The following is a 72,089-nucleotide window of genomic DNA, read 5'->3' as shown; positions in this document are numbered from 1 at the left end:
AGTTCAGACTATTCAGATTCGGGTCTGCAAATTGAAAAAAAGTTTTGTTACGCAAAAAATTGTTAGCTTTATAAGTTACGAAGCAAAAAAGGTTTTAACATATTACATAATAATGATGGTGTTAATAACTGTCATACATGCTTCGCCTATTTGGTACTACGCGGAGCGGTCCCAGATGAGAAGTCCCCTTATTAGGCAAGTGGTAGGTAACCAGTCGAGCAATCTCCGAGTGATGAATTTACGCAATGCATTCTACCGGCCCGGCCCCTCCCCCTTCATCCGAGACAGCAGATTTAAAAGTTTTCTCTATAACCACTACTACCACCGAGCGCGTGTGTTCAACACTACCAGTTTTCAGGGAGAAATAGTGGCGGGAACCATGCACGCCACAAGGATTTGACTAACCATAAATAACGCTACTTATGAATACGACTACCGTCTGCGGTTTCCTCAGAATACGGCAGAAGCCAATCCGCCCAGACTTGGCCACATGTGACATCTGGGAAAGTGAAACACTCAGGCTCGCTAAGGACTAGATCCGAGCCAATACAATAAATACTGCCAGCTAAATAAAATATTTGGAAACTGCTCTGCCATAAATATTAATGGGAAGAAAGAAATCTGGAAGACTTTTGCAAAAGCTTTTCTTTAATTCACCCACTGCAAGAGCGGGCGTTAGATCTCTGACTAATAGATTGGTCCTCTTTGGAAATTCAAAAACGAGAGAACAAAACGTGTTTTTTCATATTTGACTTTTGGAAAATCTAAATCCAACCCCTTTTCGCATAATATTTGCACAAATAGATCTTCCGTATATACAACAAATTTTAGCATGCTCTAATTAGTTAAACGTTCAAAAAAAAATTCTTTTACGCTGTCCTCTAATGTATTTCTTAAATCTAAATTTATTAAAAGGAATGTGTTAATTAATTAGTGTATTTATTTAAAAGAAATCTTTGTAAACATATTTACAACTTTGGCACATCACAGTAAATTTATTTTTGGGAGATGTATCAAGATTTCCGGCAAAAAACTAAAATATAAACATATTAACCTTCTGTTTATAACTTTCAGAAGATACTTTACATGCAAATTAATATATGTTCGAAATACAACATTTTAAGGATCAAGTCTTCCGCTTTTGATATATAATATAAATTTAAATACGTACATAATATAAATACGTACATGCTTAATGTAAATTATGTATTTATGCATAATACATAATATAGATTTTTTACTTTTTAACATAATCAGACTTTCTTCCAGGAATCAAAAAACTGGTTTCAAATATCAAAGCAAATTTTTGTCACATCTTTAAAAATAATTTTTAAATGAGTATTGTTATCTATCAAAACATGAAGCAAATTTTTTTGCACAGTTATTAGCTGTGTGACATGTGTCACTATCAGTATCTAATAAGTGGGGTGCTTTGTTTGATCGTATTGTGGTTTCAACACCCTTTTTTTCCACGCATGGTGTTACATGAGTCCATTAATACACTAATTAAGTTTTCCCATGGAATATTATTATCTTCAATAGTATTAACAACTGCTTTAAAAATAGCTTCTGAATTGCAAGATTCCATCTTTAGAGATGCAAAATGATGAACTACAACATCATTTTGATTGTTGTCATAAAACTGTACCAATATTGCCAGTATACTTTCTTGAGCATTGCTAGTACTTTAATCCAAATTTAGAGAAAATGGAGTCTCCTTTAAAGTTTTAATGATATTTTCCTTAATAGTTTTTGCGAGCCCATATTTCATCTTATAACATGCAGTAGTCCTGGACATTTCCAACGAGTTTAGTGCCGTCTGATCGCGGCTCAACTGTTTGCAGAGTTCAATTAAATTGAGAGCTACATTGAAAGAAAGAAAATTCTCGGCGATAAATGAAGTTATTAATACCTCTTGGAGTGCTTTTCTTGTCACTATATCCAATGGCCGAGCATCAGTCTTCAGTAAGTCATCAGTATTTTTTGAATTAGCATTATTACTTAAAGTTGTTGAATGTCTAATGCACTTTGAATATTTTATGTGCGTCACAGTTTTAGAATGATTTGTGAAAGCCTTGAATCCTTCCCCACCATACTTCAGCAGTGAGTTACAAAAAACACAATATGCTTGTCCAGCAACATTTATTTTCTTGCACCATGTGCCGATGGTATCCCCATTACCATCTCTCCGTTCAATCCAATTCCTCCTAAATGCATTCCGGACACCTTCTTCTAATTATATAATATCACTATTTATATCGAGAAATTTCATAGTGAAATTATCTTGCGTACATAAATAAAAAAATATTTCAATAAACGAAACGAAAAATTTACACGTGCATCAATAAATGAAACGAAAATTTTACACAGCGGAGAAAAAATGTTGAGAAGCGATCAATGACAAATAGCTAATACGGCGAAAAATCCCCCTTCTCTACTTATTGCCTTATCCACGCCAGGAGAGATAAGACCTTTGAACCCAGAGTCACGTGATCGCCCATCTGGTCGAACGAAGTCTCTCCCTTTTTTTTCTGCCGCGCCTAATTGCCGAAAAGAATCCAGAAGAGAATGTCCGAGAACCAGGGGAATGAGTCATAACTTGCAATAAGGAAAGAACAAAAAAGAAGTTTTTTCACCCTTTTCACGCATTATCAATGCCTTTGGAGAAAGAAAGGAAAAGTTTTCACCACACACACTGACCTTGCGTTTTCTGCTTTCAAAGCAAACAAAATTACCCAGATCAAAATAAATAATTCATTATTATTCCTACTTCCTTTTGAACGACGATCCCCGAAATTTCCGGGTATCGAAGTTCAAAATCCCCGGAATTCCGGGGTTTCCCCGGAGCAGAAACACCCCTGCGCACGTGTAAAATTTTCTTCAAGCCTCTAGCTAGAATTCTTGCTCCTGCGAAAACGATAATTTTCCAGAGCACCCAATAAGATTTGGGACTCTTTGTCGGGAAGAGGTTAATTGAAGAATTCCTTTTAACTTGCATTAAACGTGTGGAAAATGAAACTGCGTTTTTCTGCAGACACATTTTGGGGCGAACGGCAAACTGAAAAACACAGCTATGATTCTAAAAGTTACATATAATACTCTCAATAACCACCGCTTTATCTAAAATTGGTAAAACAGTTATTAAAAAATATTTCTACAACATGCGCTACCTTTACGTTTTGTGCAGGAAAAATTAAATTTTTTATAAGACATTTGCTTAAGAAGAAACTGGTAGATAAAATTTCGATAGTATTTTTTTCTAAAATAAATATATTTGATCACTTTATTTTAAGACGCATTTTTCTTCGAATCAATGCCTGCTACCAAAAATACGGCGAACAAATAGAAAACCCAAACGAAAGGGCAAAACGTGATCTAAAACTGAAATTATAAATGTCTCAGTTTCTACTGTGTGCGACACCTGTAAGCTATCTTCTCATTTATTACACTTTTTTTCAAGGTTATCAGACATATATTTTGGAGCTACCAACTATCAATGATTATTTTATGAATGGTAATCATCGGAATATTACATATTTCTTTAGATAGAAAAGCAAAGTATTTGTAAGATTCTCTATTGTGCAGGCGAATAAGTTCTTTAATATTTTGATATTTATCTAATAACTTGGACTCAATTTATCTGTCATCATATGGTACGGATAAATGGTTGTGATGTGATAAATCGCTCTGTACTTTGTTGATTCACATTTAATACTATTATTAAATTTAATTATTACTTAGTTCCCGAACTTTATGCAGTTTTATTTCAGTTCAAATCAGGGCTTCCCCATTCCTGGATTATTCTATCTAGATCTAGTTTAATCAATTGACAAAGAGACGTATACTTTTTTTTTCTACAAAAATATGTCATTTGTGACTTTTCGTCATTTATTAAACAGCGAGCTAAGCTTTAAAGCTAAGCCGTATTTTTGTTTAATGCTAAGCCGTATTTTTGTTTAGAATACATTTCATTAAAGCTAAGTTTCATCACATTTCATTGAGACTATATTTATTTTTTAACTTATACTGTCGGTTCCGTGAAACGACGCCAGGCAAACGAAAATTCCAGTGCCGGTCCCCAGGAACCGACGCCGGCCACACGGAAAGTTCACTGTCGGTCCCCAGAGACCGGCGCCGCGCATTTTCATATTTGCATTTTCATATTGCATATTTCCATTTTCAAATTCTCTACAATTTTAGCTTTCTTAAAACACCATTCTTTAATCTGTATGAAAATTAGAACTGTACAAAATCTAGCTTTGATTTGTCATTGAATGCTTTGATATTTGAGAATTTTTACATAAAAACGAGTTTTTCTCCGAACGTGATTTTTTTATACTCGATGTACCTGTTCTCAAGAACTACTGCTCACAGGTATCTGAAATTTTTATACCTTATTTTCTACGTTTCCAAATATTTGCCGAAATGAGCTTTTTATTATGATCAGTGCAAAATTTTACGATGCGTAACAAAATATTCTGTAAAATACTCTAAAATTTAAAATTATTAAAAAGCTCGTTTCAGGATACTCAGCTAGGTAGTGTGATGTTCCTTCCCTTAGCGAAAGACGTTTCCAGAACATTTTATCCGCGAGGGGCGAAAGACGGTTAAAGGAAGGGACGTAGTTACGCCGGAAAACAGAGTGGAGGCAAGCTGGTGGGAAGAATATGAGACTTGTGATTTTTGCAGTTGGACCGGCAGTCATGCCGTGTGCAAAGAGATAACTTAAGCTAAATGCATAGTAGTGGTATTTGTTTTATTGTGTATTGTGTACTAAATTAGTGGATAAAATTTCAAAGCTGATGGAGATTATTTTCCTATTATGGCGAGTGCATGAGAAATAGACGAACCCGCCTCGGAGTTGAAACGGCGCGAGGTGCAAATCGGCGCAGTCGATAGGATAAGATTGTGAAAAAGGAAATCACTAAATAGTGAAAATAATAAATAAATATGGTCGTAAAAAGTTACTGAAAGTTATAAAATGAAATTCGGTGATAGTTCACAAATGGATCTACGATGTGAGAAGATTTTTTTGACGAAAGAAAATGACGCGTTTAAGGCCATGTGTGCGAATAAATTCATCAGATGCGTGATGTGCTAAAAAGTTAACAGCCAGTGTGTGGTAAAATGTGATCATCAATTTTCATCATCCTAGTGAAATCGTGAAACATTAAATCAGGGGTAACGTGAATTACCGTGTTGTAATCATGTCAAGTTACGTGCCAGTGCAGTGTGCTCATGATTAAAGTTAACAGCGTCAAGTTGTGCTCTTCGTTCGACATTTCCACTATCGGGATCAAAGGTAAGTCCTCCTTAATTTATATATGAACTGAGAAAATTAAATTGTTTTTATGTCTGTTAATAACATGATTAGAATGTCAGGCGTTAAAGCCAGTAGACACTGAGAAAGTATATTTTATATGCAAATGAGAAATTACGGTTCATTTTTTTATCAAGATATAGGAGATATTGCATGTTAAATGAAAGTTAAAATAGTTCGAAAATATGATATCAGAAATGATTCTGAAGCATTTGATTATTTACTCAGGGTGCTAAGCAAGGTCGAACGGACTTGTTTGTTGTCTTGTTTTACCAAAATGTTTTAGTCACTGAAGTTAATAAGTTGATTAAAAATTAATTAGTTTAAACATTTGAAACAATACGTTTAATATGTGTGTCAATACAGAATGCGTAAATGCGTTACGGCGTAATGCCGCAGTATTCAAAACATTTTATTTTCATGATAATTTAAAAGATTAGCATTTTTCTTTTTGTATTTATGTGTTTAACAATGTATGGTTAAATATAAGTTAAAAGTTTAATATGGGAATCTATTATTCATTATTGTGTTCCCTAATGATAGTGTATGCTAATTGAATAATGGTAGTATTCAGTAGTAATGAAATATGTATGTTTGCCTGTAAAATCAAGTGTTATTATTGTATTGCATGTGTAAAGCTATAAAACGGAAATATCGCAGATTAATAAGGGTCTTAGAAGGAGAAATAGGGTGTCAGAAGAATCAGACGAAGTCATAAAAACCATGCAGACTTAAATTAAGTTAAAGGAAATGGGGCTACAGCTAGAAAAGTGTAAGTTGGAGGCAGATGCTGCTAAAAACCGGTTAAAAGAGATGGGATCTAGGGAAACACAATTAGAGAGAGAGCGAGATAAAAATTAAAGAAATAGAGCGTAGGAAAATAGATAAAGAAGGAAGCATATCGGAATCAGAGGATAATGGGGTTTCAGATTCTAAGAGCAAGGGAAATAATTATTGAAACATTAGAAAATAATGAAAGGAGTTATGATTGACCCACCATCGAAAGCTGAGGAATGGCCGTTCTTTTTACTTCATGCTGAAGTGATTCTTAATCTCTATAAAATTTCTGAAGAAGGGAAAATTATTTTGCAGAGTTTAAAAACAAAAGTTAAAAGTCTCATCGCGACTCTCGATGAAATAGATTTAAATAACTATATTATGATTAAAGACACAGTATTAAGAGAATTCCAGATTCCTCGGAAAAACCGATCGAGGCAGGCTGGTGGGGTGAATACGAGACTTGGTACTTTAGCGACTGGACCGGCAGCCATGCCGTGTGGAAAGTGATTACCTGTTTTGCGCGCATTACATTATGTATATAGTTGAATGTATACTATACTAGTGATATGTGTTTTATTGTGCGTTGTGTACCGTTATGTGTAATAAATTAGAGAATAAAATTTCAAAGATAAAGATTATTTTCCTACTATGGCGAGTGCATAGACGAACCTGCCTCGTGGTTGAAAGGGCGCGAGATGATAGATGTACTTTAATTACGTAAAAACCTTCAAGCCTGTAAGAACAGCAGATTTTCAGAAAAGGTAATCCAAAAATAGCCAATTTAACATTGTCGCTATAGGGTTTTCAACACCCCTTAATAAAAAGGAGTAAAATATTTTTAAAAAAGGGCATTTATGGAAATACGAAAAAGAAATATATTTAGCTTATAAGAGTATATAATATTTCTGTAAAATAAATAAAGTGAGCATTTAAAAACAATTTTTTAAAATAAAAAGCCAAAAGGAAATATTTATAGTTTTTAAAATAAGTATTACTTTTGTAAAATGAAAGAAGTTAAAATCTTTTTAAAGTAAAAATAGCGAAAGAAAAATTTTAATTAAAGTTTCACTTTATTAAAGTTAAATACTGAAGAGAAAAACATTTTTGACACTAGAAAGGAAGAATAAAAGAATTTTAAAGTCAAAATTGCATTTACACAAGTTGCAACGTTGATAGAGATTCGCGTCCCTTTAAGCCTCGGGTGTCTCCCTACGACGGTCGGTTACTATTAAGCTTGTTATTGTAAACTGGCTATTCAAATTACAGTCGGTATGCGCAAAGGGGGCCTGAATCTTCATCCTGAAAAATAAACAAAATTATTGTCACATATCACATAAAAATATCAGTTAAATATTATTGATAATTCAATTCTGAGTCACAAGCATGAGAAGATTTGAGAAGGTTATATGGCATACGCAAATAACCAAAATGCAAGGTACTCGAAACGGATGACTGTGCACTGTCTGCAAAGGTTCAGACCGGATCTTGGTCGTTTGTGGTAAGCATTGACTTCCAAGTACAAAAGTGTTTTGAAAAACGTAAATTTTTGCGCTTTGGTATTTTTAAATTTAAAGTAATTTGTTTTGTAAAAATTAAGAAGTCTAGCTCTTCATATGTTTCTCCGACACTCATAATTTTATGAGGAAAAAGTTTGCACTCGTTATGAAATAATTTTGAACATAAGTATCTCCGTCTGATTTCGATGGACATTAGTCAATTGTTTTGTGATTTATTTCTTATAACCAAAACGGAAGTTTCCGAAACAGAAGTCTAGGTATTGGAGGAAAGAAAATTAGTCAGATTTCGTACTTTGTGCAATATTAACCGTTTCATATTTGAAAAGACAAAACTTTGCATCATTTAAAACAGTTTATTAATTGAAGTATATCCACGGTTGCACAAATAAAGTGCGAGTGAATATTTTTTGGACAGAGAGTGTACTATTTGACGAAAAGTGCTCAAAATGGCGTAAATGGATAAAATGGATTTTGTGGGAGTAAAATCTCGTTTCTGGTTAAATTTCAAATTAGTAAATTATTTATTATGATTTAAAATGTAGAAAACTTATACTTTTATTTTCAGCTTTTTTGAAATGAACTCATTTGCAGCGTGTCAAAAAATGAAAATACTTCTCTCAAAATTTAATTTTTAACGTTCTATTTTGGAAATGAAAATACCAATTAACAGTAGACAGAACTCTTCCTTGACTTTGTAAATTGTTCTAGAAATCCTTGACTTCCTTTAGCTGGTAAAAACCTGAAATCTCTTACTAAATTTGGCATGGAATATGCCAGTAAATTTCAAACGTAAAAATGTGCGCCATTTGTTTTTGCATAAAAATTTCTCATATAAATAATTCTTGGATTAGACTTTTTTTTAAAAGTATCTTGACCCAAAACGTTTAAACTGTTTTCTTAAAACATTTGTTTGCTATTGAAAATTTTATAAATATAACTAGGTTGAGTTTTGAATTAATGAAATTACAACGCATAACCACATTTTTGGAACATTTTTTATCCAAAAACGTGATCGCATATAAATCAAGTTATTATATCGCTTAATTACAATGCATCAGGTCTTTAGTAAATAAAGAAAGCAATAAAATACACATGGTGGTTTGGCAATACCAAATATATCATATCCTGCAGCAGCTCTTCTTGATTATTTCATACCTTAGGAAACACGAGCAAATATGTGAATTGTGGAAACATTGCAGGAGAAATGATTATCGGGGAAATTATTTCTGCAAGGTAGGAGGTGATTTGTATTCATTGTGGATGGGGAAGAGAATGTTATTCTAGGGTTTCGAGAAATAAGGAACATAATTTGGATAAGAGTGCACTTTCGACCAAAGTGAATTTGCGGAATTAGGAGTCATGTTTCTTCTTTCTGTAGTCATTTGAAGCCGTGGTTCTGAACATCAAAGACTTAACGATATCACATTTGATTTTAGTGAAGTGTAGTTCATCCAGTGCTTTCTTCAGCAGTAGTTATGGCTTTCGCCGAACGAAACAAACACAATGCAAGTTTCAAATGCCAAGTCATTCATTTTGCGAAAGAAAATGGAAATCATGCAGTTTGGTTTTCGTGAGTGCTTCGTACACGAGTGGAAGAAACCTGGAATTTTATAATGATTGTTGCGCCAAAGAATAAATGTGCATTGCATAAAGAAGTAATGAAATAGCTTACCTTCGGCGAAAGTGTTGGAAAGTTCATTGTAGAAAATCCCCATCATCGCTAGAATGAATTAATAGTAACAAGAAACAGCGTACGTTTCTTTGCCTTCAAAATAGAAAAAATGAGTGCAAATGGAAGTGAAAACTCTAAAGCAAACTGAGTTTGTGTATTCGATTTACTTCACGGAATAATTCAGTTCTCCGAGAAAAAAAGACACAATTTTTTCAAAGGCTTCGGAAATACAGAGATAAAACTTTGATGAGTTTTTAAAAATATGGAAAAATTTAATTACTATCACGTGCTGCAAATATGGATGTCATTCCAGTAGCTTTGATACCGTAGGAGATAAATAAACAATGATATAAAAGAAAAATAACGGTTAACATAGAAACAATAGGCCAACGAGAAATCTCAACTCACCGTACTGATCTAATGCTTAGCCGAACGTACGAAATTAAAAGCCCATCGATATCTTTAAAAGAAAGACTTTGCTGAAGTGCAATTTCCCGAAAGTGTTTTCACCCGTATTCACGAGAAATGATCGGCGGAGAAAAATGTTGTGAAACTGTGGATAAGAAATATTTGGCAAAAGCTTCCTTTTGTCTCAGATAATCAAGAAAGTCCAATACTTTGGGACATGTTCAGCCTCCATCTAACGGATAACACAAATATGTTGTTGAAAGAGTGTTATACAGATATGACAGTTTATCCAGGCGGATTATTGCCATTAGTTCAGATATTAGACATATATGTCAATATATCATCGATAGAATATTTTAAACGTTAGTGGAATACTCGAACAAACGTGAGGGTGAAAAAAACAATTACAAATGGAGACCAAATACGTCATGCCAGTCCATAAATAGCGTGTCAGTAAATAATAAAAGCACGGAGTAAAATTAAACCCATTTAATATATGTGATATATCTGAAGGTCTAGATGAAACGGAAGATGATTATTTATCTGTGGATCAGAGAAAAAGTGACGGCGAAAATGAAACAGAATTCGATGATGTGCTTGAAGGTATAACTTAAGCCGAATATGAGGAACTTGGATCTATGGAAGTATGGATCAGATGTGAAGGTGAAAATGAAACAGAATCCGATAACGAAAATTTTTAAGTACATAAACTGTGTTATTTCTTTTAAAGAAAAAGAATTTTATTACACGCAGAAATCTAATTTTCGTATGCTCACTTTTTCCATATTTCTAAACATAACATTTTTATAGCTGGCGTACAGCGCGTACACATAAATTTCCATCTTGCATTTTCTTTTAAAAGTGGCCTTATACGCCTGAATATACTATAACAAACATAGCTGAAACTTAAGTGATAGAGATATTTACATGCCTGCTGAAGCATTATATTCTGTTTTTTTTCCCTTCTGTTAGTGTATAAATGTTTTCAAAATTTCGATGTTACGTTTTCGATCTTTGTGTTGAGAAAAGAGATAATGAATTCAAATTTTTATCTCGGAAAACAAAATTCCAAATCAGATTTCTAAAGAAGAAGTGAAATTCTCTATAGCTTTACTTTCCGGACTAATTAAAATTAAGAAAAAGAAGAGAGGAAAAAATAACTGATTTGGGTAACCAGAATATTTAGCCATTCAGCATCTATTGATGGGAATGTATATAACTCTAATGAATAGTACAGAAATAAGGTAAAGTTAAGTTTCAGTTTGTAGGCCCTACATTTCAAAATGGTTTTAATACAGCTTAAAGCGCATAGCTAAAGATTATGCTCTCAACCGCTTTTTGAATAATAACGTCAGAGAATAATTCTTACAGTTACAATGTTTTCAAATAATCCATTCCTTCAAAAGTAATCTATTGCACTAAGATAATGTGTTTTCGAGGGCAGAAAATGAAACAGAACGGCGAGATCCATCAAAGTATTATCCTGTAATGCTTTAACAAATCTTTCGCAGTCTTAAGTAATAGAGAAATGTGGTAGAGCTTCATCTTACACTATAGTATTGTAATCATATTATTTATATTATGTGACTATGTGTCTCTATTCCATGTGTGGGAAAAAAAACGTCTCCAACAGGTTTATATATACGATACCATTCAGATAAACGCAAAGAAAACCAACATTTCCATCTAATAATATTTATTTTATTTTAGTTATACCATTTTCTAGTTAGATAACCAATTTGTGAGCAAGAATTTGTATCGTAACAGTGAATCATATTGCTGCCAAATTCCAAATATAAAAAACTAAAGCTCACGAATCACAAACCGAGAATTTCTGTGAGATTTGTGAGGTGCGAAGGAATCTCTATTTTGAAAGAAATCGAAATTGATATAAATTCGCTTTATAACATATTATTCAGTTTATTTCTCTAATTATAATATGATTCTGATTTAATGTATACACACATTTTAAAAGTTATTTTTTCGCTCATTTTAATTTGTAATCTTGAATTTTTACACTAGAAAAATCCTGAGTAGACACGGAAACTGTGGTATGTGAAACTACATTTAAACAAGGTGAAAGCAAATTAAAAGCTAATGTACATACTACAATAGCTTTTAATTTGTTTAGAATTACAATCTTAGTAATGCAACTCAAGCTGATTAACACATAATTAAAAGCGGATAAACATTCCTTTTTGAACGTTTCTTTGAATCTTGATATAAAGTTCTATAAATATCTGCAGTTGGATAAGACAACTCTCAGGGTCAAACAAATTTTAAAAAGAATGATTATTTAGAATATCGCTAGTGGGTGTATGAATGAAATTTGTATAAATTAATTTCATGAGTTCAATTCTGAAATATAAGCCATGCAATATTTATTTGCACAATTTAAAGCCAGTAGCATAACATAAAGTTATTGTTGAAAAATACTGTCATGTGTAAAGCTATGTGTTAAAAAAGTTAATAAACTGTGACTTTCCAGGTAAAACCGGAAGACCTCGCAGCCATGAAAGGCACTGAAAACATAGATCTGAACTACGAAAGAGTGTACTTAGTTGCTGCTAAAATAATGCTGATATCTTAAAGTTAGCATGACTAATTACTACCTAATAATATATCAGTAGTTACACTTACCGAGCAAAATATTATCAAATGCTGTCCATATACTAAGAATACCATAAAGTTCTTCATAATAAAAATGTTATTGATAATAAATTTTGGTAAAATGGAGCAGGTGTATGATTTATTTGTTCTATTTTTCTTTTCCGGGGCTTGCTTCGTTTGGTAATTAAATCAATCGTTCTACAGTTGTTATCGAGTTCTGGCTCTTGTCACAGTTCATCCGGTTTCCTTTTCGGGTTTGACAGTTCTTTTCCAGTTCCAGCTTGTTTTTCAGATGAGGATTCTTTTCCGTTTTTTGCTTTTTTTCCAGGTATTGCGTCTTTTCTGACTCGTCTATATTTTCCAGTTCTGGCATCTTTTCCCGCTCTTGCTTCTTTTCCAGTTTTTGCATTTTTTCCAGTCTCTTATTCTTTTTCAGTTCTTCTTTGTTTTTTAGTTTTTGCATTTTTTCCAGTTTCTTCTGCCTTTTCAGTTCTTCTTTGTTTACTAGTTTTTGTATCTCTTTCAGTTGTTTCTCCATTTTCAGTTCTTCTTTCTTTTCTAGTTTTAGTATCTCTTCCCGTTTTTTCTTCTTTTTCAGTTCTTCTTTCTTTTCTAGTTTTTGAATCCATTCTAGTGTTTGCTTCTCTTTCAGTTCTTGCTTCTTTTCTAGTTTCTGTTGCTTTTCCAGTTTTTGTTTGTTTTTCAGTTCTTCCTTCTTTTCCAGTTTTTGCTTCTTTTTCTGCTCTTGTTTCATTTTCAGTTCTTGCTTCTTTTCCAATTTTTGCTTCTTTTTCAGCTCTTGCTTCTTTTTCAGTTCTTGCTTCTTTTCTAATTCTTGTATCTTTTCCTGCTCTTGCTTCTTTTCTAGTTTTTGTATCTTTTCCAGCTTTTGCTTCTTTTTCAGTTCTTGCTTCTTTTCTAGATTTTGTGTCAATTCCAGTTTTTTCTTGTTTTTCAGTTCTTGCTTCTTTTCCAGTTTCTCCTTCTTTTCCTGTTCTTCCTTTTTATTCAGTTCTTGATTCTTTTCCAGTTTTTGCATCTTTTCGGGTTCTCGCTTCTTTTCCAGTTCTTTCTCGTTTTCCAGTTTTTGCTCCTTTTCATGATCACAAGGAGGGTTTTCCAATCTACAAAATAATCAGTATATCTTTATTTCAGTAGTAAAAAAGTGAAAGTAATGCAACGACTATCACGTTTAACATGTACAACACTTCCATATTTAGATACTACTCGTATATAACACTTTTGGCTCAGTTTCATAGGGAAAAATCTCCCCGTAGATTTATTGCCTGACAGAATGTTTTTCTACAAAAGGCGAATTTGTTGCTTTTGTTGTTCTGACCTAAAGCCAAGCAGAAAAGTTAAAGCATTTGGCGTGATTTGTATGCAATAAGCGACCTCCATGAATCTCACGTAGAGCGTAATAATTTGCAAAGTTTCAGTGTCTTACTTTTCCTTACTTAATTTTTACATAAGTTGTAATAATAATAATAGTAATAATAAACAGGTGGCTTAAAACAGAGGGAAACAATGGCGAAAATTGCAAAACAGGAGGAAAAATGAAACTGAAATGAAAAATGAAACAACTACAAACAAAGGATGGAAAAAGCATTTCAGAAGATATACACGTAACGTTCTTTCTGAATCAGCAAAACCTGCATTTAAACGAGTATACGTTTGAAAGCTTTGCATTCATTTATTTTTTGAATTAATTACTATTTCTTACGCATGCCAGATATTTTAAATTTCTTCAATTTTTGTATAATTTACTTACGTATTTTAACCATTTCTTATTATTATCCAGTAGAGGTAACCTTACACATCATTAAAATATCTCCGAGTTTCCTCATTTAAGTCATCTTTCTCGCAGATCAATCTCTTTGCATCGCTGGCTGCACAAGTTTCAAATTTTCTCTCGTTATTCCGAATTCGGAACATATTGCTGGTCTATTTCGTCGTCCAGCAGAGCAGCACTAGGATTTTTGCCATCATTTGTTTTCAATTGAAAAATTTATTCTCATCTTCAGTTGCATTCTTAAAGTTTTATTATTTATACAGGAATAAAGAAAGAAATCAAACAAAGCAAAACAAATTAGGAAAAGAAATATCTGTTTTCTCCTATATTTATTGTTCCCTGTAATTTCTTTTGCCTGTTCCATTAAATTTATTGAAAGAAAATTTGCTAAGTCTTTCAAAATGTATTTCCTAACTCCTTATGCGAATTAAGCCTTTCTGAGCGTTTCGGCTACACTTTAATGGCTTTTACAATTTAATGTTTGAATATTGACAGCTGCCTATGCTGAAATATTTTCTCCATTGACCATGAAAAAAAAGAATTAAAGTTCCAGGAGATTTTACAATGAAGGACACATATTTCTTATTTGAAGGGCAAGAGGATAAAAAAAGATATTTTCGGATGGGAATATGTAGCATTTTAAACACCGTGTTTGTAAATTTCATCATATAGTAGCAACACTTGAGTCATAAGTAATTATGCACATATATGAGAGAGACGACGATGACGAAAAATGAAATGGCAAAACATGGCCGAAAACAGTTTCCTGGCCGGTACAAACAACACAAAACACAAGAAAGAACGGACACCAGTTATGCTTAGCACAAGAGAAATTAAAAAATGGGAACAAAATTAGACACTTATGGACCTGAAAGAAGGTGTTCGAAATTACGACCTGCACCCTGATGCAGGTATCACATCTCTCGCACATCGAACATAAGATGTTCTGGAAAATACCGTGCATCCCCAGGACTTTCCCAGCAGCTGCCACAATATGTGCCACAAGTTCCTGTGTGACTTCTAACAGGGTTTCGTGCACTAATGTGTTGACGTACCCCGAGAGGAACTGTAATGCAAGTAAGGTCTTTTGATCTTGCTGAACAATGCACTGGACTACCCCTGCCAAACCCATGTTTAGGATACTTTCCGAAGGAACTTTCGAATACTTTCTTTGATGACGATCCCCTGTTTTTGTTCTTATTTCTTAGTTTCCGCTGCGCTAAGAATAATAAACAAATACCTTTACACTGTTCGTACCCTATTTTTCTTGTGTTGTCTCTCGTCACTATGGCGCGAGGAAAGCGTTTCCGATCATGAATTGCAATAAACGATTATATATATCCGATCAATGACAATGATTACATGTTTTTAATTTAATTTTTCCTTTTACAATTGAAATTTTGTTCTTCATGATGATTTAATTCCAGTCCCCGTTAAAACATTGTTAACAATTTACCTTCAAGTTCCTTCAAAACATCTTTCAAAATATAACTTACCAGTACGGATTCACTATTTTAAAATAATTCTACTTTAATTAATCTTAGGAGATAATATAATCAATTAATCAATATTGTTAAGGAAATAAATTATTTATATATATATATATATATATATATGTTTACCGTGAAAGATCTAAATTGGAGAATGTCGACTTTCACCGGAGAATGTCAACATGCACCAAATACGTCGGTGAAAGATGGAATATTGCATTACATTCTTGTACATTCGGACCCTCACCGGTGTATGTCGACAATCACAGATATGCTCTGGTGTAGGTCGAAAGAGAGGAGTATATATACACGCTCTCATTGCAAAAGGAAGTGTTCCACAAATAAATGCTGTTGTAAAAGCAAGGGCCTCTTGTGTAATTGAAAGTGTCATAAGAGTTTAAGTTTTTGCAATAAATAAGATTTGAATCACGTAATTTTGTAAGTTTTAAACTTCTATTATTTTCCTTTCCTCATTTTGAATGTACAGTGTGTTTTAAGTTCTTAATTTAAGTGCGTTTTTTCGTGACCAAATTACGGAGAAAATATAATATTCTTATGTGTTCAACATTCACCATTAGTAGATGGTGAATGTTGACATTTACCGGTGTAAGTCAGAAATAAGAGTATTTGGAAAATATTTCGGACATACAACAAGCGACTATGTGAATGTTGACATTCACCGGTGAAAGTCGACATTCTCCAGATTTCGGTGTTTCACCATAACATATATACGATAAACGTATATATATAGATATATATGTATATGTGTGTGTGTGTGATTTAATGTTAGAATTCTGATCGCACATACTGATCTATAGTACAGAGCAAATTTGGCAGATGAATAAGATAAAATATTCACTTATTTCAATTCACATTTGCGGCCCCAATTCATTTGAAATTCTAAATTTACCTATTTCTAGAATATTTATATTTCTCATATTGTTGGAATAGGAAGAAAGTAGCACGACGCCGTGTCAGCGGTGACAGAGATAGGAAAAAATGTGCATAGTTCTACAATATTGTGGTTTAGTAAGAGAAATATTTGATTCAGGAAATTTTATATTCCCACTTAGCTAAGTCATCATCTTTATGTAAAAGTCATGTGATGGGGATATATATATCTACATAAACATATATTTTAAATAATTAATTTTTATTTTTTAATTTGTTATTAATTCGAAATTATTTAATATTATATATTAAAAAATAATTGCAATGAAAAGTTAGAATCTCGAAATTTTTAATATGTTTGATGAGTACATTCTCAAAACTCGAGCTAAATAATATTATAAATCTCTGTAAATCTAGAAATATATAGTCTAACAGAAACAGGTGAAGAGAACAATTTATATTAGTTTTGTTCCGAATAGAGTATGGGATGGATTTCAATGTTTACTTAATTTGTTTTACATATATATATATATATATATATATATATATATATATATATATATGTATATTATTTATAAACATAAAGTCCTTTTTGTCTCTGTTACTTAATTATAGCAACTATTTGACACTTACTTCTCATTCACAAATTTTGCAAAACTGGTCCTTTAAAGACGTGTATTTTGTACATTAGCTTTATGTTTAGATATTTCATTAGTTAATGCAATAAAATTTCCTCATAATCAAAAGGTATTACAATAAATTTGAATTCTTCACAATGTGATTTTCCAAATTAAACCTTTTTAATCTCTTTTTGTAATGAAGGAATGAAAAAAACATTAAGCATTATAAATCTGAAAACGTATTATTTTCCAGACCAGCGTTTTTGTCAAAAAATTATTAAATGTATAATTAAACTGGACCTGAAACATTATGTTTTGTTTTATTATTTTTTCCGAAATGACTTACGTCTCTGACACGTATTGCAATCTTAAACATTGGGGATCCAATTCTTCGAGTAATTGTTCACTGTAGTTTATTTCTGCTTCTCCTTCTTCTTCTTCAAATATACGCCGATAATTATTTGCGCTGAAATATTTTTATTTTATTAAATATATATGTTCATATGTTTGAATTCATTAATTTAATAAATGATTATTTATACGTTTTGTCAAAAGTAGTAAGTTTGCGAGCATTTTTACACATTGTCAAAGATTTTTAAAGGCGCTTTATTCCACGAAGAAAATATCTTTACTTATTCAAAATCTTCAAAAAACAATAAATATGGAAATGAATATTCGTCTTATTAGCCTAAATTCCATTATGAGGATATACAGGTATAATAGGAAATGAAGCTGCTGGCACCAGCAGCTCAGGATGCCATATTAAAAGGTCTGATTTACTTCTATCATCTCTGATCAAACCTTGCAATCAGAAAAAAAAATTTCTAAACACGTTTTAATAAAATAACAAACAGGATGGGACGAGGCAGATACAAGAAGATTGCTTCACGGTTACTTCCCGCAAGTATCCCTATAAAGAATAATTTTTTTTCCTCCAATTAGATTGGCAACAAATCATGGAAAGTTTCCCTTTTATTTCCAGAGATTCTTAAGAAGGCACGTAAAATGCGAGGGCGAAAAACCTGCAATTCTAGCAAAACCTAAGCTTTATAAATGGCACTCTTCATTACTTTGCATTCTTAGAAAAAATAACCAGGATTTGCATGAAAAATTCCAGAGAAAAGTTTTTCTACAATATGAAGTGTGTGTCTGCCCCTCAACAATTTATGAAATATATTATTAAAAATGAAGGAACTGCGATTATAAGTATCTAATCATATTACAAGAGTGAATAAGCAAGTATTTAAGAACAAGTAAAATTTTTAATCTCTGGCTTCCGTTGACCAGGCTGATCAAATTTCCAGTCGAGCGCAATTAATCAATGTTGGGGCTCTCAACCTGATGGCTGCGTATGCTGAGACGATGACTGATCAATCGTTTGCACATTTTCCGCACAAGATTAAAAATTGCCTTCCCACAGACTTCTTCACTTAACGGGCCATGCGTTCAAATCATAGATTTACACGTTAACTGAAATGTATAAAAAATTAGCGAAAACAAAAGAAATATTAAACGCAAAATATCTCTTCGGATCTTCCTGATTATTACATCTACTGAAAATAATTTAATACGTTTAAATGCAATTATATTTCACTGAAGTAATCTATTGATTGTTTAACACATTTCTGCTGTTGACTTCAATAAATTTATGATGTTTGGTATTTCATTTGTTTCCAGCAACACCTAGTCTCCTTTGCAAAGAAAATTAATATGAACTTTTGTAGTTAAGAAATGATTTAGATGAAAAATTAAATTGGACTGAAGATAATGTCTCGGTTGTTTCCGTTAAAAGAAGTTGGTGCTTTCCTAATTCGAAAGAATATCTCCATATATATACATAACATACATGTAATTAATTTACACACTAAAAAAGGATTCTTCACATGGTATCTTCAAATGGGTAGATACGATAGCTGAAAAACAAGTGTCGGACAAAAGCGGAGCTGCAAAGAGCGATTTGTTGTACTGATCTTTCCGTTTAAGTAATCCTGTTATTCGATGCATGTAGTTTTGTTGAAATTCGTGTTACAAATTGCTTTATTCTCTGACGTAGAAGGAATTACCCAAATTTTATTCAGAAGATTTAAATAACGGTTTCGATCCCAATACGCAGCAGTTACTAGTAAAATATCTTGCTCAGTGGCTTTTTTGACGTCATTTAAAACTTCCCAACCCCAGGAGTATAGCGATATACTACAATAGTGACGTGATCGAAGCGTTTTCGGAAATAATCGTTGTCATCGCATATTCTATTTAAGTAATCATAGTTATCAGCTTTTAATATTCGTTGCAAATAATCATTGCCATCGAATAATCATTTTAAAGAATCATTCTCATCGGATAATCATTGAAAATAATCTTCTTCATTACATAAAGGGGCATAGTAGCTGATGTATAAAGAATTGCACTCAAATTCTAATCAAAAGAATGGAATATGTATTGCAATTTATCATATGATCATTATTTACAGCAATGATTCTTAAATGATTTCGACCTACGGCTCCTAATGACGCCGCGGAAAACTTGCGCAACAGTGACAAAAAAAATATTTAAAAATACAATAAAAGCTTGAAAGCCAGGGAAAATGTCTGAATTTAATTTCCTTTTATTTAAATGAAGCTAAATGTTTTTTAAAGGAAATTGAATATTGTAAACAGAAATCAACAATATAAATATATGCGGTTTTCTGCCTCTTTGTTTTTTTTCTTCGTAACATCATATCCTTCGGAACTGGTGGGGGAATTTGACTTTGGAAGGAGGTACCCTCAAATTTCAAAAATCCATGGTAAAACGTTTCGACTATTGTTATCTTCCTACGACTAACACTCGAGATATTACATAAAATTTCTTAAAACGCTGATTTTTCGCATTCATTTTTCCAAGTGGCCGAAGTCTAGCGGGCTGGAGATCAAAATGCTTTATTTGGAAAAATGCTGGCCCTTCTCACTTTCAAATCGCAGAGTTTGTTTAAGAGAAATTTTTAAGTTAAAAAAAATATGAAATAAATAGTATTGCCAAACATGAAACTTATTGTTATTATTATTTACGGTTATATTCTGAAGTTGAAGAAAGCACGCGATTCCATATAACGTCATTGTATGTCGAAAATCTTTCGTTAATGTCAGTATTTTAAATGGATAGCTGCTTTTGGCAACTTTTATGTTTCACCTTTGGATACGTGACACGATATGCTATCGCTACGTTGAAAAATTTATTTACGAACCGCTGGTTGCTTGGAAAGAATGAATACATTTTTTTCATAATGAAATGTTTCTATGCATTTTATGCTATTCTAATTGTATTTATAAAAATTTCATTTCTTTTATTGTACAGTTCCCTTCTGAGTAGAAGTTTAAACTTCTGTAGGTATTTAACATATTTTAGATGCAATGTTACTTTACTACAGTTACATAATTTTTTTTTCAATTTACTAAAATGTCTGAACGCAAGAAGACAGCACAAATGTTACAGCGAGCTACAGAAAAATGAAGTAAAAAACACTAGGAGACTCAGCAGGCAAGTACAAGAAAACTTGCGTGCTTCAAAAATGAATGAAGATACAACTAGAAACTCAGAAAGCAAGCATAGTGACAATAAAGCTTACGCATTAAAGCAACTGAAGAAGAAACGATTAGAAGTTCTAGCAGACAAACAGCAACTCAAGAAACTTCGCTTTCTCAAACTGTATCAGAAACTAGTAGAAGGCACAAAAGACATTCATAACCAAGAAACACTGCGTGTTCCGGAAAGGGAAGCAGAAGGGAAACGGAGGCAAGTGGAATGTCAACAGACCATGCGCGATGAAGAGAAGAAGTTGCATGTAAACGAAGGATATAAGACTCTCCGCGTCATCGTCAGATTCGACAAGAAATACCAAAACAGCTCAAGAACATGCATAAATAACTCAAGACGCTGGAGATTACGAACAATTTCGGTTCGAAGAGGCAGAGCTTATACGAGAAAACAAGCTTTGCATGAACGCATCACTACATACACGCAGTACTCTTCACAATGCAGGAAGTTTACTTTGAACAACACACTGTATACCTAGAACTCGTAGATATATATAGTAAAGATTTTGCTTTGTCAACAGCCCCCTAGTAAAATGTATGAAGTTTATATTGACATCTCACAATACCTGAACGAAATTTTTCTATTTACTTCTTCATTTAATATTTTCTTAATTATTTTATCAGTAATCCTGTCTATATATTATAGATATCAAAATGAGAAAATTTTAATTAATTATCTTTAAATGTATATAAGTGATGAATACTTCGCCCCTGTTGGTACCGAAACAACACGATGTAATTGTAGATAGCTACAAAGTAAAATGTATTCAGCAGGCTGTACCACAAGCGACATCTATAAATGTTGATAACACAAGAATGTTATATAATGTTATATACTTGCAGAGTTTTAAAATAAGAACATATACATCAGTGTTTTGAAAATACGAATTTTGCATCAAACTGCAAAACAAATATCTTAAAATCTGCCTTTCATGCATAAGAGTTCAGCATTCGGAAAATTGTATTTTCGTAAACGGTTTAGCAAAAATAACAAAAATTATTGCCTTGAGAAATGGATAATCTTGGTATGAATCCGAATTACGCCAAGTCTACCCGTCAATGGTTTTTTTGAACACGCCCTTAATGTATATATATAACCCTTAAAAAACGTAAAGTGAGTGAATCTACTATCAGACTGTGTCTTTATATCTTGAGTATTTAAGAAATAAGAAATGCATTTATCTATCTCGATAAAGCTAACGCTATTGCCCGAATAACAACGTTTATTTAACACTTGATATAACCAACTTCATATACATCTTGAAATAAAACATAAATTTCCTAATCAGATACTACCAATTGCAGAAAAAATACAAAAATAATGGAATTTCTAATAACACTACAGGTAACATACCGAGGAATAAATTGCGCTGCAAAACTGATGCAATCTACAATATGTAAACCAAAAAAGTTATGTACCGCTATAGAAATGCAATAGAATGAGAAATGAAACTATGATGAGATTTATAATGAAAAATTTACCATAAAATATTAATATATGACATTAGTAAATATATACTTTTAATACTATTTATTTAAATATGCTGAAACTTTCATAATATTCATTACTTACAAACGCTTTCTCATCCATCGAAGCATAGCACAAGCCATTCTCAATTCAGTGCTGGTGCACGTCAATAAAATAAGGATAAATCCAAATTTTTACAAAAAATCAATCGCTTTCACTCGTTTCTCAAAAAACGTATATCTACAAATGCAGTATTAATATAACATATCAATATAAATCGGGATCATAAAATCTCCAAACAACGCATTAAACGCAAAAAATCGCATTAAGGCAGAATGAAGAATTTTCACTCTTACAATGACTTTTACAACAATATAAAATATAATCGAATTTTTAAACTAAGTGTTCATTGTTACACCATATTTAATTCTTGGGGAATCTTTCAAGGTTGTTCAGTAATTCTAACTGTTACTGGTTTAAATAGAATTATGATTTCATATATATGCACAGACTTATATATGTATATATTAATACGTATATGTCGTAACATACATCATCTTATTATATGTAGGCGCATAATTCTAAATTAATTATACTAGTCAATTTATATATTGATAGCAGCATACTTTTAAAATTATTTATTACTATCTGCTTGCTAACGATTATATAATTAAGTACAGTGGTACCTCGACATACGATTTTAATTCGTTTCGTAACCTTGCTCGTATGTCAAATTGCTCGTATCTCAAAGCAATTTTCCCCATTGAAATTAATCGAAATGCCATTAATCCGTTCCAGCTTCCAAAACACTACCTCAGTTGTTTTTGTTAAGTGTTTTTGAATAAGAAAAATGTATTTTCTTATTCGAAAACAAGAAGATACCTTTATTTATAAATAACAAATACATAATCTATAAAAACATAATTAAAAGAAAAAGTGAAGTGCCTACGGAAGCGCTTAATTTTTGTCACTGGTCTTCGCTTTTTTCGTCATGCTCTGCTCATTTTCACCCGCAGATCGTTTAAAAAAAACTGTCCAAGGATGTTTGTATCTTCCTCCCTGTCAAGGTATTGCGGAAATTAGTTAGGCTAGTTTCGTTGAACAACTTCGATGCACGACTAGTTGCAACTTTTTCGCGGTGATTTTTATCCACGAACTCTACATTCTCCCACATATCCAAGATCTGTTCTATATCTCTTTTAGGGATAACCTCCTCCATCTCTGGCTCCTCTTCAAAACTAATTTTTCGTTGAACTACCGTATGCTGCTGCAAATGCAGATCGTGTAACTCCTCGGTTGTCAGCTCCTGAGACTGTTCCTCGACGACTTCGTTCACATCTCTCTCATCCACCTCCAGACTCATGGAGTTTCTCAGAGAAACAAGCTTCTCTACGGCTGACACTTTGGGTTCCAATCCTTCGAAGGCCCTTTCAGGTACAGCCTCAGGCCACAGCTTCTTCCATGCAGAGGTTAAGGTCCTCGTTGTAACACCCAGCCAAGCCTGATCAATAATTCTTAGGCATATCACGATGTTAAAGTGGTCTTTCAGAAGAACTCTCGATAGGTAAGGTTTGTGTTCTCCGTCACCTCTAAACAGCGGCGAAAAATGTGCTTGGTGTACAACTTCTTAAAATTAGAAATCACCTGCTGATCCATGGGCTGCAGGATAGGAGTGGTGTTGGGTGGTAGGTAAGGAACTTTTATAAACTTTAACTCTTCGAGTAAATCATCTTCGAGATTTGGTGGGTGAGTAGGGGCATTGTCGAGGAAGAGAAGGGCTTGCATGGGTAGTTGTTTTTCTGTAGATATTTCACGGTAGATTTTCTGTAGATATTTCTGTAGATCAAAGAACTTCTGATAAAAGAACTCATGAAGATGCTTCTAAAGCTAAGAAATTAAAAATACATTCAGAATCTACGCACACGTCAGAAAACTTAGCAAAGAGGCACAAACATGATGAAGGATACTCAAAGTTGCCACATTCAATGAGAGTGCAAGTAGCAGATAAGAACAAAGATTCATCTCGCAAAGGACAAAAACTATCTGACAAGGAAGAATTGACAAAATTAAACGATTCTCAGTTACAAGTTCCAGATGAATTGCTAAGTTCTGGAGTTGAGATGCAAGTCAAGGAGAGTTTTTAAAGAAACTAAACAGACAAGAGCAAGTTGTTGAAGAAGAAAAACTGCCACAAAAGCCTCTGTCACACTCACCTGATTTCAATAAGGAGTTTATTTTGCAAACTGATGTTTCAGACTCTGGTATGGGTGTCATTTTAGCTCAAAAAGATGAACGAGACAATGAACATCCAGTATTATACGTCAGTAAGAAGTTTACAGAAATTGAAAAAAAGTACTCTACCACAGAAAAGATATGCGCCGCCATAATATTTGCTGTAAAGAAACTTCAATCTTATTTAGACGGGCATACTAAATTCCTCATAATGACCGATCATAATAATTTAGTTTGGCTCAAAAATAATGGGAGTCTAAATCCACGACTTATGAGATGGGGCACTGGTACTACAACCCTACAATTACACGATCGTTCATCGAAGTGGTAAAAACCATAATAATGTAGACGCATTAAGTAGTACTCCCTGGCCTGATTAAATAATTTGTTTCTCTATATAGATAAAAAAAATATTTTGTTCCTTCCTCTCTTCTTCAGTGTATGTTATTATGTTATTTCTTGTTTAATTCTCCTTTAAATGCTTGTATTTTATTTCTGTGTTGTGCTGATATTATTGTTTTAAAAACTGTAAACTTTAATTTAATAAAAATATAAATTAAAGTTTATCTGGAGGGGGGAGAGGTTGTAATATCTTGTTATTTAATAAATAAATATAATTATTGTTGAAGTGGCAACGCCATATTTGTATCAAACCGTTACTCAGCAACGAGAGATATTGTTTTAAAAGATTAGTATTCGGAAGAGTTTGCCAGCTAGGAGTAGTATTAAAATTTTGCCACTTAAGAATTGTATAAAATTTTTCTTTCACCGAGAACTAGAAATAAAATTTATGTTCTGCTAAGAAGATTGTCTGTTTTGTAAATTACTGCAAAATACATTACACACTAAATGAGGCAGACTTCTCTGTTATTATACAGCGAAATTATATCTTTCTTTTTATTCAAAGTTATTTCATATTGTTTCGAAATGCCCAGCCGCGGTAAGATAGCTTACCCGCAAGGCGCGTTTAGGGTTGCTAGAAAATGGTAAGAAAAGGCAAGGTTGGCATATTTGGTGGGAAATAGCCCATTGAGCAACAAAAACCGGGGATATGTCATAGACGGATAGAGAACGTTCTAGAAGGAATTCATACCGGTTTCGCCCAGAATGTTCTCGAAGGGAGACCAAAAGCTATGTAAACCCTCTGTAGTTAGTGTTTCGCCGTGAAGTTATCTGCCGTTGTAACCTGAAAGCTGTGTTTCTGATTGTTTCAGCGTGTTCGTAGTGTTTTTTCGACGACTGTAAACCTGGGATTGGAACTGCCCTGTGGAATACTGGCGAGTAAATTGTCTTTTGATTCTTCATCAAATGTTGTCGTCAGTCTCTCCGAATCCAGGAACCCGTACAACGCAACAATATATAGCTGTATCAGTTATCACAAATAGATTATGAACTCAATCAATTTTTTTATATCTAAATTTAGGAAGTAATGAAGAATTCTCTTCTCCGCTGTCAAATGGTCAACAAAAATTTTATGAATAGTTTTAAAAGAGTCTTTTAGAACTGACTCAAACTTTTCCAAATTACCTTTTCGTGCTTCGTTCTTCTATAAAATTATTTTTTGGAATACCACCAGTTTATCTGTTGAGTTAAAATACTTTCTTTCGGTCCCTGCATACATGAATTTATGTTATTAAAAGTAACAAAAATATCAGTAGATAAGTAAGCTAGTTTAGCACACCATATTTTATCTTCCAACAAACGATAAATACCACCATTTTTATCATGTTTAAAAAATATTTCCATCTCGATTCTTAGTTCAAGCACACAAGAGATAAAATTCTTATTTGGACAACAACCTTACTATCGTATGCAGTATCAAGGATTAGTAGTTAGCTTCTATAGCTTGGCATAAATTACTAAATTCCTAATGGTGACAAATGTTTTAAATTCTAAGCGACTTTACTAATGGTTTTAATTTCATATAATTAACCGTTTTAACACATTGTTCCAGCATTATTCTGATTTTCTGATGGTACATATTTTGTAATAAGCGCTTCTTGATGCAAAAAATAATGGGTAGCTGATATATCTGAATTCATTTTTTTTCACAATATGCCGCAAATCCTTTCATATGTTCAGTCATATGTCATAACTGGAGCACCATCTGTGCAAATGCCAATACATAAATTCCAGGAAACTTGAATTTCTTGTAAATACGAGTTAATTACATCAAAACTATAGTTACGAAATGTACAGACGCGGAAAGATGGCTTCCCCGCAAAGCAGTTTTAGGATTGCCATAAAATGGCAAGTGAAGATGGCACATTTGGCAAAAAATCGCCCATTTGGCGACAAAATTGGCGATATACCATGGACGAATGGAGAACCTTCTAAGACGAATTCTTACCGGTTTAGCGCAGAAAGTTCTGGAACACAAGCCGAAAGCTATATAAACCCTGCTGGTCCGCAGTCAGTCAGTGAGTGTGTGTCTCGTCTAGCGAGCTGATAGTCAGTCATTGAACGAGTGTCTCGAAGTCTAGCGCCGAGGTGGTTGTCGAGTGTATCGAGAGTATTTTCAGTGCATCGCGATTTAGTGCATCGTCGAGTTTTGTCTTAGACTGTGCTGAGTCGAGAGCTATACTCTTGTGTATCGTCGAGTGCATCGCGTGAAGAGTCTCGAGAGTACGTGAAGTTCCGAGAACAACCAAGCAGAGTTGGGAGCTGTACTCGAGTGCTCTGCAGTGAAGTTGTCTCCACCGTGATAGCCTGATAACCTGAAGGCTGTGTCGCTGATCGTGTCAGCGTGTTTATAGTAGTTCATCGACGACTGTAAAACGTGTTTTGGAGCTGCCTGACAATACTGGCCATTAAAGTGTGTTTCGATACTACATAAAGTGTCGTCGTTATTCACTCCAAATCCACACGAACCCCGTACTAACGTGAAGGAAGAAAATAAACTGGTGTCAGAAGAAGAAAAACGTAACAATAGGTTTTCCATTTGTGCAATCATAACGCACTAAAAATTGAATAATTATATCATTTTCGTGAACGAATCGAACCAATTTGCAAGAGGTTTTGCAGTATTTTCTTCAATATTCGCGACATTTCTTTAATTCTATGCTAAATTGTGTCATTTGAAAGTGATATTTTAGAAATATCAATATTTGCTGATCCACCAAACATTACTTTTACAATTTTGCGAAAAACTGGTACTATACTGGTACTATATAATTATATATATATATAATATACTGATACTATATAATTATATATATATAATATACTGCTACTATATAATTTTGCGAAAAACTGGTACTATAAAACTTCAGCCAAATTACCAAGTTTTAATTTAACTGCAATTAATTCGGCTGTTTTATAAGAAGCTATCTGAGCATTTTCAGACACACTAAAGTTGTTTTTTCAAAAATTTTACTTGTTTTAATTTTCCAGGTAATGATTTTTTAAAGTAGCTTTTGTTTTTTCATGCAAGCGAACGATGGTTACCCAGAAAGTGACGTTGGAGTTTGTTCGGAACCATAGCATTATTTGATAACTTACAATCACGTACCAGACTCTCGGGAACTAATATATCCTTTTGCGTTCTCGATGGAAATCCAAATTTTAGAAAATCGTCGTTATATTTCCGATGAACAATATATATTTTGCAGGAGGAAACATCTCTACACGTACTGGTCGTCGGCTCATCAGCCTGATCGCTGACATCGCTAAGTTTTCTTCTTTTTAACCATTTATCCATTTCAGAAGTTTCCTTTAAGGTAAACACAATTTTGACAAAAAATTATTAAAAAAAGCTGAATCATGTATTACCTTTCAATAGGTTTTATTTATTTTTTAAAACACAATACTGTATAACAAATATATACATTTATAAATTCAACCACACAAGCAAGCATGTAAATAGTAAACTGAACTCGTATATAGTTTTGTTTGGGTTTAATCCAGAATTGTAGTAAAATAATACAAGCATCATATGTGTATATATATACATATTTATAAAGCATTTCATTAAAAAATTATATTGTAGGGTTTATATTTATTTTAACTAACATTTATTTTAAGTTTAAACTATCTTTCCTGTCAAGGCTTACTTTCCCCTGGATCTGCCAATGCCAGAGTATGTAAATTTTAGTTGAACGCGCAAGGATTCAAATTATCAGCGGAAGTATTCTGAGTTAAATAGAAAGGAAACGAGTTCGAGGTGTGCTGTTCTTACTTCACGAGCGCGGAGGTAGTTAGCCAGAAATCGAAGAACCCCGCGTTTCGGCCTGTGTGCTTGCTTGCCTTAAAGAATTGTTAATCGTTCAACGTGATCTTCAAGTTTGCTGAATTAGCAGCGGTATTATAAAACGCGGTGAGGTTAGTTACTTTTAGAGAGCCTCGTAGTTAGAGCCTTGTTATTAGTTTCTTTTCAGGTTCTTATTTTTATTTTACCGCCGAGTTGGCGTCGTTTGTGAGCGTCAAGAGCATGCACTTGTAATTTATTACGTTGAATAAAAAGGGACTTAAACCCTTAGCAAGACTCTGTCATTTATCCATTTTCAACAGTCACCTCTGGGTTGCATTCAAGTTGGAGGCGCGCAAGTCTACATTGGCGCCCGAGCACTTATCGAACTAAAATGGCCGAAAATCGGATGGAAGCCGCTGGACAACACCAAGAAATGGCAAGCCAATTGGAAGGATTTGGATACCTGGTCCAGACTTTGAGAGCGTCAATCAAGCCAAACGTCAATTTCGACGGAAAAAATTCGGTGGCGATATTTCTAGAAGGCCTAGAAAATCACTTTCAGCTCTACCCTGTGCCTGAAAGACAAAAAGTTGCCATCGCCACATCCGCACTAAAAGGACAGGCCGAGCTATGGTGGAAGAATATAGGCAAATTTTTATTAGGGGAATTTGGAAGCCAGACATATACATTTGAAAATTTCAAAAAATCGTTAGTAAAGGCCTTCCCCATAGTGAAAGATCGAGCAAGGCTGGAAGCCGAACTATACAGTTTCTATCAACGGGATATAGAAGAGTTGATGGACTTTATTCTACGAAAAATTAAGCTGACGGATATGCTGTATGGGAAGAAACCCGATGCGGAGATTATTGAAATAATCTTACCAAGATTGTTACCCGCTGTTCAAGACTACTTCGAAATTAGAAACCCAAGCACATTGCAGGAACTCTTCGAATTGGCGGTGAAGTTTCAAAATCGCAGAATAGCGGAAAAAACTAGAGGGGCAACGTATTCTCAAAGTTCCCGAAGGAAATCTTCAAATGAGGAAACCAGAAATGCAAATCGCTCTTATGGGGGAAAGAGCTATCAAGCTAACTCATCGAACCTCGAAGGTCAAGGCCCAAAAAGGAAATTCGAAAATAAATTCGGAAATTATAGCGACGCAAGGAAAAACATGTCACTGCATCGGGAAATTATCATTAAACATACAGGTAAAAGAGGAAAGCCTCAAAGTAATAATTTTTGTAGTGAAGAATCTGCAAAATCCTCTTATTTTAGGTATGGACTTTTTAAGGGCCGCGAGAGCCAAGCTGAATTTTCAAGACAGTTTCGTGGTGCTGGAGATGGACCAGAGGGTGGTGGAACCAGTGCAGAAACCGCAAGTGGACCTCAGCCATCTGAATGACCATGAAAGTCAAGCCATCCAGCAAGTGGTGAGTAATTTTTCTAACTTGTTTTCAGAAAAGCCGGGTAGTTGTAAAATAGTTACGCATAAGATACAATTAACTGCCGGAAAACCTTGTAGGACTAAACCTTATCGTTACGACAAACAAAAAGACGTAATCATCGAGGAACATATTCAGGAGATGTTAAAGAATAAAATAATAACGCCCATAAATAGTGAGTACGCGAGTCCAGTCGTACTATGTAGGAAAAAGAACGAGTTTCCTCCTTCGGATAAAAGGGCTTGGAGGTTTGCTATCGATTACAGAAAACTAAATAGTATTACTAAATTCCCAGTTTACCCTTGGCCGGTTATAGAGGAAATTATTAGACAGATCAAATCGACAAGATACATGTCTACTTTGGACTTAACGTCTGGCTACTATCAAATAGCTATGAGACCCGAAGACATACATAAAACCGCGTTTATAACAAAATCGGGCACGTATGCATTTTTACGCATGTCCTTTGGGTTGTGTGGTGCCCCATCAACATTCCAGAGAGCTATGGACATTGTTCTAAAGCCTGTCCTAGGAAAATCGACTTGAATTTATCTAGATGATATAATTATAACGAGTAGTACGTTGGAACAACACATTAATGATCTAGAACAAGTTTTTAAAATATTAAAAGAGGCCGGTCTTACAATTAACGCCTCAAAATGCAAGTTCGCAACTAAAGAACTTAAATATCTCGGTTATAAAATTTCGCAAAAGGGTATAGAAACGCAAGATTCAAAAATAAAAGCCATCAAGAATTTCCCACCGCCCAACACCGCCAAGAAACTTTATTCTTTCCTTGGGTTATGTTCTTACTATCGGTCTTTCATAAAAGATTTCGCTAATATTGTTGAACCACTCTTAGTAATCAAAAGAAAGAGAGGTAAATTTACGTGGACAGCGGAAGCAAATACAGCATTTGAAAGATTAAAAGAAGCGCTCATCAATGCCCCTGCTTTAAAATTCCCGGAGGGGGACGAAAACCTGGAAATTGCAGCAGATGCGTCAGACTATGCGGTGGGTGCGGTTCTTATTTAAAACAGCCATCCTCTGGCATTTTTTAGTAAAACGTTGAATCAGACACAAAGGAATTATACAGCTACAGAGAGATAAACATTAGCCGTATTAATGGCTGTACACAAATTTCGAGTTTATTTCGGCAAAGCGCCAGTAACAGTCTTTTCGGATCATGCGTCTGTTGGTAGACTTTACTCGGGGAAAAACCTAACGCCCAGGTTAATAAGATGGGCTTTAAAACTCCAAGAATATAATCTCAGAATAAAATATAAACCGGGTAAGGAAAACAATGTAGCTGACGCACTTTCTCGTATAAAACTGGACGATGAACTTAAATGCGCTGTGTTGACTTCAAAAATTTTAGATTCTAGAGATACGATTATCACTGAACTGAAAGCTGATCCTGAATTTGGAAATATCTATGCATATTTGAAAGACCCCGAAAGCTTTAAGCACACAGATATCGATGCGATAAGAAATAGAGCAGAAAACTATGAAATAATAGATAATTTATTATTTTATACGAAAACAACAAACGAAAATCTCGAGTACAAACCAGTCATCCCAGCCTCGCTTCGATTAAGCATTTTGAAGGAATTACACGACGCGAAAACATCGGGTCATTTAGGGGTCAGAAAGACTTTAAAAAGGGTACGCGAGGCGGTATATTTCCCGCAATTATACAAAATAGTAACTGCGTATGTCAGGTCCTGCGATCAATGTCAGTTAATAAATGATATTAATTACAGCCCGGCCGGATACTTAAATAGCATTCGCGCTGCATTTCCGAATGAAATTTTAGGCATAGATCTTCTTGGTCCCTTCCCCCAGAGCGAGTTAAATAAAAATCGTTTTCTTATAGTAATAGTAGATCATTTTTCAAAATGGACAGAAATTGTTCCACTTAAACGCGCGTCAGCCAAAACAGTCGCAGATGCATTCTTACACAGATACATTTTAAAATACGGTGCACCGATAAAAGTCATTAGCGATAAAGGAAAACAATTCATTAATCAAATATTTGAAAACATATGCAATGGACTTGGCATACGCCATATCAAAATGGTTCCGTATAGACCACAGGCAAACATAGCAGAAAGAGTGAATAAAAACATAGTAAAAATAATTCGCAGTTACGTGAGCACACATCACAAGCGCTGGGATGGCTACATAAATGTGTTAGCTTATGCTTTAAGAACGGCAAACCACGATACTACGGGAAAACCCCAGCAGAATTATTTTTAGGACGAAAGTTAATTACGCCATTAGATAAATTATTCTTTGTGCAACAAAGAGAGCAAGAATTTAAACAGAAAGATGTGCAAACACTTATTGACCAGGCGGTTAAAAGATCGGATACGGCAAGAAATAGGCAAAAGTTATACTATGATAGAAAACGCCGTGAAGCAGATTTTACAGTTGGAGATAAAGTGCTTAAGCGGAAATTTTCTTTATCAAGTGCCCCAGACAATTTTACGGCAAAGCTAGCTCCAAAATTTGAAGGCCCCTATGTAATTCAGGAAATCAAAGGAGTCGTATTATATTTTAAGAACGAGAGAGGGGAGATTCGTAAAGCAAGTCCCGACCAGGTGAAAAAATACTATAATCCAAATGATTTTGAAATCCTTAAAAGTTTCTTGCAGGACTCAAGTCTAAACGAAGTAGAAGGTCCAGAAATAACAACAACTGTTCCACCACCCAAGAAGCAGAGAACTGAAGAGAGCCCTAGCCTTTCTACAACCCGGATGACGGTACCAAAAAGAAAAAATAAAAACTTTCAAACTCCAGCATTTAAGAAAAACAAGAATGCAGATGCACCGCGTAAAGAAACCGTGGTAAAGAGAAAAACACCACCTACAACGTATCGCAGGAGAAATTATACATCAAGGAGAACGCTCCCAGGGCCAGAGAGTCAGGTGCCAGCAAGGCCGCCGTTCCGGAAACTGAAACGGCAACAGGAGGAACAAAAATACCAGGAACAACAGAAGAAATTCAAGAAGGACTCCAGACCGGAGGACGTCAAGACCAGCCGTCCAATGGAAAAACGGAAACGACTACAACCCGACGATTACTCCGCCAAGAGGCCAGCATGCACAGGACGCAAAAGAAAAACTAATGTGGACGACACTCGGAGGTCAGTAAGGAGAAGATTGACGTCCATGAAACCTATAACTTGGGAACAATATTGCCAGAAAAGAATGACGGAGTTTCAATCATCGAAAACTCAAAGATAAGTTAAAATCTTCTATAATTCTTTTTTTCCTTTGTTCCGAAATGTTATGCATAAGTACGAAGTTCTATGTTTTGACGAAAGTCAATATGTCTCGGTTGAGACTTAGTTTTGTTTTACTTTATTTAGCTAAGGCAAAAGTATTATTTTCTTTAAGTATAAGAGCTAAGAACAAGCATTTTCTGTTGGTTGAAAGACTAATTCTGTTATGTTAAAGCCAAAATTTGGCCGAAGATAAAAATAACTTCGTATTCTTGTATTAATAAGAATTTTAGTTTCAGTGGCGCCAGCTTGGCGAAGAATGAGTAAAGTAAAAATTTATTTTCTCTTATTCATTTTATGGTAAATTGGTAAATTTTATGGCAAATTGTAAAAATCATATGTATTAAAATTTTGTAAATGTACGTAAATACTTGAATGTTATGTAAGTAGAATTTAGTCTAGAAGCATAAAATTTTAGATGCTAAAAGTAAAATGCTCAAAAGCAATGAATTCAAAATTTAAGTATTAAACTGTAGATAAAGTCATGCTTTAGAGCGAAAGCCTGCATGTTTAAAGATGAATGAGGGGGAAGTTAGAATGAATGTGTTTTGTAGGGTTCTCCACCTACACTTGAATTTTTAAGAATGTTAAAGTAGCTCATCGAGTTGTAGAATGTCGAGTAAGTGTGTCTATTTGGTCGTTGAATTCTTACAAATCATGGTGGTTAGGGGAAGTGTTGTAAGACTAAAACACGAATATTCCCGTTTGACACCACACATGCTGGAGAGCCAGGGTAAAATTAAATTAATGCTTGAAAAATTGAATGAATGTGAAGTAAGCAATAACTAAGGAAAACGAATCGTTTAAAAACAAAAATTTATTCAGTGTCAAGAAAGTGTAAATTATAATGTATTTAGAAAGACACTGATACTTATTCCCTCCAGATGCTGGAAGGAAAAGAACAAGATTGATTGATGAAGTCCAGGAAAAGTTGCTGTAAGAAGAGAGATTTATAAGTATCAACAGAAATTTAGTATACAAGTTGTTACATAAGATTTTTTTTTTTTTTTGTGTGTGTGAACGAGGCTCTCGAGAGTTAGTTCAGAATTATAGAAACTTACAACAAGTCGTTTGTAGGACCTGCTTCCAAGTTTTCCAAATTCTGGCAGCGGCAAATGTAGGGTTTATATTTATTTTAACTAACATTTATTTTAAGTTTAAACTATCTTTCCTGTCAAGGCTTACTTTCCCCTGGAACTGCCAATGCCAGAGTATGTAAATTTTAGTTGAACGCGCAAGGATTCAAATTATCAGCGGAAGTATTCTGAGTTAAATAGAAAGGAAACGAGTTCGAGGTGTGCTGTTCTTACTTCACGAGCGCGGAGGTAGTTATCCAGAAATTGAAGAACCTCGCATTTCGGTCTGTGTGCTTGCTTTCCTTGAAGAATTGTTAATCGTTCAACGTGATCTTCAAGTTTGCTGAATTAGCAGCGGTATTATAAAACGCGGTGAGGTTAGTTACTTTTAGAGAGCCTCGTAGTTAGAGTCTTGTTATTAGTTTCTTTTCAGGTTCTTATTTTTATTTTACCGCCTAGTTGGCGTAGTTCGTGAGCGTCAAGAGCACGCACTTGTAATTTATTACGTTGAATAAAAAGGGACTTAAACCCTTAGCAAGACTCTGTCATTTATCCAGTTTCAACAGTCACCTCTGGGTTGCGTTCAAGTTGGAGGCGCGCAACGTTACAATATATTTCAACTATATCAGTACAAAGCAATAAGATATATTAATTACATATTAAAGATGAATTATTTACTAACAATCTACCACACACGTTAGACTGCGCATACTAATCGAGTTTACCTGATAGTAAATATACTTATAAAATTATAGGATTTCAAAAATTCAATTTTTTTAAACTGCCTGTTATAATTAGAGATGTATTTTATAAATCTGCATTTATTATATTTTCTTTATTTATTATTCCTCTTTGGTTCCACTTTTTTAAACGGCTATATGGATTATTTAAAACTCTTTTAAAACAAAAACAAAGTGCAGCTAACGAAAATATTGGTACAGTTAGAAATAAAATAACTGCATTACAAATGAGAAGTGTATTATTTAGCGTTACTGCTGCTCTTTACGCACCTTTTTTTCTTTTGTTTTTTGCCTTCGTTACGCAGTTTTGTTTTACACTGACCTTTAAGATGATAATGTTCCATCCTTAAGCATGATTCCATTAGCAATTCATTTTAGACAGAGTCTATTTTAACTGCAACCCAATCTATACGGAGTTCATTGCACTACAAAGAAAAATTTTCTATTGTATAATGTAGGCAAACTGTGCTATAGGGATTATGAATACAATATTAAACTATAGGTATTATAAATATACAATATTAATATTACTCTATAAAATTATTCTATAGGTAAAATGTGATGTGTGACACGGTTTTCGAAAACTTTCGTTCGCGAATTCATTACATTTATTTACTGTTACTTAATTCGAAATATGAGTAGGAAATAAAACCATTCTCGAGGGGTCCGTGACACGTTTAGCCGACAGGTCATTTAGCCGACAAGGAGACTTAGCCGACAGGACATTTAGCCGACGAGGACACTTAGCCGGCAGGACATTTTGACGACACAGAAAGTTAGCCGTCAGGACATTTAGCTACGAGACACTTAACTGTCAAGACATTTAGTCAACAGGACACTAAGCCGACAGTGACGTTTAGCTGACACGTACCCAATAATTATTCAAACTTACTAGGAATTACAAAATTTCTCTCCTAAGTTCAGAAGTTCAATATTTAAGTTATTTTTTCACCTATCAGTAAAATTCCTTTTTCCAATTTAGCATTGTTTGATATGTATCGTGCTGTTTATGTATATTGACCAAATTGGAAAAGCTCTGAAATTTCTTCGAAAGGATGAAAAAGATCTTTTTTAGCTAATTACGGCGGTCACTTAATTGGGATCTTCAAAAATTATCCGTAAAGCTTCTTCATTAAATCAGCTGAGTTTTTTTAAACACTTTCACATCATTAATTATTTTTCTTGTTTACTTAATGATATTAATTTCCCAATCTCGCTCTTCCAAATGCTTTCAAATTTTTAATACCTTTATTTTTGATTATTATTTTACTCAATTGATCGTGTTACATTCTTTCCCTTACAAAATCGTTTCGCTCCTCGCACTAATGAAATTTCCTTTCACTGTCATGAAAAATCTGAATAATGTAATAAAAATTATTGTTATTCTTGAATTATACTTTTTATAGAAACATATGGTCGTGAAGTGTTAGTTTCGAAATATATATTATTTTGTAATTAGAAACAATTAAAAAAAGATAATTTTTACGACAAGCAAAGATAAAAATTATTGACCTCTAAAATGGGCTGTTCATGCCACCATACTTGAGATAAAAATTCTCAAACATTTTATTGACCACGCCTCTCGCTGAAAATACTCACTTAGGTTAAACTGAACACATTTCCTTAAAAACTAAATTCCTCACTCTTCACATATCGAAAATGTTGCTGATATGAAATTCCGGACGTGGGAAAATCTCCGAAGAGTAATCGGAAGAATCTGCAGAAGGAGAAGCACCAAGCATGGCGGAGCTAAACTAGACGTCCTAAAAAATCACCGTAATCTGGTGCTATTTATTCGATGCTAGATTTTACGAGATCAGTCATGTAACTAGATAATATATTATTTACTCTATTTTGAAAGTCGCAATGTGCAATTTTCAATATAATATGTTATATTTTTTCATGTCAAATAAATTTTTATTACTTAGAATAAATATCCGTGATTATCTTTGTCATGAAATTAAACTTTGTCTGAAAACCGATTGTTTATCTTTTTTGTAAAGAAGTTTAAAAAATATCTTTATGCTTTTTTTCACATGACTGAATTTTGCGTTTAATTTAAAATAAATCTTGTATTTTACATGAACTAAACAACTTGCAGTTGACGTATTATGATCAATTATAATTACATATTTACAGCTTTCAAAAGTCTCCTTTTTCAAGCAAGTCGTTTTCCTGCACATTAAAGAGTCAATTATTGCAGTTTATAATGATTTTGCTTCGATGAAATTTGTCAAATTAGGGTATATTACTAATACTTACATTTGTGAATATAACTGGGAGAAATAATAATAACCTAACTTCTGCGATTACGAGATTTTAAACATTAAATTTCGATAAATGCATTGTAGAATTAAATTAACGTGGTTTTTGCTTCGTTCTCACTTGGGTTTTATTACTCAATTCTAAGTTTTTCTTAGAATTCCTACGGGTTTTATAATAAGTTCGCCAGAGCTACGCGGTTAGGATAGGTGAATGCTGGTAATGCGATTCGCATCGAGCAAGCGATACGGCTGCATGGGTGTTTTCGTGACTTTAATCATACATAATATCAATATGAGACACTTTCCTTAAACGTTCTCTTAAATTGCAATAATAGCACAGATATATGTTAATGTGTAAGGATATTTTGTTTTGCACTTTAAAGTGCTTCAAGGAATTATAATGAGTAGCTAAAATTGTTATTACTGAAATTTGTAAAAAGAAGTATTCTTTGATTGGCAACACATAAGCACAGGTGACTAATTTTATTTTCTGAATATTTATATATAGATGTGCATTTAAGAGTATTTATATTGTTAAGTTTAAAACTTTCATTCGCAGTTTTCCAAGATAGACAGCGTTAGGTCTATTTAGAAGTCTCACCGGACATGACTGTTTGCGAGACCACCTCTACAGAATTGGAGGGTTGTATTTCCCAAAATGTATTTTGTGAGACTCTAACTGGCCTATGATTTTTTAACATTTAAATAATTGCATTGCACTTTCTCGGACATTTTATAAAACTAATGGAGAGTCCGTAGCTAATGGCTTAAGCACTAATGTTTGACATTTGTAAAATGAATAAAAAAATTCTTAAATATAATACTTCATTTTTTCATTGAAAATGCCCAAATGTATAGTTTGCGATGCTGTCGACGTTATGCTGCTTGATACTAGAAGATATTACATTTCCATTTGCCCTGCTAAAATGAAAATGGCATATTTTCTCAAAATCATCGGTTGATCTTTAATTTCTTTCATTGCATTTCTGGCGTATTTTACAGTCTATGAAGACACTGTTATGATCTATGATTTATTTAGTAGCCTTCTGTAGGAACTGAAAATTTAATTGCTGATTTTTCTCTTAGATAAGCATCAAGACAATTTAATTATCTCTTCCCAAGGAGGTTTTTCAACATTATCCAGTGGACGATTGTCTATGAGCGCTGATAACTGATAGTTCCACCCTTCTTGAAATTCGGGTAATAGCTTGGTTTCATGGCAGCTTTCACTGGTTTCTTACACCTAACACGAACAGGAAATTTGTCCGTAAAACGTGCTCCACAAAAAGATCCATCTCTTCAGGATTTAGATTTCACCCTCTTGTTCTTTATTTGCACATAATAAAACCTCATTTCTAATATTAGCAGGCTTATATGTCAGAATCCATAAATATACAATTAATATTTTTGACGTTTAATCATGTTTTTACTGGAAATTTTACAAAATTTCTCCATTGTTACTTCCCCTTTCCTCCATCTTTACAAAAGGTCTGCAGTGTTGAGTTAAAATAGAAAAAAAAATGCTTCCAAAAATATAAAATCAAAAACTGCAAAAAAAGTTTTAAATCATAAAACTTTCAAAAAAATCAAAACTTGAAATTTCCTATCCCTAAACTTTCTTCAGCTAATGTAGCACCCTCTAGTGTGCATCATGATAACCAATTATGCAATTTTCCTATTTCTGCTCCTTACTTAGATATTTTTCTAATGGTTTTGAACCATAGGCACTCCGTAACTTATAATCATGGGGCATTGGCATATATTGTTATGTAAATTCTTATGTATTTTATTTTTGTTGTATATAATTATTGCATGTTATTTTACTTGCATAATGTATTCTTAGTTATTATAATATTTTACTGTGTTTAATGAATTTGTATTGAGCTTATTTTAGATTAATGTATAATATTTAATATTGTTAAACTTTACGGCAAAGCTCCTTTTAGTTTGGCAGAATTGTGTTACAGTTAAAAGGGCGCGGGTGTATTTCCGTTTCTCACGATTCGGCTTCCTTGGAGGTTAGAGGTCACTGTCCAGCTGCATTTTCCCCTTTTTTCGCGGGGGTTGAAAACACGTGTTTTTCTCGTTCAGAGGCGAATAGTTCTAAGGGGCAGCGATTTTTTGACAGACTTATAGGTTGGAAACTTTCTTCTTTGCGTGGGAAACGGAAATCGCTTTGTTTAAAGTTTGCTGTTTTCTTACTTCAAGACAGTGGGGGTGGCTGGTAATTGGATACTCGTAAAAGCTAGTTTCGCTTGTTAGTTGGGGGGGGTCTATTTCTTTTCTCACGTTATATGTGCAGATGTTTTTCGGATTTCATTGTCAGATTTTCTGGTGTTTGATTCGTCATGGGTGTGTCATTTTCTCTATTTAGATAACTTAAAATTCCGGGATTGGTAAAATTTAATTTTATGTTTTTTTTTTTTTTTTTTTTTTTTTTTTTTTTTTTTTTTTGAAAGCCTATGAACTCACAGAGGCGGAGAAAGCGAGTTTTCCTGGGCGCTTGCACCAGGCTAGAGATCATTCTGATTGAGATTTCTGAGCGAAAAGGAAAGGAGAAGCAGAAAGTTTTGCGGGGCTCCCCCCTTGCGGGGCGAGCGACTTGTACAAGCGGGCTGCGGTGATGTTCTAGCGGAGTTTGATTTGAGTGAATTTTGAGCAGCCGCGATGTGAAAGGGAAAGAAAGATCGTGGGGCGCTTTGCTTTGCTGCGGGCTTCCTGTGCAAGAGGGACTGGGTACCGTTTTCTTTTCTGCGGGATATTTAAAAGTTTTGTGTGAGATGCAAGGAACATTTTCCTGCGTGATGTATGGAGAACTGTGTGCGAGCTACAAAGAGCTTTTTACTGAGAGCTGCTTGAGATGCATAGAGAAAAATCTACCAAGAAAATTTAGCACAGATTCTCTCTCTTCACCTTAGTCGCCGGTTAATCTCCAAGAGCCTTTTTCCGAAACATTCAGCATAAATGTTGCCTCGACGCTTCGATGATGCACGTGATTGTGCTAAAACTGGTGTATATTCAGCTACCTGTTATTGAATTGAAAAAAGATCCTTCTAAATTGGACTATTGGTTCCCACCTAATGAACAGTAAAGAAAAATGGGCTTGGCTCATTTCCATGTGGATTGGACACTAAGGATCCGGCTAATCAGGAAAAACTGTTTTCCATCTGTGAGTGAAATTTTTTTTAAGTATATATTCTCTCTCTCTTTCTTAGTTTTCCCGAATGCAGAACAGTTAATAGTGATTTATCTACCAGTATATTGTTATTACTTATATAAATTAAATATTACAGTTAAAAAAATTGAGAAGTTATTTATAATTTCAAGTGAATGCCAGTTTTGGGAGGATTAAAATTTGTTTCACCTACTGAATTTTGTGAGCTAGAAAAACGTTACCTTCTAATTAATAAGAACCTGTTATTTGGAGGATTAAATTTCGTTACACCTACTTAGTTTGAAAAAAAAAATAATGGTAACCTTAATTAATGTAAGCTGTAATATGGTGTAGTATTATGTGTTATTTTGACTTCGAAAATATGTGGTAGGATACTGATCAGTTATCCATTATTTAATTATATAAAATAGTATATTTCCTTTTGCATAGGTTACTCACAACGCAAACCTAAAGGTTAAATTGTACTATACCACTATACGATTGATTGATAGATATGATATACGATTGATTGATTTGATTGATTGATAGATTTACTATACGAATAATTATAAGAATGTCGAAATGATATATGAATATTATGAAATAGATATTGAATGTGAATTATTTGATATTTGATTTTTTTTTTTTTTTTTTTTTTTGGTAATTTTATCCGGGACAACCATCAGTTTAAGTTAAAGTTTAAAATAGTTATAAAAACATAGATATTTTCTATATAACAATATTGTTACCATTTATATCCTTTCTGTATACCGCTAGGGTTGTTTTTGAAGAAGCATTGGCTTTGGCGTCTCAAACAGTAGGTCAGCTGTGATTTAAATTACATCATTCTATAAATATTTAATACGGATTTTAAGATAACCCAGCTAAGAAAAAACAAAGCATAGGTAAAACTTTTCTAGTACGACAATAGGTATATTTAACGGTTTCTAAAGAATTCGTGGAAATTTCCTAGAATATCCAGAAAAATACATTTTCCAGAATTTTTCTTCAAGTTTTCAAAAGCGTTTCCTTCACTTTTGAGTAGATCGGATTTCCAAACTTAATTAATCCGCCAACTCTTTTGGATGTTTGAACATAGGATAAACAAAAAGCAACAAACTTTCATATCCGCTCAACAGTTTTTATCTTGAGAAATTCTTTAACCAGGCGTCTATTAGCTGCAATCTTTTAGCTAGTTCAGAATGTCCGAATGATTTGCTGGACAGAACCTTATTCGTTATATAATGCTTTAGCGCCTTGCCAATTGAGGGATTTTTATGATATGAGATATTGCTTCCTAGGTAAGAGGAATTTGTGGCTTTTTTCCTCTGTAATTTATCTCATTTTACTACTTAGGAATTTGACCTTGTTATACGAGGTGTTACTTTTTTCATAAATTTTTAAGTCTTCCAGCTCACATGACGCCATTTAATGAGATCTTTACGAACCCGTAGTACCTTCTGAACTTACGAACACAGAACTTCAGTCAACTTTCGATTAATTGGAGTGCGCCACAACGTATTCCACGTTTACTCAAAATCTCAGTTAATCTTTCTGCAATTAAAACAAACACAGAAAATAGGAATAACCGTTATTATATTTAACAGAAAAATAAATGATATCAATTTAACGACACTTTAAGGCAGTTTAAAAAGGAGAATAATGTCATTTTATTGAGGGTTAAATCAGTATTAAAAAATGAACACTAGGTAAATAACGGGAGTTTACGTTTCGCCTGAAATGAGGAAATTAAATTGTAAATAACTAATACATCATATATTACCACTTTTGGTATCACGCTCTTTTTTGTTTTTCGTTTTTTTTTTTTTTTTTTTCAAACATTTTTGTTTTATTGTGACTATGGTTGATAGAAATGTTTCCTTCGATTCTACTAAACAAGTCCCATGTTTTGTACTTCAGGAACAACCCCGTTTATCAGATGATGATGAAACAAATGCTGGAGATATTCGTGTTTCGGACCTAACTTTCCTCATTTTCGTTTGCAAAATCTTTTATTTATTTGCAGTTATTTTCAAAGGAATTGAGATATCAAAAATGAAAATCCTGTGCAGTTTTCAGAATAAAGAAAATATTCTAAAATAATCAAAGTTCTGTTTACTTTTAAAAAAAAGTATCTCCCGCAAACTTCGTTAACACTCTTATCCAATTAACAATAAAAGCGAAATTTTCATGTACATAATTTCTCAAAATAATGCTACATCGGCAAAGGTCATTCCTGTCTTATTTCCGTATGAATATTTGCAGCCTTTTAACTATTTAAGTTCCTTAATAACAAAATATTAAGATCAGTATATTTATAAATATTTTCTCGAATTATGAAGTTTCAGAACAAAAGACTGATCTCACGACTAGCTAGAAGAAAAAAAAAAAAAAAAAAAAAAACCTGAAGAAAACGTCACTGCATGTCTTCTTTCCATATTGTTTTCCATTTATTTATGGCTGCAATGTAAACCTACTGTTACGAATATTATACATAGATATGTAATTTTAGTGAGATTGTTGTATTTTTTCTGTAACATGAAAATCTAGAGCGCCGATGCAATGCCTGAAAAATAAGAATACAGGGTCAAGTCTATTTAACATTGTGCAAACGACTACTTCGCTAATTTGGCGAGATGTTACCAAACGTGGCGAATATTTGGGGATGTTTTGGTCCCTGTAGCACCATAATAGGTATTGTAACTGGTTAACTGTAATTGGTATCATACCCAACTGTAACCGTAATTGACCCTAATACGGATTTTAGTAATTTCGAGAAGCAGAAAGTACTATAAATATCTCGGCGGTGAGGTGATAACAACTAGGCTTTTCATAAAGCTGAGGATATAGCAAACATCTACGCTAGCGATTACGAAGACCAATTCACGTTAAATCAATACCCAACCCAAATGATGTTAACATCGAAAATCATGTAAAAGATTGCATAGCTACTAATAGTCGCAGCGTAGGAAACCTCATCACCCCCCGACAAGTAAAAGATTGTTTTGATATTTTGAACCCAAAAAAAGCGGCCGGTTATGACGGGATTGGTAACAAAGCCGTCAAGAACTTGAACAGGAAAGGTATAATCCTCATTACAAAAATTTTTAACGCCTGCTTAAAGTTGAACTATTTCCCTCGTATCTGGAAACACGCTACCATTATCGTCATAAGAAAACCAGGAAAAGACGGGCCAACTAAGAGCGGTTATAGACCATTGAGCTTGCTCGCTACTCTTATCTCGCTACTCTACACTTATTTGAACGTATTATTGTAAATCGAGTTAATAACTTCATTGAAAGTCACAACTTGCTAAAGAATTACCAGTTTGGCTTCAGACTAGGTCATTCTACAGTACACCAAATCACAAGAATTACAGAAATTATCGGACAACATCTAAATAAAAAAGAGACTGTTGCTACCCTATTTTTGGACATCGAGAAGGCTTTTGACAAGGTTTGGCATGCTGGTCTCCTTGTCAAAATTATAAATAATCAATTTCCTCCGGACCTTATTACCACAATATTCAGCTACCTAGACAGTAAAACTTTTCAGGTTAAAATTAAAGATACTTTATCCAGCAAAGAAAATTATTCAGGCCGGTCTTCCGCAAGGAAGTTTACTTTCGCCAATATTATTTTGTCTATACATCAACGATATGCCAAATACCCCAGATACTACTTTTGCCTGCTATGCGGAGGACACCGCAATCATGTGCAGCTCTATTATTCCCATCAAAGCAAGAGATAAGACTCAAAAAGCCGTTAATATCCTCAATAAGTGGTTTTACGCTTGGAAGATCAAAACCAATGCAACTAAGTTTCAAGTCATATTTTTTACATACAACCTCAAAGAAGTAAACAACATAACACTAGATGGCGCCACAGTACTCACAGTTAAAAATATTAAATACTTGCGTGTAATTCTTGACGATAAGCTTACATTCAGGACGCATATTATGTATACTCGTGAAAAAGCTCACAAAGCTTTTAAGTCTATTTATGCCTTAATAGGGAGACATTCAAAATTACAACTAAGTACTAAGAGAATTCTATCTTCAAGCAATAAGACCGATTTTATTCTACCCAGCACCAGCATGGGCCGCTACAGTCAGATATTGCAAAGATTGCAAAATAAATTTCTTAGAACTATCACAAACTCACCGTGGTTTGTAAGAAACGCTGCAATACATTGTGGAATGAAAATCAAAACATTATATAGCGAGATCTCAATTGCCTCACATAATTTCTACACCAAATGTGATGATCACGAAAATGAAGCTGTACTTAGCATAGGAGATTATGACTATACAGTCATTCAACGCTGCAAAAGACCAAGAACGATACACCATAACGAATTATGGTAATCGACGTACATAGTGAATTTAATGTTTTTTCTACTTTTCATTGCTTACTTTTATTTATCTTTACTTAATTATTGCAAGTGATATGGACTTTGCGGATGCAGGACTTTGATTTGTATTATTTGTATAACATTTCAACGTTTAGTCAGTGCAACTATGCTCCGCCCACTACTCAACTATTATGCCTCAACTATTATGCCCACGCTATTCTGTTGCTTCAAGGCACGGAGGAAGGAGGACACTCAGCCGTAGTACCTAGGAGGAGAAAGTTATGCTTTCGCCAATATTCGCCAATAAAGTTTTTATGCTACAGATGTGTTAAATTTCTTTTACGATGTGAAAGTTATGCTTCAGATGTTAAATCGCTATTTTGCCCAAGTTATGCCACTGTTACATACTGCCACATTGGATGTCATTCAACACTTCAAGTGTACAGGTTTGTTCCAATATTTGGAATTTTTTTTTTCACTTTTAGGATTCCTTCTAAGGACAGTTATAGATAGGTAAAGACTTCAGGGTCCTGTACCTATTGAATAAGCGAAGACCTAAGACCTAAGACGTCATCGAGATAGAGTTGGTAGAGTTTTTTTTTAATTAAACGCGTCTGCGAAAGCGACCGGCGTTCGTTTCAAAAACGTGCTTGTTTGCTTCTTTACTTTGAAAAAAACGTCCTTGTTTGCTGCTTTACTTTGAAAAAAACGTGCTTGTTTGCTTCTTTACTTTGAAAAATCGAAAACTGGGAAAAAAAAAAAACCCGCTTTCTAAGGCCTTGACTCCTTATTTCTGGTGGTAGTTCGGTCGGAGGTTGGAATCCCGCGAACGGGCTGGCTTCATGGGCGTTTTTGTGGTTTTCCCCATGTGTAACGTGTATACGAGCCAGTTTCCCTTAGAAAGCCCTCCACGAAAGGCATCCCTCCCCTTAGGCAGATAGCCCTAGTGTGCTTTGCCATAATTAAGTACACCACCACACCACCCTTAGAAAGTCTTCCACAACGGCATCCCTCCCCTTAGGCAGATATCCCTAGTGTGCTTTGCCATAATTAAATGCCCCAGCACCTTATCTCTGGTGTTTCTTCTTCTTGCACCTTGTTGGGGGTAGGGTTGCTCTTCCATTCTTAAACTCAATATTTGGAGCAAAAATTTATAAACAAGGTTATCTTAATTCGAAAGCCTAATAAGTCAAATGCTGCAAATATTCACATGGAGATAAGCAGCAAAGATCTTTTCCTGTGTAGTATTCTTAGGCAAACTGTTGTACTCCTATATAAAAATTTTGCTATTTAAAGACATAATTCTCTCAGTTGCTTTATTAGTTTTAATTTAATAACCACATTTTTTGGTTCATTGAAACTATAAAATCGTAATACTGTATCAGCTGAACCGTAAATTATATTTAAACACTGCAATGTAATTACTAAGCACTTCGGAATAGTGGTGTCGCATTTCAACTTTAGTATATTATTAGAGTTATTTCAGAATAAAACTATGCTGCACAGACACAGTGTCTAATGTTCTGCGCCACGCAGGTGTGCCAAGAATACAATAATAAAAGTAGAACAAGGCTGAAACTTGATATAATAATTACGATTTTAAGTTTACTCAGTTTTTTCTGTTTTAATGCAAGAAGGGTACATCGTCAGAAAAATGCAATATCGTAGTGTGCTCTTTCATTCGATTAAATTTGATATTTATTGGAAGAATTATTATGAGAGATATTATATTATACATATTTTACGATAGATATCAGTTTTAACCTATGGATAACTGGCTGAACTTGAGTAACAACAGTAATGATGCAGATGCCAATGCTAGAAATGTTACTGAAGGAGGATTTAGTAATCAGTAAAAGGCATTATGGTGGGTTGTTTGTTGAGTTAGGCTTAACTTTCGCCAGGTGGAAGGGTAATGAACAAAGTCTTTATTTAATTCGTAATAACGTTTGTCTGGTCCTGCATATTCGGAATTTTAATATTAAATTTTAAAATAATCAACATCCATGTGCATGGTAATTGTAATTCCACTCACATTTGTTCTACATTAACGCCTGCATTTCCGTATGTGTATCTGTCTAATTAGTCATATATCTATCTATCTATATATATATATTATATTATTATTAGTAGTAGTAGTGGTAGTATTAATATTATTATATTATTTTTAATATTATTATTTTTATTATTATATTATTGTTATTATCATTATTAAATTTTTATTTTAGTATTTATTTTGGAATTTGTTGGCGCCCAGAAAGTCAAGTGGAACGAAACGCGTGGTCAGAACATATATGTACGAATTTTAATGTTTTAAATTATTACCCCTTGATGAGTCAATTTGAAATAATATAGATAATTATTTGCATTAAAATATAAATAATTATTTCTCATTTTAGTTTAAAATTATACATTGTATAATTATGTATTGTATAATAATGTAATTAAATACATTGGAATATTTATAAAATATTCCAATGTATTCTAACATTGCATTTTACAATTTACTTTGCTCTGAAATTTGATAGTTCTTTATGTTTTATTTTTTAAATCCATTTAAGCATTTTTTTTTTTTTTTTTTTTTTTAGGATACTGCATTCTTTTTTCTTATTTTCTTCTACTTTTAACTTATATATATATATACATAAATTTCAGGATATGGATTTTAGTTACTAATATTTAACGAAACAGAAGCAAGCCTACACGTTTAGTGAATGCAAAACTGGACAGATTTATTCTTTGAGTTTTAAGCTAAGATATGAATTTTCACTTTGGATGTAAATTCTAAAATCGAATTTTTCAACAGAAGCTTTGATTCTCGAGGAAGAAATGGATTTTAAATGTAACATAAGGGAATCTAATAGATAATATAAAGCATTGGCAAATTGCCGACCACCAGTTTTTTCGTCTTCTTTTGCGGTATAAGTATTTAGAAAGAATTTGACAGAACGATTAAATGTTCTTATCCTTGTCATATTTTTTAAATGAAACTGCGTTGCTTCTTATAGGCAAAGCGGTGGTTTTGAAACAAGTTAGAATATTCATGCTCTGTAGATAGGTTTGTTTTAGGACGGTGTTGGCTACTAAATGCGTCCGCGATATTTTTCGGACCTTTGATTTGTAATGTTAGTTAATTTGAAATTGTATTAAAACTCTAAAATCCTAATCTAGATTTTTTTTTTTGCAAAACTTGAATTAAATTGGATACAAAAGTAAGTTATGATTCCTTCAGGAAATTATTTAGAGTTAAATGGAATGAATGATTCATCAAAGCAGTATTAAATACTAGTAGATATTATTATTATTATTCATTTTTCCCAAATGTAAATTCGGATTTCTGATAGAACTTTCTATATTTACTGTGCCGGCAAATTTCGGCATTTTAATTAGGAACTGTTAATTGTTATTGAAAGACTGATTGATAATGCCAAGAATCTTCAGTAAGGTTCAAATTCCGTAGACTATCTTAAAAATAAAGTTAGAAGCAGAAGCAATGCATAAAATATCTCTCAAAATTTACCTCTCAGCATTACTTACAGTATCAAGTATTCCCAAACGACCAATGGACGAAGTGTCGCATATGGTAAATAAAAATAACTTCCCTTACCGAAAACATCTCATTTGATGAAGAAAGACTCAGCTTTATTCTTTATTTTTTTTAAATAAATCAAAATTTTAATAACAAGATTTAAATAATTGTGCTAAAAATGGGGTTGTATAAAAATGAGCTTCAGTTTGCTTTATAGTGAGAAATTAATTTTGCTATTTTAACATTTTTACAAAATGAGCTTAAAATAAGCATAACGGCCTACCAGCGGCCAAGCGGTAAAAGCCACTGAACACTGGTAGTTCGTTCCGGGGTTCGAGTCCCGGCGAACGGACTGGCTGCATGAGCGTTTTCGTGGTTTTAACATGTGTAACGTGGATACGAGCCAGTTTCCCTTAAAAAGACCTCCACGGGGCATCCCCCCCTTTCCGTGTAGTGCCTAAGGGCGAAGCACGTAATAAGTAAAAAAAAAAAAAAAAAAAAGAATAAGCATAACTAAAAAAATACAGAACCAATGGAGCTTCTATATTTTCCAGGTCTCAATATAAAAGAAAAACAAATGTCCGAAGTAACACAAATTTACTACATCTAAGTGCTAATTTTGATCCGTAATGTTATATGAATATGTATATTTGATATAATATAATGTTTGATCTGTAATGTTATATGAATTTCTTCAGGTGTTGGACAGTTAATTGTTTTACCTACTATATATTATGAAGAGCAATACGTTAAAAGTTTCCTTCGAATATTTAAGTAAGCAATTACGAATTAAAATCTGCGCTTAGGACATTATATACGTTTCAGAGGCTCATGATATGGACACTTGCATAACTAAAATAGGTCATTCATTTAGAGCACACAAGCGGGTTCAATATTTGAAATAGAAACTTTAGCTCTTGTTTCCTATAGTGCAGTAATTAGTATTATATGGCGGTGCCAAAAATGTTCTATCTGCTTAACATTATACGATGAAAACTGGTGTTAATTCAGATTGTAGTTCTAGTGATACTGTACGTTAAAGTAATGCACAAAATCAGCACTTCTCCCTTTTTAATGGCAGGCACAAAATATGCACTAATAACTTCTAGTCAAAACGAGATTTGAAGATTGGTGTCCTTTTTTACACTCTGTACACAAATATTGAGTACGTACAGAAGACATTATTCGATGTAACTTTTTCTATAACTGTTTATAATACCTCATATTAACAAAACTTCTGCTACGAAAGTAGCTTGAAGTTTCACAAAAACTAAATTTGCACCCTATTGTATTTGAAAAGAAATTAAGATAGTAAATACTTGCTAAACTTGCCTTTATTTATAAAAACTTGGCAAAGGTTAAAATGGCTAAGGTTCAAAAGGGACGAAGATTGCAACAAATATTTATGCCATATGCAATAGCAATACAAAGTACATATTGTTGTAAATATTGTTGTCCATGACGTCAAAAATTCGAAAAGTGGGGTAGGGTTTGGAAATACGTGTCCCGGGCAGTACAATCCCTGGACAGGAAGCCAAACATACAACTAAAGGCATAAATGCAATAATAAGCATTACATTACAATAACAAAAAAGATGAACAATAAATGCAATCAAATACTAAATACAAATCAAATGCTACCAAATACTAAATACAAATCAAATGCTACCAAATACTAAATACAAGTCAAATCAAATTCACATTTAGAAACAAAAAAGACCATGGTCTTACACTATTTACAATTATTTACATTACATACTATGGCCATAGTAATGAGCTAACCTGTCGTAATGAACGACTTTAGGTTTAGAGTTCGAAGATATACGGATCCGAACCACGACGTCATTCAGTCTCTTCAGTACTGTATATGGACCATTCGAAGGAGACTGTAATTTAGGACTGAGTCCTTTTCGTTGAATCGGGTTCCACAACCACACCTTGTCTTCTTTGTTGGATCTATGTCCAGTAGCTCTCGTGTTGTATCTGGACTTCACTTTCTCCGTCGCCAGGTTGACTCGCTTTATTTTATTGCGGGAAGAAAATTCTTACAAAGTGAAAAAAGCAGTAATACTACTTTCTTCAATTTTCTCTTGTTGTTGTTCGAAATGCTGCAGTTTTGAAACATTATTTTTATTTTTTCTCATTTCAGTTAAAACTATCAGCGAAATTCAGATAATATCAACTGTGATCGTGAATAATGTAAATACGAAATACTGTCTTCACTCTGGATGCAGTGGTGAATAGAGAAAATTTGACAGAAGCAAAGATTTACCAATGAGGCTATTCAGGAAAATTCAGGGTTAATACGCCTGTAAACGAGTGCAACATCAACAAGTTTTGTAATTGTAATTACTTCAATTGTAATTCGACTTTTATAAGTATGGCCGCTTTTCGCAAATTGAAGAACTACGTTACCAAGGAATGTGTTATTTTTGCAGTCCCACTCGTGGTGGTATGCATTAAAGTCTCCATCTAAGACAATATTGTGGTCGGGAAATCTCCTGAAAAATCCCGCTAAATGTTCCCTTGTATCTCTTATTAAATGGTGTATAGGCGGAGATAATTGTTAGTGGTCGTGAGGTGAGTGGTGTCATGGTGATAGTTAAGGTGTAAGGTATTCCCGCCTTCTCAGCGTGTTTTCGTGTTGTAGTGGTCTGCACGCTGGGCGCGTATTCAAGAGGTTCGTGGTTCGATTCCCGACGATAGCTTTGCTAATCTGTCAATCTCATTTTACCTGCTTTAAAAAATTTCAAAAAATACCTAATGTCTCTACAGTGGCACCCGAACTAGGAGGGTGTTGGATGATGATTCTCCTCACCCAGGATTTGGCGATTGGGGTTCCCTGAAAACTGCAATCGCTCTTTAAAACCCTTGGCTTCTCAGTGTTTCACTTCATGGAACACCCAACTTGGATCGCTTCTGAAACCGTTACATTCAACCGCAAATGGATAAAAATGTCTTTATAATATACTTTGAACTTTTCCTTTTAAATAGTTCAAGGAGTCCATATCACAAGGAGATCGAGAATTCTGACCTATGATGTGTTATTAAAATCCACTTATTTTCAAGTAATTTTCTCCATTTTTTTGTGATACAAAAAAAAATTGATTGGAAAAACACTCCGTATAATTTTAATGAGTGTACTTTATTTTATTTGTTCTATATTTTTTTTAAATTTTTCATACAAAAAGCATGCGCAGAATCACTGAATAAAACAGACTATTCCATCAGCGGGAACACTGCGCCTTTAGCGATCTCATGCTATTACGCATCAGAACATCCATTCTTAGGAGAAAACATCTGTTGTGTACGTTTTCTGTTTCCGTTGTTTTGGGGGGATGAATTCAAACAAAGGAATATTGAGGGGTGATGTGTGGTTTGTGCTATGAAAACCCTAATATGGGCATTTTGACATTTTTGTGAGTAGTTTTCAGGCGAGAAATAAGTAGCTCGAATCATCAGGAAACACGTTTTGTTTGAAGTTGGTTTAGGTTTCTATCAGAAAGATGTGACATGCTTTGAAGTTTCACGAAGCTAAGAAATCGAAAAATTTGTAAATATTTTTTTATATAAGATCTGTGTATATACATATATTTATCTCATTTATTCATACATGTTCAACTATTGTGTATATCCAGAAAACCATATACTATACAGCCATAATACAGTGGTTTTTCATTACTATACAAAAGCTTCTACTCATTTTTGTGCTTCACTGCAATGCTCGCTCTGTCGCACTTTTAAGAGCTCTGGCGGCGCAGTGTTCACCTCATGGAACACCCACAAAATTAAAACAATAAATGCAATCTTTGCAAAACTTTATATGTATACTCTTTTAGGCCTAAATAGACTGCATACAAATGTTTTTATGGAAATTCTGACTTTAAAGTATAGTACGTCACAAAAGATTAAAAGGGGAGTATATAAGGTGTTTTTCCCGCCTTCATGGCATACCTTCGTGGTGTGCTGGTCAGCACGCTCAGCGCGTAATTGAGAGGTCCGTGGTTCGATTCTCGGCGAAGGCGTTGCATATTTTTCATCTTGCCTATTTCCAAAATTTAATCTAATGTCTCTTCAGAGACTTAAAAAGTGTGGCAGTGTAGTGTGGTAATGGGTGGAGCGCTTAATTACAAGAATTAGGTACTACGGACATTGGCCGTTAAGGCTTCTATCCAGACTATACAGATAATAACTCTTGATCCTAATACTTGCCACTAGCCTGAGATTGTGTTCCTGCAGGGAGGATTACATCGGGATTGTACTCATTTACAAAAATACGAACTTCATTAATTCTATGGAATAAACAATTTGCGTCCTCTGTCACAATTTTAAGTTCAGAATTCATAATTGGTTTTGATATGACAGCCTGTAGGTTTCTTCGAGTATCTGATACAATACAAACGTTTTACCTAATTCATTTTCGCACTGTTTCAAAGGATGCATTTAACTTTTAAAGATTTAAAGGCAAAATTAATTTTTAAAGGCAAAATTTAGGCCAGACTCTTTTTTAAATTGATTCGTAAAGTTCAACAATTTCAGAAGACCTGAAAGTTCATTTCGGTTTGTGGTATTTGTGATATTAATCTGGTTGTAAACTTGGAAAAGCACAGTAGCAGCTGAAGCTGTAGTATTGGGGACAGTAAAACCACATTTTGGGTAATAGGACTTTCAGCAGTGTCCGGATTAAGAGCCTGAGCATAGCTAATTCCTTATTCTACTGCAGACTTTCTTGGAGTGTTATTAACATGATGTTTTTTCCATGAAGCAAATTTCGACATCCTCTATCCGAGGCTACATGGGGGCAAAATTATTTTCTTAGGCGTCTCAGACGCCTCTGATGGTCACAATTGCCAGTTCTGGGACCTAGATGTGTCACCTGCACATTTGACACATCTAGGTGCCATGTGGCAATTCTCGGATGCGTTGTGGAAATTCTGACAAATGTGACAATGGGGCACTTGATTTTTCGATAAATACATTTCAGCTTTAATATGGGAAGTAATATTTTATATACTATGAAAACTCTCGTCAGGAATATGTCTGCGCCTGAAATACTAGCACATCGGAGCCCTGGTCTTATATTTGGTGAACTGTACTTTTTTACGCACATCATATCATGTAGAGATTCCCGTATTATATGAAAATCCGAGTTTGAGAGGAGAGAATTAAAAGAATTTTTTCAGCCTTTTTATGCCTTGGTTTGAAAACACAATTTTCAGTATTTTTATACAAGAAAAAAAAAATTAAGTGTACGATGATCATCCGACGAGACCGATCGAACTGTAAGGAACTCACAACTAAGGCGTCCCAAAAATTTACAGTCAGGAAGCTGTCTAGATACATCTTTGCGAATGATAATAATTAACACTCTCTGAGAGCTTACCCATGATAGGAGATTTTAGGCTGATCCGGCTGCTGCCGCACGCCTGTGCTTGCTGGGGTATTACTACTGGCAATATTTACATTCCTAATTATGAAGGACGTGTTTACTAGGATTAGGCTTCTCCTTAATATTATTAAATGGTGCATTATTATCAGTACCAACATGACAAATGTTATCAATTGTAATAGCAGTATCATGTACATCAAGATTAGCAAATCCATTTTGTAACGTTAATTGCGAGTTAGGTTTAACTAGTTTTGTATCTTTGGCTGTTTTAGACGGCTTTTTAATATCTAATTTATTTATGAGCATTAGAAACACTCTCATTACCATCAAGAACATTTTTCGTTTCTTTCTGGCATTTAGAATAAATGAGAGTTCTCTGCTTGCCAAAAGAAAATCGCACTTACCCATTATCGAAGTAGCACAGTTTTCAAGCTTCTTTAATTTCTTGACATTATCCCGGCGAAATTGTTCTTCACAGATCTGAAGTTCATTAATAAATTATAGGGCAAAGAATATTCTCAAATGTTCTGTGATATCTTCGTTCTGAAGTGTTGAGTCATTTAATTCACAGTAGCTGTCTTTTGATTATTTATTGAAAACAATAACAACATGATTGAAACAAATATGAAATATCATACGCGGCACAGCGCCGGATCTATACATGTTGCCACATTCTCGTTCCTGCGTGTTCTAACTATATTTTCCCCCCGCCGCGGGAAAAGCAAACACCAGTTTATCCCTTTAGGGAATTTTAGTTGGAACATCCTCCGGCCCGCGACGAAGGTATTTATCATAAATTCAAAATCTTACAATAAAATAGTACATCTTATACTTTTACAAAACTTATAACATACAACATAGCATGAATACTTTGTATATAAAGGGCATTATCATCATACTAGTTACTACTTTACATTTTATCTTACTAACTACCACAAGCTAAAGGCAAATAGAAAAGAAAACAATTATCATCAAACAATAACTAACACAAGTGACAAATTTCAGTTACTAAAGAAATACTAAATAGATACCTGCAAATTCTTCAGTCATTCATATCTCGTTCCAAGCTCCAAATGATATAGCATTTGGATTGGTCTTTTTATTAAACCTGAAGAAGATTTTACTGTGATACTTCTTACCTTGTTATCCCTGCCCTTGTGCACCTTTCCCAGCTTCCACAGCTGCCAAGGTAGTTTGTCATCCCCTATCAAAACTACATCATTTATACTAAAATCAGTGGTTACATTAAAAGGTTTGAAACAATTTGCACCCTTTAATTGGAGAAGATACTCTCTTTTCCATCGTCTCCAAAAATCATTTAAAATTTTCTCCCGATACAAATATCTTTTAATTAAAATTCTTCTGTTACTTGTAATATGTTCTTTAACTCTTTTGCATCGAGAGAGGGCAAAATCTCAGTTCCCGAAACATCGAAAACTCCCGTATCTAAGAATTTCTTCTGGAATGCTTTTCCTTCCCTCATGACAAGTTGAATACTACAGCACTAACAATAGCCTTATTTAAGTAAAGCGAGAACTTCTTTCTTCCACGCTTTGACACTGTGTGAAGTTCCCCCTCGGGCATCAAAAGCTAAACACTGACAGTAAACAAAGGAAAGGAAGGAACAAAGGAAACAAAGAAGCTACTTTTAGTAGCTTCAAAAAAATGATTGACATGTGATTTAACAACAACTGAAAGCAATGAGTAATGCAGTAACGTGATGGGGGAAAGCACTGGGTAGGAAATTATTCAGGCGTTTCGGGCGTCCAGCCGATGTCTGAATGCTCGGGCGTTTGAGGCGACTTCGATGCGAAAGAGTTAACATGACCAACCTGGTGCGGTAAGGATGTTAAGCGTTTTCCAGTTAGAAAATGAGCAGGAGTTTGAGGGAAGGGCTCTGATGGATCGTTGTAAACGTAAGTGATCTAGAATTTAGAATAGATTCTATTTCAGCCAAAATGGTTTGTAATTCTTCAAATCAAACTGAAGCCTTTCCTAGCACTTTCTTCAAAATACCTTTTGTCATCTTCACCATTCTCTCACTGTATCCACCCCACCAAGCTGCTCTTTCAGCAATAAAATGCCATCTTATTCCTTTTGTACCAAAATAATTTTGCACAGATGGATCAACAATATTTGCATATAACTTCTTCAGTTCCACATCTGCACCTTTAAAAGTTTTGGCATTGTCAGAGTTTATAGTTCGACAAACACCTCTTCTTGACACAAGGCGACGAAATGCTAGAAGGAAATGTTCGGTGCTTAGGCTAGAAACAATTTCAAGATGAACTGCTCGTGTGACTGCACAAGTAAACAAATATAAACATTGTCTCCATTTTTCGTAAACAAAGGTCCAGCAAAATCAACACCTGTGATTTCAAAGGGATTCGCTTCATGAATTCTATCCGCTGGTAATGGAGCAGTCACTTGAGTGCCCTTTTTAGCCTTAAATTTCCTGCAAACGAAACAGTTATTCAAGCACGATTTTACAGCTTGTCTGCCTCGGATGATCCAATACTTTTCTGGAGTTTGAGTGAGTGTATCTGAAACACCAGCATGAAGTAAGTTCTCATGTTCTCTTTTGATTAGCAATTCAGTAAATTTCGATTTTTTCGGTATAATCCATGGATGCTTTTCTTGAAACTGAAAATCAGAATTTTGCAATCTACCACCAAGACATATGAGTCCTTCTGCCGTCAGGATCGGGTTTAGACCATATAATTTGGAATCAGAACTAAGTGTTTCCTTTCGTGTCAATTTAATAAGGTTCTTTTCAAACTCACTTCGCTGTATAAATCGAATCCAATAGCGTTCAGCACTTGCGAGTTCTTCAGCAGTTAGCGTTTCTTTACACCTTTCAGAATTTCTCTTACAGTTATTAATAAACCGTAGGACGTATGCAGTGATTCGAAGAATCTTACATAAGTCACTGTATCTGTGCAAATTTAACAAGCTATTGGTACTTTCAACGTATGTTGGTAAAGGAATACAGTTTTTTTCTCTCCTTTTCTGCTTCAAATGTAATATTATCAGCATTCGGTATTTCTTCACTGTTTGGAACATCACGTTCTATTAGCCACAAGGGGCCTCTCCACCATGTTTCATCATTAATTAAAGATCGTGCACTTACACCCCTAGTAAGTTTATCTGCAGGATTCAGCCTTCCGTTGCAAAAATTCCAATTCGATGGATTTGTCTTTTCTTTGATTTCCAACACTCTATTGCGGACAAATTGCTTCCAATCATTTGCAACACCTCTAATCCAATGTAGACATATTGTGGAATCTGTCCACATGAAAATGTCACTTTCTTTCAGAGAAGAAAATGTGGATCGTATATAATTAGACAGTCGTGCGGAAATCAAGTTTCCTAGTAGTTCTAATCACGGCAAAGTCATTTTCTTCAGTGGAGCTAGACGACATTTTGAAATTATAAAACTTGTCGCACATTTGTCATGGTATTTAATCTCGAAATATGCGACCGAACTATATGCCTTTGGGCTTGCATCAGAGAATATATGTACTTCCAGTTGCTGAATATTCAGCTCGTCAAAATATGGTAGAGGTATGACAAGCTTCTCAAGCTCGGATACTTCATTCCACCACACCTGGAACATAGATTCCAATTCTGCTGGAATATTTTCATCCCATTTTAAGCCCTTTTCCCAAAGATTCTGCACTATCAATTTGATTCTAACACTGAATGGTGTAATTAAACCTAATGGATCAAACAACAAGCCACATGCACTTAGAATTATGCGTTTTGTTGGTGTCACATATTTAAATTTTGTAAATTGATTCAGATCTATCTTCAAGGTGTCCTTATCATTGTCCCAAATTAATCCTAATATCCTTAGCGGTATATCTGTTTGATTCGATGGCGTCCGACATTCCATTTGGGATTCCTTCCATCTTTGATTAAGGATAGCTGAATTCGAAGACCACTGCCGTAAATTCATGTTTGCTTCACTCAGTATAAATTTAGAGTCTCTTGATAGAGATTCCGCTTCTTCAACAATTGATGCCCCACTTATTAAGTCATCAACATAAAGTTCTTTCAAAATAGAACATGCTTCACTGTGTGAATTTGCATATTTCTTTAAATGAAGTCGTAGAGTTGCTGTCAAAATAAAAGGACTGCATTTCACACCAAAAGGAACACGTGTCATTCGTAAAATTCTGATATCACGACCATTGAAATCAAGTTCGGTTCCCCCCCTCATTTCTCCATTTAAACTGCAAAAACTTTCGATCCTCCTCTGCTATGCCAATCTCTAAAAATGCTCTCTGAATATCAGCACAAAACGCAATTGGGTGATACCGAAATCCTAAAATAATCCTGAGCAATTCTGGATTAAGGTTGGGACCACTATCTAAACAATCATTCAACGACTGCCCATCTCTAACTTTCGACGACGCATCATACACAATTCTAACTTTCGTACTTTCCTTTGATTCGCGTACTACAGCATGATGAGGCATAAAATAACCAATTTTCCTATCACAATCTCCATGAAATGCAACTTGCTCAACCATCCCTTAACTGCTCATTAATTATTTCTTTATAACGCAAATACAGATGCGGATCATGTCTGAATTTATTATTTAAGCTTATCAAACGTCTTTCTGCAACTTCATAATTACTGTTCAATGTGTTACAACCCTCCTTCCATAATAATTTAGTTTCATACCTCCCATTTTTAAATGTGGTACTTCTTTCAAACATATCTATGACATCTGCATCTGATGGCGAAATTTCCTTTCCCTGATTTATTCCTATAGCCTCCAAATCCCACAAATTCCGAACTCTTTCAAAATCTGTTTGTTCCTTCACAGAGATATGGTTTACACAAGTCTCATCATAATTTCCCTACTTATCCGATCTCATTTCCTTACCTTGTATTACAGACCCAAACAAACTGTCAGTAATAACTAATCGTTTCCCTAATCTTATGTTTCTTTCATATAAAATTTCTCAAATGTAATCTGAGCCGATCAACATGTGTACCTCCTTCGTATTTCCAATGTCGGACAATTCTATTCCCTTACTTAGAGCCATATTTCTGACCCACTTTGAAGGAACTTCTATGTGGTCATGCGTAATCGCATCAATTACCACTGCTTCTATGCGGAGTTTTTTACTTGGGTTGGTTCTATTCCGCAAATCAAGCTGAACTATATTATACTGTTGTTTAGGTTTACGCTCGCTACCAAACCTATATATTTCAAACGTTTCACATCTGGTAGCCTTCAATCGTAATGAGTTCGCAGTTTTCGTTCTGATAAACGTTCTGTTACTCCCGCCGTGTATTAACACCCTCAAGATTTCGCTCTTTTTATTTGTTTTTACTATAGCGCTGAATGTTTGGAGTAAAACTGGGGTCGACGCTTCGGCGCTCTCGGTTTTGTTTACAGATTCCCTTTTACTTCCTCCGAAGCAATGCGATGACTGTACCGTAGATAAATTATTGCCCATTTCTTTACCATTTGATTCGGCTGCATTATTTGTCGGTTCAGCCTTATCGCATATTAAATAATTGTGATGTTTTTTACATAATTTGCAAATCTGGTCCTTTTTCCAGTAAAAATTCAATGTATGTCTGCGTTTCAGACAAATGTAGCATCGTCCTTGTGATTTTAACGAATTTCTTTTTTCTCTTAATGGTAAAGGACATTTATGTGTTTCGTGACATTTATCCGAACAAAAACTACACATTTCATTCGCCACTGCTGTTAAAGCAGCTGCTGTTGGAATGCGCGCTTTTGAAATGTTTCGTTTTGAGTCTACATAATTTTTCTGATAATTTTGACTCGTTACTCTATTACTAAAGGGAATTTCATTTCGCTTAAAGTTTTTTGAATCTGATAATAAAAAAGACACTTCTCTTATGTCTACCTCTTTTCTCAAAAACTCAACTAAGTGCTTTATATAAAATGCTTCACGCGATTCGCGTTGTCTACTGTAATACAAATTTAGCTCTTCTGGAATTCTCTGTAGTATTACTGGGCAAAGTAAACTACTATACACTGGTGTGCAAAAATTAAGAACAAGACGGTTTTTTTCAATATAACTTTGTACAAAAGCTTTCCAAATCAACACATTTAATACCGTAAGATCCCCAATACATAAGGACATGAGAATTTAAGCAACACTAACTAAAAGAGAAATCAGAGGGATAAAAAGAAGCTTTATTGAAAAAGTAGCATGGAGCGCAATGCGACTGAAGGCCGAAACATCCCTGTGATGGGTGTCCAGCAAGAAAAATCCGGTCTTTAATAGGGGATATGATCTCCCCTGACTGCTAGGCAGGTTTCACAGCGTCTGCCCACGCTGAGAATGAGGTTGTCAATGAGTTGTTGAGGCATTGCTGCCCATTCGTCTTGCAGCGCCAATCGAAGCTCCGGAATCGTTACTGGTGGTAAGGTACGAGCTGCCAAGCGTCTGCCTAGAAAATCCCATACATGCTCGATGGGATTGAGATCCGGAGATCGTGCCGGCAAATCCATACGTTCAATATCCTCACTCTCTAAGAGCTGTTCGGCAGCTACTGTGCGATGACATGGTGCATTGTCGTCCATGAAAAGGAACTGCGGACCCATAGCGCCTCTAAAAAGACGCACATATGGAAGAAGAATCTCGTTACAATAACGGGTCCCGTTGACTGAACCTGCGTCGAAGATGTGAAGGTCTGTACGACTACCAAGCATGATTCCTCCCCAAACGAGAACACCGCCACCTCCATACCTGTCCTTTTCAATGATATTCGAGGGATGATTGCGGCTTCCCCGCTCTCTCCAGATGTGTATACGATGAGAATCGCTACTCAGACTGAATCTGCTCTCATCTATAAAGAGTACTCGTCCCCATTCATTGTCTCTCCAATTCCGGTGTTCCCGGCACCACAGAGAACGCCTTCTCTGATGGGCAGGCGTTAGAGGTACACACCGTACAGGGCGTCGTGCAAACAGACCACCACCGTGCAGTCTTCTGGCCACGGTAAAACGCGATATCGGTCGTCCAGTCGCCTGTGTCGTGTGTCTAGCGATTTCTCCCGCTGTCTGCCGCCTGTTTCTTCTGGCCTGTAAGGCAATATACCGGTCATCTGCGGGTGTGGTTCCTCGTGGACGACCACTACTAAACCCCCGGATAGCAGTTCCTGTAGTTTGAAATTGTCTCCGAAGTCGTGAAACGATGCTGTGAGCAATTCCGAACTCTGCAGCTACACTTGTCACACTGCGACCTTCCTCCAACTTCCCAATGACTCGACCTCGGGTAAAAGCATCCAGATGTCGTCTAACAGATTGATTATTCGCCATTTCTCGCTGAGGCAGCAACTCGGTGTGATTTTAACTGCTATACGGCGTGCAATCTCTTTGTCAGAAATACTGATCTTACACCGACAACATGCTTTATACTACTCAGACACTCCCCCATTACGTCTACCAGCATATCTACGCATGTGCTACCGTACATCACCTTACTTAATCTCCTGATTGGTCTTTCTGTCCGCTCTGCCTCTTCGTTCAGCTGATATGCTAATTTTTCGACTTCGTCCTTAATTTTTGCGCACCAGTGTAAGTTCCTGCTGCAACACCTAAAGACTTTAATAATCGAATTTGAATATCAATCGTATCATACATTCGTCGCAATGCTGGAACTTTCGCGCATGTCTTAACGGAATCAATCAGCAACAGTTTATTCATGTGCGAACTTATAATCAAATCTAGCCTTCCGAATCTTTCTTTTAACAACTTAATTGAGGAATCATAATTTTCGTTTGTTAACGAAAATCCCGAAACTGCTGATAAGGCAGTACCTCCCAAAAATGTTTTCAGATACGAAAACTTCTCAACCTTACTTAAGGAATTGTTATTATGAATAGCTACTTCGTAGGAATTCCAGAAATCCAACCAAGAGCTACAATCACCATAAAACTTCTCAATACTTAATTTCGGAAGCTTAACTACACTACTTTCGTTTCTTACTACGCGTTGTTCCAACCCAACGTTTTCATTAACCCGAATTTCATTTTGCGAAGCCCCGTTAAAAGCACTTTCTATATGCCTATCTAGTTTCGTTTTCCATTGAATACCGCGTTCCTGATATTGTTCACTCTCAGCAATTTCGTTTTCTAACTCATCTATACCAATTATCGTTTCTAATTCACTATCTAAACCCTTAAGATTCTTTATATTTTCAATCAACTGGATTCTTTGATCATAAAGATCATCAAGTTTTTGTTATTTACCGTAGTTTTAAATTAAAGATTTATTTATTGCGTCTTCAATTTTTGCCAAAAGATTACAAAAAAGCTGCCTAATGCAGTTTCGTTTCTGCCTTAACCTTTCAACTCGTTTCACCATGTTTACACAAACTACTTCTGTTTTCAAAACTAAATTTCAAATCAATTTACAACAACTAAATAATCAAATCACCACTATAAATTCAAAACTTCCTATCACATACAAAATCATAACACTTCAAGAACTGAATCTAAAGGGAGCTACCTCAATTCCATGGTCGCGAGTCAGAAACTTCCGAAACAAAGAAAGGTTCATATTCCATCAGAAGATTCGCAGTAATCACGTTCGGCGTTCACCAACAATTCTGTGATATATTCGTTCCGAAGTGTTGAGTCATTTAATTCATAGTGGTTGTCTTTTGATTATTTATTGAAAACAATAACAACATGATTGAAACAAAATATAAAATATCATACGCGGCACAGCGCCGGATATATACATGTTAGCTCATCCTCGGTTCTGCGTGTTCTAACTATATTTTTCCCCGCCGCGGGAAAAGCAAACTTCAGTTTATCCCTTTAGGGAATTTTAGTTGGAACATTAGGCGTTCTACGGAGGAAACACATTTCATATAAATTGCTAAGTTTGTTAAATCAATATTTCAGGAACTTCATGCAGAACATGAAGTAAATAAATAAAACTGAAATTCAAATTTCGGGATTCGTTGTGGACAGATTAGTTCACTTTAGCAAGTGTAGAACAGAAACGATTCTTTGAATAGCTTACATAGATAAACACTAAATATAAAAGCAAAATATGAGGACAAGCTACTGTTATCTCAGCCACATTCTAAGGGTGAGCCGATAAATAAAAGAAGAATAAAGTATCGTAAAGAGCCACACAGCAATATAAAATAGTATGTGACAGGCAGATATTGGCTGTCACACACTATTTTATATTGCTCTGTGGATTTTATATTGTTTTGGAGGCTGAGATAAAACGGCTGAATACTGGTAGTTCGGCTTTGGTTAGGCTTTAGAGAACAATAAGCTGGCTATATGATTGGGTTTGCCCTTACTTAACGGCACAAAATACGGACCAATTTTCATCAACATGCGTCGACGAGAGATTCCCTAGCCGTAGGAAGGTAGCTGTCGTAATTTTCGCTGCATTAAGATTTTCATAACACTAAATACTGCTGAAACAAGACTTTTCCATGGCCTTTTCGAGTGAAATAAATAACGTAATCAATGATTCGCGATTGCGTTTTACGTGACATTTTAACTGATGGTGAGTTTCAACTGACGGTTATTGTTTAACGAAACAACTGCGGAAACGGAATGTGGGAATAATTGTTAATTGATTTATTCAAAAACGGTGGTTATAGAAATCTTATATAGAGAGAACTGTTTTTTGCTGGGGAGATAGCAAGTGTTTTTAAAATAAAAGAGAAGATAGACTCGTAGTAATAAAAGTAATGGAAGAAAACATTTTTCGCTAAAGTGTGTTTTATTAAATTTTAATGCATATTACCATTATGTATTATTCATTCGCAAAATTAATCTTCTCACTTCACTATCTAAAATTTTGAAATCTCCCTATTATTTATTGGCAGTGGCAATTAACCTATTTCCTCGAGTATTTTTCTTTCCAGTTTCCGCTCTGTACCTGTAATTCATTTACAAATAAATTACTTAGTTATAAAACGAATTGCTTTAATGCTTGGGACATAGGTGTGCAAGGTACAGCATTCTACTCCGGATCGGCTGATCGAGATGTCGTTTCCGAGCTTTTGATTTTCAAGGTAACTTGCTGTCCTTAATACAGGACACAAATGATTTAGATCTCCAAACTAAATTAAAGCCGTTCGCTAGCAAGTTATGAAGTGCCAGATCTACCCAGTCGAAAATAAAAATTGGATTTGGAATAGTTGAACTGCTGGAAGAAAGGGTTTTGTGCAATTAAAATTGTTTTGCACGTCTCATCCCGATAATCGTAGTGCTGACGAAGGCACTCTTTTAAAAATTTTGTTTTTTCAAAACATAACAGCACAATTTTTGGTGCATTTTTAGCGCTTTTCTCCAGATTCGTAGGTGCGCCATTCCCAGGATCCAAGCAATTTCGTAGCTCTGGGTGGACAGTGCACTTCGGAGTATTTCCGCAAATGTATTTTAGATTTAGCAAGTATTTTAGATTTCAGCATGTATTTTAGAATAAGAAATCTTGATTGGTCTAGATGGAAGTAGATGAGACAGAAGCAGTTATTTCAAACAATGATTCGAAAATCCGTTACTCTTCGTTCTTGGGCCGTGCTAAAGAGTGTGGATAACGTATTTTCAGGTAAATTTATTTTTCTTTACAAAAATGTTTGTAGATACCATGGCTCCAATAACATTAGTTTGGTTAAAAAATGTGCATCAATGCATGTTGAAGTATGCTGAGATTTCTGAAATACGTTTTTTGCATAATTTAGTAGAGAAAATTGCGTTAGAATGCCGTATAAAAAAGAGTTTCTTTGGTTAGTTGCATGCAAGTCTGAAATGTGGGAAAAGTACAAAAATTGAGTGAAAAGAAGGGTAAAAAGTCAATAAATGAGGGCTTTGAATTGTTTTGTAGTAATCAGTATAGTGTGAAAGAGGGAAGGCATTGATGTGTGTAGGAGAGAAATAAAAATTACTTGGTTGTGTTTGAGTGCGATGAATATATATGCAGCTTTATTAGTGATGCGAAAATGTTTTGCAAGTTCCCCCAGAAATATGAAATCGAAGATCTGAATTTTTTTAATCACACAATAGTCGACTGGTATAATTTCTTCAGGGAAAGATACATTTCAGCAGGGAAAGATACATTTCGGCTATGATGAGAGATATTTGCAAGAACTGGGTGAGTCCTTAAGATGATTGAAGAAGATAAACGTAAATTTGGGTAGTATAGAAGAGGCAGGCCAGTGAAAAGATTTCGTTTTAGTTTAGTATGGCAAAGAGTACTAGGAGCACTCACTCTTAAGGAGGAACGCTTTCGTGGAAGACTTTCTAAAAGAAACTGGCTCGTATACACACTGCACATGGGAAAACTCCCGAACACGCCCATGGAGCCAGGCCTTTCGATTGTATTCTAAACCAGGTCGGAATTGCCAGTGTTCAGCGATTTTAGAGCTCGGTCGCTTTCGGGCCTCGTGAAAGGAAGATGGATGTTTGGAAGAATTGTAAGAGATACCCACAGATTTCTTTAGAGTGGTTCAAAATCGACTGAGTGCCTGCTTGCTTAATGTAATCACTGAATGGGTGTTGCCAGGGGCCACAATCATTCCCTACTTTCGGGCTGCCTATAAATGTCTGGAAGACGAAATATTTCGTACGTTTTTGCAGGTGCGCATACTATTGGCACTGGAGGTGTATGATCGAAGAATTTCTTGGAAATTTTACTAATCGAATATCTGTATGTCTATATGAATATCTGTATGAATTTATGTGGAGAAAAGGACAGTACCACTTGACTGAGAACGATTTATTTAAAGGTTTCTTGCTGACATTGCAAATATTTACTCCCGCCACTTTACGCGGTACAACACCCGAAGAAGAATGTTTTTGATGCTTCTGATGATGATGATGACTTTGATGTGCTTAGGGCATACTCATCTTAATTGAAAAAAACAAATGATGGGATTTTTGGGGACTGCCTTTTTTTAAATGAATGTGAGTGAATATATTTTAAATTTTCCTTACGGATATCAGATTTTAAATTTTTTTCACTGCGTTTTTGAATTTAATTTAGGTTTTCACCATACTAAACGTCCCTCTTTTACATAGTGTCTTTTGGGGGGATTGCAACTCCAGGAGGCAAGATGCGAGAGATCGCCGAGTTGGCAATTTCGAGAGGTTTGTGCAAAACAATGGCAATTGTTCACTTCTGCCTTCCAAACTTCTATTTGTTCTCTTTTGGAAATTTCATTTGAATGAATTGTTACGTGAAGTGCCTTCACTTCAATAATTTTACTGCGGGTAACACGTTTTAATTTTGCAATATTCGAGGCATAGCGTGAATGCCTAAACTACTGGTAACTATCAAGCTATAGCGCAGGTTTGGAAGGATATTACCTGAAGAAGTAGAATGTTAGATGACGCTCTGGCGATCACACAACTTATCCACTGAAGATACGTTTTCTTTCAAGGCTACCATTTTGGAATGCGCGTGTGACGAAAAATCATACGTTATTAGTGGTAAGTTACCAGCGGCATAGCTACTACTTTTGAATTTCTTAAAATAAAAGGCTTTAATTTTTTCAAAACTAGTCAGCAGTGCTATAAAAAAATTCTAAAATGTATTAAAATTGTAAAGTATGCTTACATTTAACTGCTTTCAGAACTGTAACAATAGTTTGAATGAATACATACACTAAATGAAATTCTAAATCAATAAATAAAGTCACGAAGTTACAAATTTACATGCACTATGACTGCCTCGAATTTCATGGGATATAAAAGAAGAATTTTAGATGCTTCCCATTTGCCATCAGGGCGTTCTATGTCTGAGAATCCCAGATGCCAGAGAACCAGAGAATTGATTTCCCTTGTTTCCGTTGGGCAAGGTGAGAGGTGAGGCAATTTTTCATATCGTGGAAGATTGGAAGCTTTCCATACTGGTACTATTTTACTGAAGCCTGTTACAGTCTCTTAAACACTTTTCGTCAAAGCGCTGCTCCATCGCGCGGGATATAATTTGGAAGTGTAGCTTTTTATTTTCGGGAAGACTTTGAAGGATATCCGTTGCGCGTGTTCTCCGACAAGCAATTATATGGCAGGGCTTAGCTTCAGAATCCCACCCACTTGCGTTCTTAACTACGAAGAACTGAGTTACTTGTGCTTAACAAGAGGTTTTCACATCATGTGTGGGTAGCTTTGGAAAACATAGCTAGGCATTTAAAAGCCTCAAAATCGTTTCCTGCTTCAACTTTGGATATTTTTAAGCAGTCAACTTCATTGCCGGCGCGAGTAGAAACTGTGTAATCGATTTGTAACAACAGCATAAACTCAAATTTCCGTTTGTTGTTTAACAGCAGAAACTGTTTGTCAGATTTATTTTTTGACAGCAGAAACGCTTTCTCAAGGCTTGTAATTGGAAAGAAGGAACTCTTAGTTTATTGTCTCGAATTCTATTTTCTACCATGTTGTTCTGCCTTCCATGGCTTCGAATTTATTTTCCATTGGGGCAGTAATTTCTGTTTTCCCTTGAACTACAAAGACTGACCATAGTTGTCTTAAGTTGTTCCCACCACTCTTTACCTTGTCATTCAATCGCACATCTGACACCAAAAGCTGCTTCGAATGTAGGACTTCGTAACGGATTCAGAATACCGAGATCCGATGGTAGCTTGATAACACTTGCTTTCACGTAACAAAAGAAAAAAAAAAACAATTCTCGAACCTTTCACAAAAGCACTCATGAAGCTCTTCTCATTCTGCAGAGCATAATCCGCAGTATTTTCTACTTGACATTACTAAGAATGTGTAACACACCACGCCGCAAAGCCCAAGTAAAAGCAAAGCTCGCACCGAGAACTACCAATACTCCTAATTCAGCTCTGCGCTAAATTGTCTGGACTCAAACTGAGAACTGATGCTATCTCAATTTATATACTAGTTTTCCCTCAGCCGGCGATAAATTTACAGGTTTTTTCAGTTCTGAAATTGTCGGGAATCATCTACTGTTACAGCTACGTATAACGGTTGAATACTGTTACAGTTACATAATCATTGTGGCCCGTGTGGCCAGTGAATTTCTCCAGAGAGCGGGAGAAAATGTCGTGCTATTTTTCGCCAAGCATCTCTGCAAAATTTAGTCGCGCAAACAATAGGCTATCTTGGCTATATCTCAACAATTTAGCGAGAATGCCGTCTACCTCAAAGTAATCTTCGCATTTGTACAAGCCGTTCGCCTCACATTGTCCAAAATAAGTAACAGTACAGTTTTGTTTAAATGATCGGAAATTAAATTTATTGCCTGGTTCCTAAATCTTGGGTTTGTTTTTAGAGGAAACCGGCTATAACTGTTGAAAGACATTTTGCGTGGTCCACTGTACAGAGGGAGTTTACACATTTTTAAAGCGATTTCGATAGAGATTGTCAAAAAGCAAAATATTTATAAATAAAAGATTTTTGTATTTGCTTATTACTTCAGATAAGAAATATCGTCTTCTACTTTTAAATTTATTCTCTTTCAAAATGCGTACGTATACAGATTGGGAACTAAAACAATACTTTTTGGCGCTTTCGGAGGAGAATTATTCGTCTTTAATTAATAAAATTAATAAAAGCTGTGTAAAACCGACGTCAAATAGCATTAAACATTCTAAGAGCAAAATCAGCAACATTACCTGTCAAAAAGGAAAAAACTGTGAATCTCTACTTCTATATAGAAAGAAGACTCCAAACGAATACTGGAAAACGATGAGTATTGTTCCTAATGCTTCCAAAGTTAAACCGCTATTAACAGAAGCAACTCGGTCCACATAGGCATCAGTTCGAAAACTTTTAAACACATGTGTAGCTGCAATAACTAAAATAATATGAAAGGATTTGTTGAATATTATACGGTAAATACTACTTTTATTAGTTTAACAAAAGAGTGATACTTGAATGACTTCTGTCATCTTACTTTTTTATACATTTAGAAATATTAGTTTTCAAACTTCTGTTTGAGGTGTGGAATAAATTTAAGCTCACAAATATTTGTATGCGATCTGTATATTTGACGCAAAATATCTGTATGTTTGACGAAAAATGGTAAGATATTAGGCTATATATAGTCGCAGGGTATAATGTTTATAACGATCCATAACATTCTATAAGTAAACATGTTATAAGTGTGGTCGATAAAGCGAACATTTAGGTAATTGTAACAGATGAATGGAATGCTCGGATCTTGGGAAAAATTCAAGCGTTTTTTTGGCCATTCGAATCTTTCGAAGCCTAAATTAAAATTATTATTAATTTAAGCACTAAACATTATAGATAAAAGAATGCTATTATCGCAATTTCAACCGTCCAGGATCTTCAATATATGACTTCTACTGTGCTGCGATTTAACCTTTCATCTTCTCTAGAGGGAATTGAGCTACCCATGATTAGGTCATATCAGTGCGGACCTTTCTCATGTAATACTCCTGCGAATTCAGATTAGCGCAAAATGTTAAATTTAAACTGTTTGCAAAATGTATTTGATGCCAAATGTATTAATTGCCGATTTTTAATTTTGTTCTTCAATTGTGAAATTTCGAGTTACCTGCAACTAATTACCATTAATATTAAAATATTTCCTCCTTTTTCTTTTATTTATTAAACTTCATCTAAAGCTTTTTAAATTTGAACGGTTGAATTCCCACCGGTTTTTATGGGAGCATAAAACATTAATAAAAAATTAAGTAAGTGTCAGCTAGTGTAATACCAGGATTATCATTTTTGAAAGCTTTCTCAAAAAGCCAATTTTTGGCTAGTAATGAAAGAGTGGTGGATAACCCACAATTAGCATATCAAACGTAACAGTGCAAGGAATTGGTAAAAACCTTAGACCTTCAATTTTCGAAGACATTTAATTATGAATGATGATCTCTTAGGACAGCTATTTAAAAAACTCGAATAACTTTCTTTATACAATGTGACTCTGAGACATAGCGTTCAATTTTTGGATATATGAAAGGCTTATCTCAGTTAGATCTAATGGACTACGACCATTAGTCCGCGCCTGCTCTTAAGAGTTTAATTAAACTTTTATGCAGAACATCTTCATCTACTCTGACACTTTTTAAATATTTTGACATACCCGATCTATTTTATGTTTAAGAAAAGAAATATTTTAAAAGAAATCCAGTTCCAATTTTGTTCAACAGCAGAAATTAGTACCAGAAGTCGTTAGAGGAAAAGAATTAACTTTACTCAGCAAACAAAAGGCAACTATATGAAAGGATTTTCATGTCTTATTGGCCGTTAATCAAATGGCGACAAAGCTGAACGAGAAGTTTCATTTTTAATACTTTTTTTTATTAAGTCCAACTACTCTCAGTTTATACACATGTAACCGTGAACACAGAATAATTAAATGTTGAGACATAAACCACGAATAATAATCCGATAACATAGTTCAATGAAAAATAAATATTAAATTGTTACTTGATTAGCTACTTTTCCACTGACACCCGGATATAGTTCAATAATTCGTCCAAGAGGCCATCTTAATGGAGACAAATTGTCGTACTTTATTATAACTAAGTCATTGAAGTTTAAATTAAATGAACTAGTACGGGAGATTGGAACTACTGTCCTGGAATTCAAACACGTCTCGATGTGAGTAACTAGGGTGTGAAACGTTTCGTGAGTTAATATCCGTGTTCCAATAGTCTTCTTTAAGTGAATCTTCATTTGCTTCACAGCAGCCTCACAAATGCCGCCAAAGTGAGGCGCTGCAGGAGGGTTGAAGGACCAGTGAATATTTTCATCAGTCAGGTAGTTTTGAAATGATTCCTCAGAAGAAAGTTTATTCAGGTATCTTTTCAATTCACCGTCATCGCCAACAAAGTATCTGAAAATATTTTCTGGATTTTTCGTCTGCGTGATGCAAATATTTTGAGAGATGCTATAAATGCCTCTATTGTTAGATGTATAGCTTTTCTCGTTAAGCACATGTAAAGGCAAATGTAGCATTTATATGTCTTTCCACCTCTTCTCTTTCTCTTCTTAATCAGGAAATGCTCTATCCGGCACTACACGAGATTCTGGCACGTCGCCCGTTATATATACAGTATTCAAATGATACCTCATGATACGACATCTGCAAAATTTTCAGTTCCTTTGCAAAATTGTAATTTAGATCGAGCGATTAAACTCTGTATCTCTTGAACAGGATTTACTACGAAAAATTTCCAGTTATTGGCAGAGCCCTTTACACAGTGAAGCACTATCTGAGACTCACTAAAGAAATTAATATTGCATTTATTGATATTGAGTGTTTTCAGACAGTCAGCTATTCTTTCAGCAATAGTAACTGCCATCAGGTCCAAGCGAGACGATGTAAGCTTCTTTAGCGGAGCTGCTCTGCTTTTAGTTAGTCCATAGTATGTCGCCAAAGTAGTGGGATTTTGGAGATACGCTATACCACCCTATGCTTAGATACTAACATCGGCGAATATAATTAAGATCATATCTTCTGCATTAATTGCTGAACCCCACAAGAAATATCTTCTAGGAATATTAATGTTAACCAAGATCTTCGATTTCAAAATACCATGTCAAAACTTTCTCCTTAACTCATCAAATCCTTGGAAATCTCATCACCACCAAATTCTCATAATTCTTGAATAATAAACTTAGCTCTAATTACATATGCAGGAACTATTCCAATTGGATCATAAATTTTTGTCTACAGTTTGCAAAATAAGTTTTTTCGTTATTGTTCGTTCATTTAGCGATTGCCTTAATTGTATTACATCCAAATTTGAATTTTCTTGATCTGTACTTCCTAGAACGTAGATCTGTATTTGATCTCTTCAAGCCTAAAACGTTTGAAGAGTTTTTTAATTAAAATATTTTCCTCGATATCCATTCAGTTCTTTCTCCATACTTCTCTTAAAATTCCAGAATTGCTCTTCACTTTACGAAGATGCATGTTTGCATCTCTCAGAATATTCACCGCAGTGGTCGACAGCTAAAATGCCTATATTTCTTTACATGATATTTAATAGTTAGAGCAAGCGGGATAGCAACCAAATAAATTTAAAAAAATTTTTCCATTCTTCATCAAGCAAAATAGAATGAAGCGCACCTTTTTTATCTGCCCCAAAAGCTAACTTGTTTAACCGGAATTTTGGAATGATATCTAATAAATTTCTATACAAGCTGGGTCTTTGGATTAGACACTCGTTTAGAGATTTTGCACCCTTCTTTTTATCGAACAGTCATAGTCGATACGCACAGTAGTATTTACCTTCTCAGGCAAATGACAGGACTATGATGTGCAATATAGCTATCCCTCTCAAGTTCGCAATTAACAGAATTAGTATA

Source organism: Stegodyphus dumicola, chromosome 9, assembly GCF_044657685.1.
Source record: "Stegodyphus dumicola isolate Sdum_Otavi_A_Nest chromosome 9, ASM4465768v1".
Lineage (NCBI taxonomy): Eukaryota > Metazoa > Arthropoda > Arachnida > Araneae > Eresidae > Stegodyphus > Stegodyphus dumicola.
Note: the sequence above shows the minus strand (reverse complement) of the source record.